Raw genomic sequence first — 72089 nt, 5'->3', positions numbered from 1 at the left:
ACCTTCCAGTACCATGACATGGGTCGTGCCTACACGCTCTTGCTATCGTGTAACACGCCAATATATAGTCTTATTCAGGCAGCCCTGCATCCCACCATTTAAAACTTCTACAGTCTCCTCTCACTTTTTCTATATCTTTGATTGAACCGTTTTACACTCTGGGACGTTTTACAAGGGAAGTAAATACCTGCCAAATGATATTAAAAATCATTTTTCGATATATATATATATATATATATATATATATATATATATATGTATATATATATATATATATATATATATATATATATATATATATATATATATATATATATATATATATATATATATATATATATTTATAGAAGCTTTTATAGGTTTGATATTACTTAGCATTTGTTTTAATGTCGTCACAAGCTTCTTGTTTCTTTCGCGTTGCTGTTTCGCGCGCGCCACCTGCCATCCATCGCCAACAAGCAAGTTTCCTCCCAACTGATTCCTTCCCTTCCACTGCACGAACTTACAAAAATTCAACATTCGTTTGCGCTTTGCCCGATCGCTCATTCGCTCGTCTTCTTTTTAATACATCCATCCTCTTTCATTTTTCTTGCCTTGCTTTGCTTTGCTGGGTTAAATCCATTCTTTCGTTGCAGGCGACCTGGAGCTGATGCTATTTTTATTATTACCGCTGTTGTTGCTGCTATTCTCGACGGCTTTTGCCGGTTTATTCGTTCATTCGCTCGTTCCTTCGTATATATTCAAACCGTGGGAAACAATTCATCCATTTCATGCGCCACCCGCCCGCCATCACAGCCGTCGTTTATCCTACGCCATCATTTCCGCGACCCATCCAACCGTTCTTCTCTGTCTACTAACACATACCTTTGCTTTCGATCCACACATCTCGCCATCACACAAATACCAACACCACTCTGCTATCTCTTTCTTCATCATCTACCGTAAAATACATTTACGACGAAACACACGTTGCACGTTTCTACACACAATAAAACCAATACGTCGCGTTTATCGCTCTCATACCACCTTTTCTTGCCGCATGCAGCTCTACCATCTTTTTTTTTGCTTGCCTCTCCATGCGGGCACGATCGCGTGCGATCACGTGTACATCACCACAGCGTGCCCGATCCCGATAGCTGCTGGCTGCATGGCTCTACACTCTCTCTTCCAGCTAAAGATGAGTTTCAAGTGCGCCTGTATGTGTACTGTGCGGGCTATGAAGATCAGTTATTACACCTTCCTTTTAATTTTGGTTTGGTTTCCTTTTTTATAGCTTTTGACCATTTAGCAACGTTGCTTTATACGCACATTTTGCACTGTTTCGACTGATCGCCAAATCGATTATATTCTCAAACTAATACGCACACATTTGATCAAGGTAAGCCGGGTCATTCTGCAATCGTCGAATGGCATCCTGCTTTTAGTATTGTTTTCATTACACTGTGAGCTTGTGTGCAGGTATTCACCATTTGCTGCAAGCGATCCTTTCGTGTCGCAGCATCAGTATTATATTAGCAAGTTCCTATGCAACCACTAATACTACACCCGGTACCCAACGTTTCTCTGCCAGTCCTACTGTATTTGATTACACACGTTCTGGGGCTGTTCCAGGTGCATTTCTGTTAAATGCAACAATAAAAAAAAACTCGCGAAGCGAAAACTAAAAACGGGAATTTCCGAAAAAACTCATATGAAAAAACAAACGATGGAATGAAAGAAAAAGAAGAAACAATCGTGTTGTTATCCGAGATTTTCCCATCCATTAAAAGTTCACGGGGACGCAGATGTTACATAGAAGCCATGATTCTTTAAAGCAACATCATTTCAGCGAAAAAATTTTTTTTAACTGATGCAATACGCAACACTGTATATATATATATATATATATATATATATATATATATATATATATATATATATATATATATATATATATATATATATACATCTTTCCGAGTAGTGTAATGTAGCAACATACCATTCAGCATACCTAATTACTTTGAATGAATCTAAATGTATTGGTTATCAATTTAAGCGTAATTATATTGTGACAAGTTTTTGTAAATCTTGCTTTTCATTCTTTAGGGCATTCCTCAACACTTCTCGAGTCCTAAGTGGGAGTAAAATCAATATTAATTTTTTTCAGGTTGACTCTGACTCTGTTCACAAACTCTGTTTGTTATGTAAGAATATGCAGGTTTATCCAAACATTTTTTTTTCTTTATTGGGACGGACAAGCCGTATGGACGACTCTACGTGAGCCGCCAACGTAATATACAAAGGGCATTTACTCCCTTTCTTAGCCTTATCCCGGGCATACTCGGTTATCCAAACAATTTGTAAAACTTCATTTTTATATCACTCGTATATCAGGAAACGGCACAAATAGTAAGAAAAATGATAAATAAATGGAAAGCAAAGGTAAATGATTACAATATGATTTTAGACACCAACGAATCATATTAGACAAGATTATTGAGCTATTTTTAAGGCAAACGTCGAACATAGACTTGCCCAACATAATATTTATAAGTGGAAGTACCTAACAAGAATGCAAATGACTTTGAGAATCTCATCTTCATCAACATTCGAAATCAAAAATATTTTAGAAAGCAATCATGAATCACTATATATAGTTTATATGTACATAGCAATCATATTGTAATAACACAAGTAAATCTTTTGATCATATTATCTGGTAATAGAATTGCAACAGAAATAAAAAAAGATATATGTGGCTAATGGAAATGGAATTGTTTTAATTTTTATTTTTCACCCACCGTTATATTCTCCACCATTTTCTATACTAAACTTTTTATATTTTTGATACAGAAATTAATAACTGATAATTTATTGGTTTCATAATTCAATTTCATCAACGCAATAACTTCATGGGCAACGGAATAACATGATTTCATTATCTCATCTCAATACTCATTCAAACACCCAGATAACATCTGTAGCCAAGTCGTAATTATGTTGCTTCCGTAACAAATAAATAACAACTACATACGATGTTTTCACCCATGTTAATATGCTTTCAATATTTGTAGAATTCATTAGTTTTTAGAATACGCTTTTATGCTATGTATATATATATATATATATATATATATATATATATATATATATATATATATATATATATATATATATATATATATATATATATATATATATATATATATATATATATATATATATCATGAAGTGAACAAATAGCCTTAGATGATGACGTAATCTTGTGAGCAATGCTGTTTGGCACATTGTTCATAAAGATTATATTTTAATTAATTCCTAATTACGATAGCCACAGTAGGAGATTTACCATCTAAGTTATAGTCGTATAGTTCCTTCCTATTGGTTCTCTCTAGAGAACTCTATTTTTATTAATTGCTCAATAAGAATCCTAGCTGCTAATTTGTAAACAAACAGTCTTTATTCGTATTTTCAAGAAATGTTTTCGATATTCTGTTAAATGGAGTTGTTCGATAGTTTTGTCCATTTACTTCTCCAAGGGAGGAGGATGAGCCAACGCCAGCTCGTTGAAAAAACGACACGACTAAGTTTAGCTTGAAATAAACTAATGTTTATGTTTTAGCGATATTTTCAACACACTGAGTGCGTGAAGTAATATTGAAAGAAACGCTAAGAAACAACGAAAGATTTAATACAAAACCACACGATAAAAAAAATAAAATGGAGTCTATGCATCGAATAATAACAGGCATACTTTCAAGCATTGGTGTTTTATAGTGATTTATATATTTTGAAAGGGATATTTTATTGATCTCTCGCTCTTTCATCGGGAGGGCAGAACTATATCATTTATTATGTGGCTTATGAGAAGTGTATGTAACAAAATTAACACAAATCGGTTATTTGATTGTCGAGCAAATATTATTCAGTTTTTGCATGATTTTGTGAGATTTTTAACATGGGAGCTCTGCAGGTAGTTAATAAAAAAGAAAGTTTGAAACTCTATTCTATATAGACAGAAAAAATAGGCGAATATTTTGCCAATATTTTTGTGCATCAATCTGGTTGCTAGCACCCGAAAGATGCGCGAAAAATTTCCTAAATCATGCCATTATAAAAAAAACTGAAAATGACGTTCAAATGCTATTCACCACATGTAAAAGCCTGAGAGAGAAAAATGAGCTTACATTCAGGGGTTATATATCGATGAAGAATCGTATTCGTATTCGACATAGTCTAGATGTTGTCATTCATTAAAATTTGCAAATAGACCTTTCATTGATGAAGGCGAATTACCAATTGAAGAGTGCGATCAGAAAAACTCTCCCCTTGCATTATTGCACCAACGACAGTATAAAGTCGCGTTCCGTTACTCTCGTTCTTTAGCTTTAGCATTCTTTTCGTTAACTTCCTTTCATCAATATGAACTAAAATCAAGCAATCATTCAATCCTGGTTATTATCCATTTGTTTGCTTGGTTCTATCTCTAATTAAATTTGCTTGTAATTCTATGTTCGCATAGCTAACGCTGAAACTATGCGATCATTTAAAGTGGGATGACAATGGGAAGGAAACAGAAGAGAAGGCACTCATTTGGAACTACCAGCTAAAATTGAATCATCTCTCACATTAAAACTTACCTTGAGAAGCAGTATATTTGACGATATGTAGATGTAGGCTAAGATGTAAATCCAATTCATTGTATGTGCCTTTACTCAAAGCCACGGCGTGAGCGCGAGCTTTGACTTGAAGATGAAAATGCGAATTAAATTCCAATAGGCGCGGCGGCCAGACCTGGCGTACCGGGCGCACCACAGAAAGACGGCACGAAAAATAAAAATGAAAATACAGCCGCCAGCCTGAAGATCGTAACCTCAGCCCAGCCGTACGGACGAAAAAATGCGAACGATGTTTCGCCTTTCCGTTCCCTCCAGCAGCCGTGCCTGGTTCAGAGCACCTCTCACTCGTCTTCGCCACCAACGATCCAACGTTTCTAGATATCCAGTCGGTCGGTCGGTCGGTCGCTCGTCTTTACAGGAGGATCGATTGCCGTTTACCTCGAATGCGAAGAGCGACGTGTTCCGCGCTGCTCCAACACACCAGCTTCACTTCAGCACCCTTCGCACTCACACACACCGCACATTTACGCACACTACATTCACTTCTCTAGCTTCCTTCTCGATTCTCACTGCGTGTTTCGAACGGCTCACTTTACTGCCGCTGCTCCATACCGCACAAAAAAGCAGCAACGGAAAAAACGAACACGTTTTAGCTGTGGCACTTCCTTTCTTTTTCTTCGCGAATGCATGTATTGCCCGTTGCTCGCTGGCACGCTCTCTCTTTCCCGTCGCACAATGCTTCTACTTCTTATTTCGTTGCCTGGCAGCCGATTTTCTCCCGCTTTTTGCCTACTTTACGTTTTCGTTTTAACAACAAAATTTAATGCCGCGCGCGCACTTTGGTAAATTTCACCGAAAAATTCACACGCACAGCTTCATTACACCGTGGCGTGTAGGAGTGTAGAGAAAAGCACTTCAATATTGTGGCGCTCCCGCAGGTTGAAGATGCGCGCGCGCTTCAAGCTTAACGACGCCTGTGAATCCGCCGTACGGAGGAAACGCGTCTTCGGATAGCAGTTATCCAGTTTACCGCTACGCTAGGGGGTGGTGCTGAATAATAGCCAACCCGAAATTGACCACGAGCAATGTAGTGAAACGTAAAATTGGTCCCCTGCCTTCCGCTGCCGACGATTAGGGGACGACTAACGATGACGGTTATTATATGATGCACGCATATGCATTTTGAAATTGCACCCGGCTGAGAACAAAAAACACGTTATTTTCATCTTTCGCATTCACTCACTGTTTTCTCTTCTCTTTTGCGCTCTCGCTTGCTCGCTCTTCTCTAGTAGCCGCACACGAAACAACAGCACCATAGGCTTCCTTCGACAATGGCCGTATAACCCATCTGATTTTACCGTTGTCGGCAACGAACACGTTACAATTTATGAGATGCAACAAAATGAAATCCGTCTAAAGCTTGACATGCATGTGAATCTGTTTTTGCACTTCCGATAAATAACGATTTTTATTTAACATTTCGATTCAGAAGCTTCTCCATCACGGTGCAACCATGCACTAATTGATACAACTAAACAGCTACACAAATGACGCGGTGAATGTCCGGGGAAATTCGAATACGGAATAAAAAAATTATTGGAACCAGATATTCATTTCTCTCCCAATTTCCCCCACCAAACTATGCTGTAAATTGGCAAAGGCACTGCACTCGCTAGTTTTCATAGCACACAAGCCGGCAAAAAAGCGATACATACGACGTTTACCGCGTACCACCAACACTTTGAAAAGTTAACACATTTTTTTTGCAGTCGTTTGTTCTAAGAGATTTGAGGTTTGATCAACAGCTCGATCGCGTTTATACATCAAATTCAAAAAAAGTAGCACTGAATAAACGCACCGCGAAGTAATTTTCCTTTTATTCTACTTTTTTAAATTAAATTGCTTGAAGGTAATTCTGCCCAGAAAGACACAAATCTCTCTAACGGCAGATATTACAATAGTAATACCTAGCGTTTCAAAATCTCACTGCTTTCAGGAAACGCGAACCTTTCACTTCAACGGCCTTTTCACAAGTAAATAAATAAATAATATAAATAAATGGCAGGCTACCCATGAGGCTATAAGACACAAGGTTAGGCTAGAAATGATTTTCCCTGACATCAGACATTTGACAGATCAGAACAATTCTGATTATACCATTTCGAAAAAAAGGAACGAGCGATATTCATGCTGCTGAGCTCCATGACAACGTTCTGAAAGACTTGATGATTCCATTCAATTACAGCTGTCAAAATAACCATATTCCATTATTTCACAATCTCGAGATAAATAAAAATATATTTTGGACAAAAGTTGTTGCAATTGCAATTTGTGCTACGAAGAATGATAGTATTAATTAGAAATATTATCGTAAGCAGCAACAAACCTTCGATATAATCAAAATTTTTACTCAGCAGTGTACCAGCGTCACGTCAAATGTTAAATTTGGAGTTTCCCAGAGTCCATGTGCTACATTGCAGTTACGCTATGCGAAGATTTCACCACGTGGGTCCTTGTGCCACAACTTACTAGAATGCGGCAATTGGCCACATAAATAATTTTCGAGTTACACAGAGATCAAATGTTTAGATTTCTGATGATTCGATTGGTACCAGGTATTCTTTTTGTAGTTTTCGACAAAATAGTGCACATGAATGATAAACCATTACATATTGTACTGACTTTATTCCTTATGGAAATAGTGATTCTATCCAAACTGTACGGAAGATTCTAAACCAAATAAAGAGCGGAACTGCCTTATTTTTAAACCTTATCAAAATTCTATCCGTTTCTTATTTTTGTGAATCGATGTAAAGGAAGTTTGGCAACTCTGCAACAAAATGACAGCTATGCCAATGTGATGCTAGGTTGACAACGCTTTCATCGATTCCAGTATTTTAGTCGATATTCAATATTTTAGCAAATATATTTGATTTGGCCGTTTTAGATTAACCTACATCAAACGTCACCAACTGAAGACTTACTTACTTATCAGACGCTACAACAACTAAGCAATATTGAGCTGCTCCAAGAAATCAACGGTACCGCTCGCGGACGAACGTCGTCTTTTGCCAATTGTTAATCTACGCCTTTTTAGTGGGCGCATCAACGACAACACTTCATCTCAATTTGGGCCTACACTATGTATGTGTGTCCCTGGGAACAGCTTAAAAGGACTATACGGGCTGGGATGTGTGATGCCACCGGAGCATGGCGATTTTGTATATATATCTTATAAATAAAAATGAATGTTTGTATGTATATATATATATATATATATATATATATATATATATATATATATATATATATATATATATATATATATATATATATATATATATATATATATATATATATATATATATATATATATATATATATATGTGCCTATGCGCGCGCTTCAATGGGGTTTCCACTGAACCGATTTGCACCAAACTTGGTACATAGGTGCATAATGGTCTCGGATTTAGGCGTTTGATTTTTTTTTTAGAGCCCCCCAAAAGGGGGGCTCCCATACAACCCCAATTCGCGAATATTCATTTAAAAATACAAATGATGCCCGATTTAGCTAAAATTTGGTGCATAAACGTTTCATTACTAAAAATCAATACTCGCAAAATTTGAGCCATCTCAATGGGGAACAAAGGGGGGCTCCCATACATACCCCCCCTACTAAAAATGAATATTATCCGCTTAAAATTTTATATGACGCCTGATTTGGCTGAAATTTGGTACATAGATGTTTCTTTGCTTCAAACAAATACTGGAAAAATTTGAGCCTCCTCAATGAAGAACAAAGGGGGGCTCCCATACAACCCCCCCCCCCTCCCCAAAAGTGAATATTATCCGTTAAAATTATAGGCGTTGCCCGATTTTGCTGAAACTTGATGCATAAACGTTTCATTACTAAACAGTTATACTCGCGAAATTTGAGCCATCTCAATGAGGAACAAAGGGTGGCTCCCATACAATCTCCCCCTATAAAAAATGAATATTATCCGCTTAAAATTATAAATGGCGCCCGAGTTGGCTGAAATTTGGTACATAGATGTTATATTAGTTTAAATCAACCCCGGCAAAATTTCAGCCTCTTCAATGAAGAACAAAGAGGGGCTGTCATACAACCCCCCCCCACCCCCACCCCGTTTAACAAATCATAAAATATCACTTTGAAGTACATATGTCGTCGAAATCAACTATAATTTTATCACTTAATACAAAGACTTTCTAAATTTCAGTTCTACAAGCGGATAACCAAATGGTTGTCCCTCTCCCTCTACCAAATACATAAAAAATATTGAAAAATACACATGGCATCCAATTCGATTGAAACACGCTACAAATGCTTCTTCCTATTCATAACGCGACGAAGATTTAATTACGCCAGTGGGAAACAAAGGGAGGTTTCCAAAGAACCTCCTGTCTGTATTACCAAGAAAATAATTCGGTCATAGCAATAAAGCTTGGTCCGGATGATTTTAGGTGAGGATGATTCTGTTTACACAAAATTTTAAAAACAAGAGCTCCCATACGAGCTCTTCCTATTAGAGTATTGGAAAATATGGTCAAGCATGGCAATCATGTCTGATTTAAATGAATTGAGATAAATTCTTAAAAATGTCAATATTTACTGGAAAATTAGAATGGGACGTTGCAGCTCTCCCGGTTGGAGACAAATTTGTGGAAGGGCATACAATCCCTGCTCGGAATATTGAAAAAAAAAATGCCCAAAGTAACAAATATCGTCAAATTTAACAACAACTTTTCATGTACGCCTTAACACAGTCTATACAACAAGTTATAAAATATTATATTCTGCTATGCGGAAATGGGTGGATGGAAATCTAATTTATTGCTATGTTCAAATATCGCTCAATGATAAAAATGGTTTTTTGTTTATTCTTTTTTACAAGTGACTTTTACATTATGGTCGGGAAAGGAATTTCCATTATCAGAATAAAAGAAATTAACAAAAATGTAAAGTCGTCAACAAACAGTCCAGTTTCCTGCAACTTTTCTCTCTTCAAAAATTTATTTAGACACTAAACTGGGCTTAGAAAGTCAACTCATTTTCTTCTCATGCATGTTTACATTTAAAAGTGTACAATATTTTGCAACACATAGCGCTATGCCGTTATTCAGTAAGATTCAGTTTTTAATTGTGTTGAGTAGCGTTGGAAATGTGGTTGGTGTAATAAATTTAAATATCGATTTCAGAGCGTAATGCTTACAAACATGAAATGAAGTTTTGAAAGAGAACAGCAATACAGATCAAATATAAAGGAAAATGGAAAACTGTTTCCAGGTAGCTTCAGTGACAAAATAAGAATAAGTGTTAGAAAAGTAGAAAGATTTTGAACGTCATACATGCTCAGGATGGAACAACATGCTACATTTCTTTATTGTTATGTAAATAAATTTATGTGACGGATCCAAGACAAATGATACTGTATAAAAAAGTATTTCCGAAAGAATTAAAGAGGAAAACACAAGGCATAAAAAATATGTTTTACTAATTTGATGACGTGCAAAATGCGAAAGATTATGAAGCTAAATGGAAGTTGTGAAACAACAAGAGAAGAAAGGATTTTATAAAAAAAATCCTTTTCTTGAAAAAAATCCTTTTCTTCATAGCTAAGATGGTTAAAAGGCTCGATTTGTTATAAAACAGTGAACGATATTTTGAAAAAGCCAGGTACAACCAATTGGAAGGGATATGCCTAGAGGACCAGCGAGAGATGAATTGATTGAAATAGAAAACCTTCAAAGACGAGGCTAGGAATAACGTTTATAGAATGAATGCAACTAAATAAGAAAAAAATAAAATGCACATCAAAAATTGAATTACCCAAGCATACGTAAAAATGCCCCTTTATTTTTCCTCAAACTACGTCGACCCGAATGAAATCGGGTTTATCAGCTAGTATATATATATATATATATATATATATATATATATATATATATATATATATATATATATATATATATATATATATATATATAAATACGAAATCGCTATGCTCCGGTGGCATCAGACATCCCAGCCCGTATAGTCCTTTTAGGCTGTTCCTAGGGACATACGAAGTGTAGGCCCAAATTGACATGAAGTGTTGTCGTTTGCCCGTTTGCGCCACCCTGCTGCAGCCACACCGGCCGCGGCGGGGCGTGTGTGATTTTTTTTGCTCTGTTGGCAGGGTAGTAGCAATACTACGCTGATACTGGAATGGATCCGAAGCTTCTAGAAAGATAACATAGGCTCTCCATTCCTTACACCTACCCAATACGTCCACGACGTACAGAGCGGTAACATGTCTCTCCGAATATCTGAGCTTGGGTATACGGGGAAACCCAACCCCTTGGGAGGATGGGTGATATATATCCATATGGCTGAATTGGGGGGAGGGAGAGATACCGGCGTCTGTTCTCCATGTCAGGGGCGGCTGGTTCTCTCTTTTGTCCTGGCTTCACACGGGACTTTAAACAGTTGTGAAGCGTAGGCCCTCCGACGTGACAGGGGGTTGGGGAAGAAGCCTTGCAAGCCACCCTCAATACAACCGCAACGAAAGGAAACCACGAAAATTCAATTTGGGACTTTTGGAAACAACCTTCGCTACGAAAAAGGACTAACGATTGGAAACTTGGAGCATGGAACTGCAGATCCCTCACAGCACCCGGAAGTACCCGCTTTCTTGCGGACGAGATGAGGGCCCGCGGCTTCGGATTAGTAGCAGTTCAAGAGGTGCGTTGGAAAGGAGTTACAGAGCGCCCCTATCGCAGCGATTGCATGATCTACCAAAGTGGTGGGGAAAAGCATGAGCTAGGTACGGCGTTCCTGGTCATAGGTGAGATGCGGAAGCGAGTGATCGGATGGTGGCCGATCAACGAAAGGATGTGCAGATTGAGGATCCGTGGGAGGTTCTTCAATCTGAGCATTATTAACGACAATGGGCTTCGCCTTATAAACTTCGCCTCCTCCAAGCACATGACCATTCGCAGCACCTTCTTCCAACACGCACCTCGATTCAGCTACACCTGGAGATCACCACAGCAGACATATTCCCAGATTGACCACGTTCTCATTGATGGAAGGCACTTCTCGGATATTATCGACGTACGGACATACAGAGGAGCAAACGTCGACTCAGACCATTTCCTGGTTATGGTTAAGTTACGCCAGAAACTCAGCGTAGCCAATAGGCTACGATCCCAGCCCACCCCAAGGCTCAATACAGATCGGCTGAAGCAAGCTGATGTGGCGAGACTTCGCGATCGCGCTGGGGGAAGCGCTGCCGGAGGACACCACCACCGAGGCGATGTCACTCAACGACCACTGGCGAATAGTGGAGCAAGCCATCAGCAGCACGCCTGAGCGAATAATTGGCCGCGTAACACGTAACCAGATGAAGGAATGGTTTGATGATGAGTGCAGACGAGCACTATCCGAGAAGAACTCTCCAATTCCTGGGCTTCGCGGATAACATTGACATCATCGGACGGACATCTGTAGCGGTATGCGAGGCGTACACTCGACTGAAACGCGAGGCCGCTAGGATTGGTTTGAGGATCAATGCGTCGAAGACCAAGTACCTACTTGCCGGTGGCTCTGATCGGGATAGAGCCCGACTTGGAAGCAGAGTAACTGTTGACGGTGACGATCTTGAGGTGGTAGAGGAGTTCTGCTACCTTGGTACGATCGTCACTTCGGACAATAATGTGAACTGCGAAATTCGAAGACGCATTGTTCAGGGAAATCGTGCCTACTATGGGCTACATAAACTCCTGCGATCCAGAAGACTCCAGTAACACACGAAATGCACGATATATCGCACACTGATACGCCCGGTAGTCCTCTATGGCCATGAGTCTTGGACGATACGGGTGGAGGACGCCAACGCTCTCGCCATTTTCGAGCGGCGGGTGCTACGGACTATCTTTGGCGGTATTTGTGAGCAGGGCGTGTGGAGAAGGAGAATGAACCACGAGCTAGCTGAGCTGTATGGCGAGCCGGACATCCTGACGGTGGCGAAGGCCGGCAGAATTCGGTGGTTGGGGCATGTCATGAGGATGCCGGACTCATGCCCCACCAAGAAGGTCCTCGCCAGCGACCCGTTCGGCACGAGGCGCAGAGGAGCGCAGCGGGTTTGGTGGTTGGATCAAGTGGAGCAGGACCTGTCGGAGATTGGGTGCAGCAGGGGGTGGAGGAGAGCAGTCTTGGACCGAGTTTCCTGGAAACGGATTGGTAACCTAGCCATGTCAGCACGACGTGCTCAACTATGAGCGGGCCAAGAAAGAAGAAGAAGATATATATATATATATATATATATATATATATATATATATATATATATATATATATATATATATATATATATATTTATTCCTATATTTATATATATATATATATATATATATATATATATATATATATATATATATATATATATATATATATATATATATATATATATATATATATATATATATATATATATATATATATATTTTGTTATACGACCGGTTGGCTGGAAACACGCTTGGGCGAGTTAAGGGTTTCGGATTCGTAGAAAATAAGCTAGGTAAGCTTAGACGAGATTTCAAAAGAGCTCGTCGTATGGCGTCGTAAAGTTTCACTTTCGCTATGCTGTCATATGCGGTTTTGAAATCTATGAAGGTCTGTGGCATGGTGAAAATTACGTTTCAGAATCCTCTTTGATATTTTCCTACTATTTATTCTGCGAAAGGGACAAGTCTTTTTTAACAAGACCAGCGAGAAGATCTTATACCTAACACAGTAAATTATATTATATTCAACACCGTAATGCCCCTGTAATTGTTGCACTGTAGCCTGTCTCCTTTCTTGTATATGGGATAGATGATACCAAGATTCCAATCAAAAGACATCGATTCACTATCCCACACCTCAGTAATGATTTTAAGAATTTCGTGCTCTAGTGCTGCTCCTCCGTTTTTGATTAGTTAGGCTGATATTTCGCTGGTGCCGGGTGTCTTATTGTTCTTCAACCGACGGATTGCTTTTCGGGTTTCGTCATTATTAGGTGAAAGTAGCATGATATCATCTACTAGTGGAGTGGTCGCTCAGTACATCAAAATACTGAATCCATCACGAAAGGACCTCTGGCTGGTAGCTGACCAAATTTTCATCCTTATTCCGACAACAGGTAACCTTAGGTATGTAGGTATTTCCTGCTATATTTTGGTAAAACTATTTTCCTGGGACATATCGCACTCTGATTCTTTGATGTTCGTGCACACGTTTTCCTTCCCATTGGGCTTTTTGGTACGGTGTACTCGTTTTTCTTCACGTTTGAGCCGCAAATATTACTCTGCGTTTACATTCGTCGTCGAATGCAGCCATATTTGATGGTTTGCGCCAGACATGGTGGTAGTGTGGATTTTGCACAGTTCACTATATTACTATCTGCAACGTATCACTAAGCCAACTAAATAGTGATCGGAATCGATTTTGGCTTCTCTATAAGTTCTAACATTAAACAGACCCGCCTGTTTTCGACAGCTTATCAACATGGTCGATCTGGTTGGAAGTGGCTCCATCTGGGTACATCTAAGTGACTTTGTGGATGTCTTGACGCGCGAACTTCGTACTTCCAACAACCAGATTACTTGCTGCTGCAAGTTGGACCAATCTGTTACCATTTTCATTACTGTGCTCATGTAGACTGTTATTACCAATGATTTGTTGGTACATCGGCCATCTACCGACCTTTGCCATGAAGTCCCCCAAGATGATTTTGAGGTTATGCTTATTGCACTGGTCAACCGGGAGTCGATCGTAAAAAGTTGCTTCACTTCTTCCTCTTTGTCTTCGGTAGAAGCGTGAACGTTTATGAGGGTAATGAATTTGCCTAGCTTGCGCAGGATGTTGGTTCTGTAAAGGGTTGAATCCGACGCCTCCTGAAGACTCTTATAGGTTACTCAATACACCGGCGGCGTGCAGAACGGTAACTTGTCGTCTAAATATCTCAGCTTGGGTACATGGGGAAACCCACATGCAACGAAAAGTCACCAAAATGAAAATCCGAATCGGACCAATTATGCCAGACCCACACAACGGAAAAAGGACTACAATTGGAAACTCGGTACATGGAACTGCAGGTCTCTTACCTCTCCCGGGTGTACCAGAATACTCGCAGAGGAAGTGAGAGCACGCGGCTTCGAAATAGTAGCACTTCAAGAGGTTCGCTGGAAGGGAGTCTCGGAGCCCCGGTACAGTAAAAATTGCATGATCTACCAGAGTGGTGGAGACAAGCACGAGCTCGGTACGGCGTTCCTTGTTATGGGTGCTATGAGAAAACGTGTGATCGGATGGTGGCCGATCAATGACAGGATGTACAGGTTTAGGATACGTGGACGTTTCTTCAACCGTGAGTATTATTAATGTGCACAGCCCGCACCTTAGGAGCAGCGATGACGACAGGGACGCTTTCTATACGCAGCACGAGAGCACGATCGCTGTCCACACCATGATGTAAAGATCGTCATCGGAGACCTCAACTCTCAGGTCAGGCGAGAGGAGGTCTATATACTACCGATTGGAAGCTTTAGTGTCCACCAGCTAACCAACGACAACGGCCTCCGGCTCATAAACTTCGCATCCTCGAGACACATGAACATCCGTAGCACCTTCTTCCAGCACAAACCTCGGTTCAGCTACACCTGGAGGTCACCACAACAGACTTTCCCATTCCCAAATAGACCATGTTCTAATAGACGGAAGGCACTTCTCGGACATCATTGACGTACGAACGTACAGGGGCGCAAACGTCGACTCCAAACGTCGCAATGTGTCGAGACGAGGAGGGCAACATTCTTACGGACGAGCGAGAGGTGATTAAAGGGTGGAAGTGCTACTTCAACGGGCTCTTGAACGGAGCGGAATTAGGGGAGTCCAGCAGCGGTGCAGGCAGAATCGAGCAGCACGATGACGATGTGCTCCCACCATTCTTGGACGAAGTCACTAGCACCATCAGGCAGCTGAAAGATAACAAAACAGCTGGTAGCGATAGTTTGGTGGCAGAACTAGTCAAGATGGATTCGGTAGAGCTTGCCGTCAATATGCACCAGCTAATTGTGAAAATCTGGGAGCTGGAAATGATACCGGAGAGCTGGAAGCTGCGTGTCATCCACCCAGTGTACAAGAAGGGTGACAGAATGGACTGTGCCAACTTTCGAGCCATAACAGTCCTTAATGCTGCCTACAAAATCCTATCCCAGATACTCTTCTGCAGACTCGCACCCCTTGCTAAAGATTTCGTCGGAAGCTACCAAGCTGGGTTTGTTGGATGCAAATCCACCACCGGCCAGACTCTACGGTAGATTCTCCAGAAATGCCGAGAGCACCAGATCCAGACGCATCACCTCTTCATTTACATCAAGACGGTCTACGATACCATAGATAGGACTGAGCTATGGAACACAATGCAGCAATACAGTTTCCCTGGGAAGCTGGTACACCTGTTGAGGGCCACTATGGATGGAGTGCTGTGCAAGGTGAGGGTGACGACCATGCTGTCGGATTCACTTTGGAACATCACTCCGGAAGGTGTCATGAGGAGCGCGACATCCGTGGCACGATTTTCTCTCCCTCCTTCCAATTCCTCGGCCTGACGGCATGACATTGACATCATCGGGCGGAATACTAGGACGGTATGCAAGTGTATCAGTGGACGGCGGTGAGCTTGCTACCTCGGCACTGTCGTAACTCAGGATAACAATTTAAGTTGCGAAATTAAAAGGCGCATTGTTCATGGGAATCGTGTCTATCATGGGCTCCACGTACTCCAGAGGTCCAGGTGGCTTCTTCCACGCACGAAGTGTGTCATTTACCGCACCCTGATTAGACAAGTCGTTCTCTATGGGCATGAATCCTGGACTCTGCTCACGGAGGACGTCAACACACTCGTCGGTGCTCCTGTCTATCTTTGACGGTGTGTGTGAACAGGGCGTGTAGAGGAGAAGAATGAACCATCAAGAAGGTGCTTACCAGCGACCCGTCCGGCACAAGGCGACGAGGAGCTCAGCGTGCTCGGTGAATGGACCAAGTGGGGCAGAACCTGCGCGATATCGGATGCGGCCGGGGATGGAGAACTGCAGCCATGGACCGAGCTACCTGGAAAACTATTGGTGACCAGGCCATGTCCCTACGACGTGCTCTATTGTGAGCGGGCCAGAGAAGAAGAAGCGCAGGATGTACAGCCTGCATCAAAGCATCATTTATTTGATTGAAGTCGATGATCTCGGATTTCATTTGCAAACCTACAGCGAAAACGTTCTCTACATTCACGAACGCTTAGTACATTATTCTATAGGCATCTTTTCTCTTGCAAAACTAGATGGTCCATGTTCATTGTGGCTTGGGCGTCATCTAGTTGCTTCAAAGATCCGATTCTATGTAGAATGCATACATTTCATACGGCCATTACCACTAGATATACTGGTTGGGGAGTTTTTAATTACGCACTACCTCACTTGCTTCGCCGAGCAGAGAGGTATCAACGATAGAACACCAAGAAACTCCTCCCACTCTACACTTGACATGCGAGCAACGTATTTATATGTTTTTTTACAGTCTGTCACTAGCGCACGTGTCACGTAAAAGTACGTATTTAGTTGATTTGTGGTGGTTAGCGGGTATCTTCGTACATACGAAATATATGGATTGTTGCCGCGAAACCATGCCGACGGACCGCGTGAAATTACTATTTATTTAGTACAGCCTTGACAGGAGCATAGACAGACGTCCTGTCAAACGTAGCACTAAAGCGAACCACGAGGATAGAATAAGGACAACGACCCGGGCTGACCGACGGCCATCACGGGAACAATGGTATATAAAAAGCGTGGTTGAGCGGGCTCGCTCTCTTTTAAATATCATCACCGCGAAGATAGACCGCTTTTTTTAAACCCTCATAACAAGTGTGTTATTAAAAATAAATTTTTCGCGGTTGCCGAGGAGCCGGCAAGTTGGATAAACAACAGGATAATTAAAATCTGTATATTTCGACCCCCGGTACTATGTTAGTACACAGTCAGTTATTGGAGTTATTTGGTTCAACTAGTTCATTTTAATGTTGAAACAGGTCACATTCCAACGCAAGTATATGAAAATCTACAACAACAAAATTAGTTCAAATAAGGCAAAAATTGTTTTCTATTTGACTGAATCATTACTCACAAATGTTGGTTTACTATGTCGAGCACAAGTGAGAGATTTTGTTGATTCCAGGCATTAATTATATGTTTGTGACTAGTAACTTGGATATGAAAAATATACACAAAAGTAAATGTTACCCAAAAATAACTCAATAGTAACTAAAGTATACAATTTGATTTCTATTCGCATAAGTTACCATTCGGTTTGTAAGATAAATTCAAAAGTATCTAAAGTGTAATTTATTTCTCTAAACACTCGGGAAGTGAAGTAAAACAGATTGCATGATTCGATAGATTATAGTATCGTGTTTTGATAAACGTAAACATAAATGTTGGACAAAAGTTAATATGTCATATATTGTGGATCTAAATATCAAGTTTTATCACAAATAAACACCTTATCGGATGTTCTAAAATATTTTGTTGTGCAATGATGGCGTAGATGTTATGAAATACATACTTGAATAATGCATGTACTTATGTGAATAGCATTCTTCACATCACAACTCTTCATAGATTCGCGGCTTCATAGTTTTTTTGTAAACCAAGACTATTTACAAGCAAAAGACGATGCGATCTTCTGACGATCTTACGTGATCGATCTGACGATGATCTTATATATATATATATATATATATGTATATATATATATATATATATATATATATATATATATATATATATATGTATATATATATATATATATATATATATATATATATATATACATATATATATATATATATATATATATATATATATATATATATATATATATATTTATATATATATATATATATATATATATATATATATATATATATATATATATATATATATACATATATATATATATATATATATATATATATATATATATATATATATATATATATATATATATAAATATATATATATATATATATATATATATATATATATATATATATATATATATATATATATATATATATATATATATATATATATATATATATATATATATATATATATATATATATATATATATATGTATATATATATATATATATATATATATATATATATATATATTTATATATATATGTATATATATATATATATATATATATATATATATATATATATATATATATATATATATATATATATATATATATATATATATATATAAGTTCATAGTAGGAATAAATAAATAAATGGAAAATAATAAGTTCTGCATATTTGTTCTACAATTCTCAAATTTTGTTGCCTTGAATTTTACAAATAAAATAAAATGCTTTATTTTTTAACACATTCTATACCATCATGGTATTGATAGTGTTGAGTTGTGGTTAATGGATATTAACATACAACAGGTTATTTTGCTAATAACGCAGGGCAGTTCCTATTTAAAAACACAATTCATTCATGTCATGTAAATCAACGGTGTAAATTCATGTCAATTCATTGGTGTAAATTCATGTCAATTCATTCACCTAAATTAACGGTTTTTTTTATTTGAGTTTTAAATGCCTTCTTTATTGATTTTATTTAACGTTATATATCTTTGCAACGATACAAATACAACACAGGTGTATAGAGAGCGAGCGATTGCGACGAGAATGATGGATGGAGTACGAATCAAAGGTTGGGAAAGGATCTAGAAGATGGCCTCAACCTCGCGAGTTTGCAGTTATATTTTTCCGTTCAGCTGTTTCTGAAAAAGGTTTTCAATTTCTACTGCTCAGTTTTTACGTTTGAGGAACCAAATTATTGGAAGAGTATTCCACCAAATATCTCTTAGTCAATTAATTAGATTTTTTCAACTATCATTCTATGAACTATTGTTATAGTCGTTTAACGTCATTCTGTACTCGGTTTTATTTGAGTTCAATGATGAATTTGAATTTGTATTATTTTCTTTGTTTTTGTGATGTGCACGACTACAAATAGTAATCCAAGACATAGATTTTTTTTTTCAATGCAAAAGCTCAACAAATTTTTGCTTGTATAATATACGTGAGTACGATGCAATATACTGTAAAGTAACAATATTGTTTTGATTCATATTGTTGTTGTTGTTCATGAATTTCCTCAAATGATATTAAATTGCAAGGGGTCGCTACCAATGGTCTGAGTAGCATAGCATACTTATAAGAAAACGCAGCGAGAAAGTGTGTGGTCAGCTATGATTTTTTATGCTTGTACTCAGTATGCTGATCCATGTTTCGAAGAGATATTGGGTATCTTTCCATCTACCATACTGAAAAGTTCAATACTGTAAGATAGCATACATCGTTATAAATCACTATACGGGCAATGCCTAAGGACAAAAAAGCTTATCGCTGATTATATGCCGGCAACGGCGTTTCAATCATTGAGGTGCTCATCCCTGCTCTGTGGGTCCATACTCTGCAAAACATTCTTATCGGTACTATAATCACCCGCTACAGGCGTGATAGACGGAGCTGCCGTCAGTGAAGACGATGAAGATCGTAACAGAGGTCTACAATCGTCAGCCAAATCGGCCGAAGAAACATTCATGTCCTCATGAGCACCGGCGTTGTTGCTCATGTTGGCCGTGCTACGTTCATGTTCGTGGCATTCACATTGGCAATCTTCAGGATTAACGTAATGGTAAAGCTGCCCGTCAGGACCAGCTTCTCTACGATCAGCTAATGGACCCCTAGCATCTGTATTAGGACTGCGAGATTGCGCCAGTTGCTGTGGTTGCTGTTTTTGTGGTATTGCTGTGATACGTTTCGGTGCTTTTCGCATTTCCGGTATAGCTTCAACGTCAATCCATTTCTGGCCTGGTGCGGCAGCCATGCTGCTGGCCGACAATGACGTGGACGCTTTACGCGGTGGCAGTGGCGGTGGCGTTGGTGAGTCTTCCGATGCAATTCCACGGCTCTTGAGAACTGTTGTGGACATCATCGCCGTCGTCGTCGATGTCGATCGATATTGTCTACCCGTAGTTCCTGTGCCGATTCCCGTGGCAGCACCCGTTGTTGCTCCTCCCGCTGTAGTTGTCGTCATAGTAATAGCACCGAGCGAAGAACGATGCTCGAAAGCTCTCGCACCACTTCCTGGTCCAGTGCTTTCGTTTAGTTTCTTTACCGGTAAGCTTATCCGAAGCTTTGTTGCACCGTTCGCTGCAGAGTCGCGCAGTGATACCGGTTGTTCTCCACCAATACTTCCTCTTGCTGCCAATCCAATAGGTCCTGACATCGCCGTTCGATCGTGGCAGTACTTTTCCAATGAACCGGGATGTATAGGAGTTGTTGAGCGTGGTCTTTCCAGGGGATAGGTCTTCAGGTCGTGCTGAGTTCGTTCCTTCGCCGGCACTAGTTTTATGCCAACCGGCTTCTCTTCCGGTAGCGTAGTCGGTATGTATGGTAGCTCGTCATCAAACGATTCCTGAAATACCAGACCTGCACTTTCGTGATCCTCGATGGCAAGCATGTTCGGTCGAAGGGCATGTCGACCCGCCGTTATCGATGCAGAATCGAATTCCGAGTCCTTCTCACTCTCCGACGATGCCATACCATCATCCACTGTGGCGCTGTACTCGGGGTGATCATTCGACGGCTTATGCTTATGAATGTGGTGCTTTGGATGCTGAACGTGATTGTGGAGCTGAAGATGATGTTGGTGGTGGTGGTGTTGGTGGAGCTGATGAGGTTGATGCTTCGAATCTCTACTGATACATTCAGTTGGACTACTATCACGCGATACTACTCCTAGAGTCTCGTCAGCTATATCTTCTGGGCTAATTCCTTCACCGCAGTTTCGAGCATGCTCTCGTAGTGGCTGCTCTTGTTGTTCTGGCGGGTACTGTTGTTGCTTCTGCTGTTTCCGCAGTTGGTGCTGTTTTTGATGCTCATGAAGCTCCTTCATCAGCATCGCTCCCTTCGCCATCATGACCTGTTGAGGTGAAGATGATGATGTTACACTATCTGCTGTCACTAGGTCGCTTTGAGGTTCACTACAATTACCGGAAAACGGTTTCCTAGTTAGCGCTTTACCACCACCACCTTCAGCGGTACTACAGTAAGCTCCACTATCCACGTGCTCGTTAATGGATTTCTGTAGCGAACTGTCAGAACTTTGGCTAATAGTTGAACTATTTCTGTTCAGTTCTTTCGCGTAGTCTTTTAGGGTGGTACTGAATATCTGTTCCTCGCTACCGGATCCCATTCGCATTTGAAACAGCGCATGCTGCTTTTGACGCGCAGAAACACTCATCGAAAAAGATGTTGACGCTTGGTTCTGTTGCTGAGACGTGTGAAGCTCTGCACCAAAAGTCCTTTTGGAATCAGCTGTAGCAGGCACTGATGATTGCAGCGGTCTCGATCGGGACACTGCCGGCGGCGGAGGTGGTGGAGGAGGAGGAGGAGGAGGTGGTAATGCGAAATTACTTTGCAATGGCTTTTGGCGACTGTTTCCTTCCTCCGCATCGTTGTACGTTAGCGATGCTGGCCGCTGGTTGGGTAAAATGCTGAAGCTTGTTGCGTCTGTAGGGCAGATATTTTCGTGATTTTCATTTACGTGCTTTTCAATACGTTGCGATAGCTCGCCAATAACGTTCTCCCAATTATGAGTTCCATTTTCTTTATCTTCAATTGGAGATTTCAGCGGTATGATGATACTACCATCAGGATTATTTATCCGATAGCATTTGAGCGGTGGCATAGGTTTTGGTCGATCGTGTATCGTGACCGTCATGTTGGCAATGCGTTGCTGCTTGTTTGTTTTGGCGTGTTTTTGCATGCTACTGTGACCCGTGGGTGTACATGACGCAGATACCGATACTTGTGTTTCTGATGCATTAGCAACAGAAGCTGTTGTATCCATAAATGATGACATTGTTACCCCGGTCGCACTGCGAAATGAACCTAATCTTCGTTCCTCTGGAGGGGTGTGCAAGGGAATGTGTATGCTCTGGCCATCCAGCGGTGCATCATAGTAACGCAAACCAGTTGAACCAGGAGATCGTGCTGCGCTTATATTGCTTGTCGTATGCTGTTCGTGTCCGCCGGTGTTGTAGAAAGGTTGGCCGACGCACTCGGCTGTCGATCCCATCGGGGAAGGCGATTTCGATTTAGAGTCCCGCTTTGATTTAAACATTTTTAGCACAAGCTTCTGCTTCGAGGGTGTTGAGTTAGCCGATGCGCTTCGGTGCTCATTCTGCTGATCATGTCGGCTACCGATTGTAGTCGATTCATTTGACGCCGTGGACGTACGCTTTTTTCGTGGCAGATGCTGTTGTTGCTGCTGAAGGTTATTAAGTTTGTCAGTGGATACAAAATTTTTATGTTTAAATAGCGAACAGAACGAGTTCAGTCGCGAAACACTCACATTTGCTGGTGATGGTGATCGCGTCACACTAGACGTACGGGCGCGTTGATGGTCATGGGATGGCGGCACCGAGAGTTCCTGATCTTTCGGCTTCTCTACGACACGCTCATTATCCGCGATGCCGTTGTCGCTGTAGCAGTGGTCCGGTTTGAGCTTTATACGTATGTACTCTGTGCCACTTGGCATAACGCCGACGATGGAATTTTTCAAATCCCGAGGAATATGACGTTTGTTCCCGACACTTCGGCTAGTTTGGTTGGTTTTGAAGTGTTGTACATCGAGATTGTTAGTAGTACCGGCGCCACAATCCGACTTACGCCGGATGTGACCACCCGAAGAGCCTTGTGCAGTTCTTTGTCCATCCCCTCCACCGGGAGGTGGCTGCTGGGGAAAACTTTCCCGAATTTCTCTACGATGACCTTTCTCGATTGTCGAATCGGTACCGGCAGATTGCTGCATGTGCACACCCTCTGCTAAAACTGCTTCAGTGGGATCCTTTTTACGTGACAATATTACTTGTTCTAGCATTTTCTCCGTAGATGGTTCAAGGGTACTACCAACTATACCTCCCTCAGCATATGCTTGCAAGGGTTTGGCTCCGCAGAACGACGTCTCAAGAAGCATTTTGTGAGGTGAAGGAGAACGAGAAATTCCTGATACCGCCGAACATGCCGATAGTTTACTATTGGCTGATCCCTGGCTTCCCACGCTCGACAGACGACTGGTTCGACCAGATATGGATAGAAATGCTACTACTTCAGAACTAGCAGAGTCCTTGCGCGTGTGTGGCTGCTGTTGTTGCTGTTGATGCTGTTGTTGCTGGTTAAAAGAAGCTGGTTGATCGTCTAATTTCCAAATGATAGGCGAATAGCGTTGTGGTGGACAGGATCCGTAAGAAATCTAAAACGAAGGATCACGAAGAAACGTGCTATATGATGTTTTGTTGCGAACTGTTAACTTCTGTGATCTTTCAAAGTAGAACACCACTATTTCATTAACAGAGAATAACAGCGACGAGTAAATACACACCTACACCTTTGTTTCAATATTTTCATCTGCTTGTTCTCCAAGTATGACAATGGGCACAAACCAGTTGAGTGTAATCATGCGAAAATATACACGTAATTGAACTTTCGCCAACAGTATAATTTTTCATATGAACTTAAAATTGAGATCAAAGTTGATCATGCGTAGCCGAATTTCTTGGGATAATGCTGAAAAACATTATCATTTATGCAGTCACTCCTCGATTTGATTTTACTCTCTCAGACAACAATCGTATGTCACAGAACATATGCGAACGTGTCTAGAAGTTTGTTTACAAAAAGGAGTAACCATTAACAGGCTACATGAAGTAGTATATTATTTTGAAATCGATTTATAATTCTACATTTTTTTTGACTGTAAAGCTCATGTCAACTCAAACACGATGTTATGGGGTTCATGTACGAGAGATTTGCGTCCAGATCAAAACTAAATTTAATTCTTTCAATTAATAGAAAACCTACCTGTGTATTTGGTTTCTCTTTTTCACGATTACCCTTTTCCGGTTCCATAAACTGTAGTTCTTCGGTAGAATTTCGCAAGTCCAATGTGTCTTCCTCACGGAAGCCTAGTACGCCCGAGTCTTGTAACGTACCAGTACCAACCTGTGGTATTATATTAGATAACAAAATAAAGGTTATTCAACATACATCGAAACGTCTTTAGTAATACTCGCGGACTATAGCAACCGATTGCAGTACGCTACGTGTGTTTTCATTTCCCAAAGGAGATAATAATCCGGACATACCTGTTCGAAAACATTTTCCGGACTACTGTCTCTGCTGTCGTGATGAGAAGAGTGAGAAGAGGCTCTACTAATATCTATTCGCGGTGTTGTCGGTACAAGTGCAGATTGACAATCCATAATTTTTGTAGGTGAACCCCCTGAGGTTTTTTCGTGCGGCCACCGTTGGATATTTTGATGGTTTTGTTGTTCCATCTAATGATAGCAAGAAAATAATTAGCGAGGCTACATGTATCATTCACGGTGCCAAAATAACATATATATTGTACTTTCTTTTTCTGTTAGTTTTAAGGCTTATCCACAGTGTAGCAGATATATAGATTATGCAGTGTAGCATACTTATATAGATCGTTCTTTGGCATTGCAATTAGCTTGAGTTTGCCTTTATTAGCTCATACGGCCCGAAGAGATTTTGACACGCGAAGAGTTTGAAAAATTTTACTATTAAATTTAAAAAGTAAAATATCAAGAAAACCTGTCAAAAAAATATACTCCTCTAGTGGTTGTTTTTGTTCCGCAGCGTAAATAATAGGTCGTGTGCGCACTTCGGATCCTTTTTTGTCAATAACTACAATAGTCACACTAATAAACAACAGCAAATTAATACATATTCCATCAATAGACCAAAGTATATATCACAAATACTAATAAACTGTAAATGACACACGTAGAGAGTTGTGATTTTTTAGCCTAAACTTGTATTTTCGACACCATTGGTTCAGTTCAACGGAGTAAATGATGGAAAAATAGGTCATAAAACAATAGTGGGTATAGCGAGCAAAAATCATGAACAAGCAAGACTAAACGAGCAGCTGACCTCTTTTAGAGGACTATTTTTAAAGTATGAATTACGCTCACGTGATTCAATAATCGTTTGCAGTGATTCGTAGTACATTGTCCATTTAATTAAAAAATCTCAAACGATTTTAACGAAATTTAAAGGACAAGGAAAGATTTAGATATTTTGGCTAATTGTTTGATGGACAAATCCCATTAAAAGCCGTAGTTGCTACAATTATTTAGCGACCGTTCATGATGACGTAATACACATTCGCGAATGAAATTTGCATCTTTAATTCGGTTCTAAATAGTACAGAACGAAATTTTCAATTTCTCAATACAGTGAGGCAAGGAACCCATACCTGTGCTTTCTCTTCGGCTGTGGTGTCTTCCATTGAAGCTATAGGTGCAGGACCAAGGCGTTTCTGTTTACGAGACGATGGAGATGATGATGCTACATTCATCGCGTAATAAATACACCCTCAATTAAGTAATGGTCAAAGGGTGTTATATCGGAGAGGTTGATGACAAACTAACGTTTCAGTCAATGAAAACTATCGAAATTATCACTGCACAAAAGTTGTTGGGCCCACAGTATCCTTTTTATTGCTTTTTAGAGCAATATTTGGTGTTTCGATGCTAAGTATTGTCACTGTATTTTTTTTAGTTTCGTGTCGACTACGAATGTGTCGTACCAACAACTAACACTGTTTATTGCTGTGATTGATATACGTGGTACACTACTCTTCTTTCCGATGCCCTAATGAATCCGTAAAACGATAACGATGATGGCGATGGTATGATGCAACGGTTCTGTACGTATTGATCCATTCATCAAATTCCGATAGCTTCCGGAACAAATGCTGTGGCATGTGTAATCTGTAAGCAAAACAGCAGTAAAGAAAAATGACACTGAGGGCCGCAATGGGTTCCTGTTCCCTTAGCTAATCACTTGAATGTGTCTGAGGATGAACAAAGTTGCTGTGCTCGCGTTAACTCAAATCATTCAAATTATTTTTCTTCTTCGTACACACCCATAAACTTACACCATAGGCACTAGCGAACCGAACACCACATGCAATTGTTTCAAGAAATGACATCCGTATCGAACTATGGATGATTCCCGAAACTGTACGCACTAATTCTCTGCAATACTCGCTGACTTTAGTGTATCGTTAGAGCTGCATTAAACAATAAATTCACAAAAAATTCATTCATTCCAATGTTCCCATTGGATATATGATATATGATATGTTATAAGGAAGAAGTCCATTACGAGCAGTCCTTACACTTGCCGGTATTGAAATGAGTTGGTTTTTGCATGCTTAACTTATATTTCAGTCCATTAGGATTATGGCTAAAGTTTATGCTAATATCTACCATTATCGCTACAATCAGCAGCACGAAAACCACAGATCCGACTTTTTCATTCTACCGAATAGTTAAATCTGCACTCTTTCGAATTTCGCACAATGCTTCAACGATATCATTTCTATTCAGAATGATGTGGCAACCAAACCGCGTCTTTATTACACAAATCGTGTGCAATTTTCGATATCCAGTATGTAAGATGGGTTCTCGTACCGCCGCTAACGAAATCATTATTGGCAAAACTGAAAAGTAGTTTCGTTGAACTAGTTTTAAAGACCCTGACTTCACGGTACGGCCAAGAATTCATTTACCACTGCAATCTAATAAAGCGCATGTCGCTTCTCCTGGCACCTTTAAAGACAGTCGCAGAATTTCTTGTCTCCGTGTACGCTAAGTACTCCGGTGGTGATTCTGCTAACCATGCTGAGAAAATACAACTGAAGGTTTCAGCACACGATTGGTTATCGATTTACCACGGCTCTTTTCACACTAGAGCCGTACTCTTGTTTCATCGTGACTGTGAGTCGGGACCCGATGTAGAAGATTTCTCGGGCTCGTGCTGCATCGATGTGGGGGTTTGTTCGGACTCGGTGGCGCATGTGTATAACTTTCCGTACAAAAATTTTGTCCTCGAAAAGTTGTCACAATGTTCGAAATGTAAAGCAACAAAACACGGAAGCGTAACTCGAAGAAACAGTGCAAACAGGATCAAACCGATATAACCCTCGGTGTGATATTTTCAAATACCAACTGGTTGTAGAAAACATGACTCAAATCATGCTCTCAAATAGATTTTTAATATGCTCAATAAAAAAAATCTGGAATATAATTTAACAAGGACTTTTTTTATCACAGCCATTCTGGCTGATTTGTTGCAGGGTAGTCACCACATGAGCAAATGCACCTTACGTAAAATACTCAAATAACCAAGTCTGGCCAGGATAAGGCTCTCAGCGGCTGTTGGGAGGGAGTGGCTCTCAACCCAAAAATAGTTGTACAAATCTAAATACGGCTTAGCCGTCCCTAAATAACTAACAAATAACAAAAAAACTCAAATGAGTCATTAAAAAGATAGGTGTGAACAACTTTCTTATATGATCGCCGTTTTACCAACTATTTCTCTTTGTAATCATTTTGCGCTTTTACATCATAGCGTTTGTCTTACCATCAAGAATCGCCCATAGGTTTAATATAACACTTCATACTTCATATTAGGACGTTAACTTATACTTTTTTTCAAACTATCTTATTTGATACAAATATTTTTATATATTTTTATTACTATCATTATCAGTATTATAACTTTATTATCATTACGTTGACCTGAAAAAAAAACAGCAATGAATTCTTACAAAACGATTCCTATGAGTTTTGACGGTACTTTCACGACGGATTGTAAGAGCTCACGTATACACGTAGGATGCTGTAAATGTTTGTCTACAATTTTTTGAATTTTTTCTATATTGCTTTCCAGCTCGTAATCCTCATAGATTGATTGCAAATGTTGCAATTCGACTAAGCAATAATTTCTTACTAGCTCCAGTTCACCGTAAATATTTACTTCGTTTTTATCAAACACTTTCATCTAAAACAGTACAAAAGATTATGTTCATCACAAATTCGTAGGCAAACAAGAAATAGATAACGCATGCACTTACATCTGTTACTTCATCATTATTTACGGAATCGTCAACTTTGTCTTGTTCTTTTAGTATCCATATTACAACGACAACAGCCACTACTTGATTTAGAGTGAACTTATGCGCCAGCAACGTCTTCGAAAGTAACCGTAAATACACCTTTTGTGCGTACGTTGCTACAAGCGGTTCTGTTGATATGTATGTACATGTAAATAAATATATAATATATTCAATATTTAATATGAACCTGTCGTATCTTGATTATTAACAAGTATTGCACGAACATGTATAACTTACTTTTTTTGATTTTGTCTACCACGTGATGCAACTGGCTCACGACTTGCGACGCTTTGGCTCGAATGTTAGAATCATCATCACAAAGTAAATCTAGTAAAGCGTAACTAAAACTTATATATTGGTTCAACGATTTTCCTTCAAAAACTTTTCTCCCAACGATGTGTAAACACTCCACAGCAGTTATCCTAGGAAGTAGATAAAGTTGTGACAGGATGAAATTGAAAAGTAAAAAAAGCATGGTTCGTTGTTCAGTACTGACCTTGTCGATTTTGATTGATATGCAGCACTGAGAGTAGGAAGGAAATCTACATTGAGTGTAAATTCGTTTGAGCCTTTTGCTTCATGTTGTAGCATTCGCTTCAAGCACCGAAACATGGCACTGCGTAGTTGGTGGGGACGACTGTTTGCTATTCTGTACAATATTTGTATCGCTTCCCGGGTGCTTTTTCCTTCTAATAAAACATTGCCAACGCCTGAACCGCTGTAGCTTAGCACTAGATAAGCCTTTACTTGTATAGTATATGGCTGCAACATGCATTGATTTTCGGAATGAATGAGTCGTTCTAAGCCACCGTGAAATTGCTGTGACCGCAACAATTCCCCTTTAAGCCATCGTAACCGTTCTGGTTTATGTTCGCAAATATTGCGAAAGTAAAACACCTCCACAGGGGTTATGTCGTATTCCTCGCAGTGTTTTCCTATATGATCAACATCTAACACCAGTAAAGATGTATTTAACATGGCCTCAATGTATTCTGGCGATTGTTTCGGTTCACCTTCCGGAGCGATACGTAGAAGAAAACACTGTGAGTTCCGAATTGCTGCCTCATCGTCACTATACAAGTACATAAAAGCCTTCAAGAGTACTATTTTTTGAAACACTAACGGATCACCATAAAATTTTCGATGGTTAGCCAAATTCATTAAATAGTCAACAATATTGCTAAGATCATCATTGAACTGATCGTCCTCCGCAATGATGATGTGTTGGCATCTGAATAATATGAAGAATTATAACAAAATTTATTTTTAATACCGATGATCGCCGAATAAGTGTAATAAGTATTACTTACCGTGCTAGAATTTCGAGCAATATATCAAGTATGGTACTGTAAATTATGAAGTTAGGTTTCACTTCGAACAAATAATTGGAAATCGCAGTGTACAGTTCGATCCAATTATTCAACTGACCGCTAGAAGTGGCGGCAGCTATTAAGCCGGGATGTTTTGTTTTTACAAGATACAAAATCTGAAGTAAAGCCCCGTGCAGAGAGTTTGGATTAATATTCCGATTATTTGAACGGTTTAGACTTTCCAACAGTAGACATATCCGATCAAACACTAAATCCGGAGAAACGATTATGGAAATTATCTTTGCAGCCAGGTAACGAGTTTGAAGTTCTGCGCAACCAGAGCAAATCGATACCAAAGGAACGAATCGTGATAACTGAAAAAAAGACAAATAACATATATTTTCCTTGTCCTTTAAGTAATCATTTACAAAAAGCTCATGGCTTGCATTTGTCTATCTACTTAACCAGTAGCATGACACTGTTACACCACACCATCAGACATATACAACGCTTACCTTTAAGTTTGATTCACTTCCTTCCAGAGCCGATGGATACAATCTACTAAGAAGCAACAATAAAGGATGCAGTTTTTTGCTTCTACTACCCTGAATGATTACTTTGCTTGCTTTCTCTAACTCAAACACAAAGTAATCATAAAGCAACGGATATCTATAGATGATCAAGAAAATGAAACATGTTCATTAATAACACTTGAATCACAAGCTAAATCCATTCACTGCTTCGAATTCAGCCCCTTTCTCTTCTTCAATTCGCTACCATAGTTACCTCAAAAAGAATATTCTTCCAGTCATTTTGTTGCGGATATTTAGATTTTCTGAATCTTTGCTCCGTTGTACGCCGAATATCCGTACCATTAATGCAGAAAATAGCAAAGTCGAAGAATTCCTTTCCTGAAACAATTACAATAAATCAGTAATCAAAATTCGTTGCTTAACATTCTTAACATATGTATGTTGTAAACAATACAAACATAACTTACCGACCAAGACTCAGCTTCGTAACCGTTAATAGCGCACATGATACCTTCTGCAATAAATTCACCCACCGCTTCACCCAGATCGGTTGATCGAAATAAGGAGCGGAGAATGTTCAACGAATGAGTACGAGTCTGACTAGCTGTTGTTTTACCTCGACAAAGTTCGAGCAGAGTTTTCATACAGAACTGTAGCCCTTTTGTTGAACTGACCTGCAGTTCGGAAGTGATCAATGCTTGAATGATGAACGGTATGCCTGCACTTCGACGCGTTATACATAGCTTATCGACGTTTATCTCCCCGATATCGCCTACGATGTTTCCGGCGACTGTGTTGCCTCCGCCTGTGATGGCGTTAATAAGCTCCTTGATCCAATGCATCGGAAGCTGATGCAATTCAGCATGCGGTGATCCCCAAAGTCTCAAACATATCTTGGAAAACCCTATATATGCCTGTTCGAAAGCTCCCCGATGTTTTGTTTCTGATAGCAGCTCAATAAATTGATTTCCGATTTCCAAAATTTGCTGGCACGTTAGAAGTCCTACACAATCGCTACACGACGTATTGTCTGATACATCAATGATCGGTGATCGAGAAGCTATGTCGCCCAGTATAAGTGAAATTTCTTTGATGGTGCGCCACGAACACAGAAGAATCATTTGCGGCGTTGTTTCTAGCTTACTTGTGTCTTCAGGCGTTGGGTCTTTTATCGCAGGTGATGTAGCAACAGTTTCAGATGACAACTCGTTATCATCATCCATCTCTACGTCATCGCAATCGCCTTCAATTGACTCTTCGAAGTTTTCCAGGAATGTTCCTTCTGGCGAAGAGTTATTTGTAACGACTGATACTACTTTAGAAATGCTGTCACAAGTTTCAATCAGCCGAACGATGGACGAACGCCAGCATTCATCCTGTGAAAGTTCCTTTAAATCCAGCTTGCTTAAAAGATGACGGATGCAAATTAATGCCCCAAACATTGGGTTCTCACGAGATGCACGAACCAGTGAATGTTTGGCTAACCGAAGTCCTTGCATAAGAATTTCTTCACACCACAAGAAACAACGATATACTTTCGATAAGATACCACATTTTTCCGGTTCAATCTCAAGGTGGGGAGCATCAATTGTGCTGTTGACAAAGCATAAATACTCGAGATAATACGCTGCCGAGAGGGAATCGTTTGGACGTGGGCTGATCATGAGTGCGCGAGTAGCCTCAAAATTCAACTCATGATTGAACGTTCCAACGATCTGTTTCGGGCAAAAGGATAACACTTTCAACGAATAATGCTTATTCGACTCGTAGCTGTCATTAAGTGCCGAAAGTAAGATACGCACTTGTCTTTCGTTCCAAATACTCGTATTTTCGTCGTCATAGAATATATAAGAAGAAATTTGTAACAACTGAAGTAGAATTTGAAAAGATATTGCCCTTCGGCTGTAGTTAGCTCCGATAAACTGGCTGTCGATGCAAAACTCATGCAGTCGTTTGACAAAATCGTAATAGTAGTGACTTTTTCCATCGATGTCTGACTTTTTGATGATGCTTAGAAACCCTGACCGTAACCGGTTTAAAGCGTTCTTCATACATGACGTTATTTTTTGTCGAAGAGAAGCTGCCTGTACGTTTATATTTGTTTCTAAAAAGAACAGGATGCAGTCCAAATCTTGCTTGGTAAATATTTCCGTACTTTTGTGGCATTCCGTTAACAGGTACAAGGCAGACATACGAGTTGCATCATCTGCGGATATCATAGCTTGCCGTATGTCGTCATAAGCGAGCAAATTTTTCCACATAGCCTCTGTCGATTGGACCGTGTCAAAAAGACCGTTTTTACGAGCAATGCCCAAAGAAGACAGTATCAATCCGAAACTTATTCCAATTTTACTGTCGAGCATGTATATTGCGATTTCTGGATACGCACGTATTGATTTTCGTATAAGATCATGCAACGTTTCTCGAATATCATTTCCGGAATTGCCATCACTTGCATCGTCATCTGTGTCTTGTTGCGCAATAACATTCATTTCGAATCTATCGCCAACTTCACTACTAGTGCTATCGCGACCGTTGCAAATTTCCTTTAGAATCGGATCAATCCACCGATCGAACCACTCTTGCTTGTTATCTTCATACGAATAAGACATCATTAACGATTCATAACAATTGTTGATGTGCAGATTAATATTTGAATGATCGTTGCGAGTCAAAGAACGTAATAAAAAATCAGCTACATCTGGTATGGCGCGCAAAACTTCTTTTGCTCTTAATATGGAGGATATTGCACCAATTAGAACACACTTCGTGCTAATATTGATAGCTCCGTTACGAATGTAATCATAAATAATCCCATTCAACGTGTCGTCTAGTTTTGTTCCTAACTGAATAGTGCATTTCAGCAGATCGCGCGAAATATGTCTAATACTGTCGACATAATGATCCAGATGGGAGAGCGAGTAGCGTAAATTAATCGCCAAGATGTCTACGAGTTCCTTCCGTTCTGATGTTTTATAACCATCTAATTTGAGGCTTAGCAAACGTTTAGTCATTTGGAAAAACCCGCGGGTTGTCCCCAACACGATGCTAACTTCTACGGAGTTTTCTTCGGAAATTTCTTTAAGCGCTGTTGCTGCTTGGTGTAGAACTTCTATACCTTTCCAGTCGGGTTTATTGAAGTGTTCGTTTTCTATTGTGCAAATAATTCCATTCAACAAACACATTTGCTTTGCTGAACTATCCTCGGCAAATATTCGTTGTGCTAATCGCAGAAAGCGCTTTTCCAGATTAGCATTCATGGCTATAAGGATACCACAATTAGTTTTAGTATCCATGGGTATTTCAGGGTTTTCTAGCAAATCCCAGCATATAAGTATTAGCTTTTCCACATTCTTTTCTCCTTCATACGATGCCTTTAATTGATCGGGAAATTGTTGAAAGCAAGATATTACAATACGGATTGCCGAATGAATGAACAAACACAACTCGCTTTTATCTGAAGGAGAGACCTGTTCGCTGCAATGAATATAGAATAAAGAAATCATGTTTAATTCTAATGAACATTAAAATGTGCGAGTATATTAAACATACTTCATTCGCTCCAAATACACCATGAGCGATTTGTTCAGAAATTGGAAAAGCTGCTGCAAATTAAGACGCACAGCATCGCAACCGACTTTGAAATTCTCAAAACAACTTCCAATATTGCAGATCGTAGTATTACGACGGGCTGGGTCTGTTAATTCATTGGAATCTTCTTCGATACGCGCTTTTATACTATTTGCAATACTAGCCGCGGCTATTTCCCGACTGGCAGTTAAATTGCTCAAAGTTCGAGCTATGGTATTGCGAACGGCATGTTTGAGAGGAGCTGCCATAAAGAGATTTGCCAAGGTTTGAACATGAAGTTGTAATGATTCCTCAAGTCCTACCACAAAAGTGGAATACTGAAAATGAAAACAAATCGAAGAAATTATAAAGTTTCTTGATGCTCTTTATATTACATGCACTGCTAACAAACCTCTTTAAGAACTTTGATCTGTTCTTCTATTGTTTCCGAAGAGTTGAGCTTATCTATGTGAGGATTTTCTGTGCAGCAATTAGAGAAAATTTAGTTTATTTGCTAAACAGTCATATTTGAATGTTGACTTTACCCATATTTAGATACATTGAAGGCACTTGGAATATATCCATTCGAATTTCAGCATTCTTTTTAACATGTTCAGTCGCTCGTACGTTAGATATTCGCAACGATAAGCCATTCATTTTTATAATTTGATGTATATCAAAATTACAATTTCTTTATCACTGCAGCAGACTAAAACTAAAAAATTTCGTTATTCAAATTCAATTCGAAATCTCACCTTAAAATTCACAAAAAATAGAGAATAAATATCCAGCTTGTTTAACTTAAATGAGGTTATTGCAACCCTTGAATACGGTAAGATATTTGCTTGTAATTTTGTGTTTGACATTTTTTCTTTTACTTTAATTTTAATAACTTTGTTTAACACTACAATGGGATCTAGCATTCTGGCAATTCTCTTATTCACTCAAAACATTGAGTTTCTATTATTTACTGCAAATACAACGTGTTAGCTCTACTTGGAACTACAACTTATTTTGCATGATACTAGTGGCCATATGTGCAGTAGTCATATGTGCTTTGCTACGAAACACGAGAACGAATGATATAGGCTTGTATTATCCATTTAGTGTATTTGCGATGCTTTGTATACAAGTATTGTGCTAAGGCTACCAACTTATTCATAGATATTATCTGAGAATCAAACACTTTGCTGCAAATGCGACCAATAATACCAATTTCATTCAGTTTTGGTTGACATCAGCAAAGAGCGTACTGGAAAAGCACTTTCAAACACATGGACTACACTTAATCGGACTTAGATTGTAGTTTTCCATACAACTGGAATCTCAAACAATAGCAAATGTTTGAACACAATATTTAGTTTAAAAATTGGCAAAAAATTTGCCAACAAAAATACCGACCAAAACAATCGCACATTTCGTTTGACACACAAAGATGATGTCAGACGGTTAACGTCAGATGGATTTTAAAACTACACCTGCGTCAAACTCTATGCTGTTTAAGAATCACTAACTTTGCAGGATAAATATTGTTCGTCACCAAACAATACACACTAAAAGTGTGCTAGATTAGAAAATCCGCTTATTTTGTTATTGTCATTGTTATTTTTTTAAGAACGGCCTGGCCGTATTTAGATTTGAATAATTATTTGTGAGCTGAAAGGCATTTCCTCCCAACAGCCGCAGAGAGCCTTATCCCGGGCTGACACGGTTAGTTCCCTTATTTTATGTCAATTTAAATTACGTAAATTGTATCCAGTATCAAAGAGAAGTAATCTGAACGTCTAATTTCTGATCTACTCGTACATCATTTTAAACTAGCATTCTTTTCCTTATTCACGAGCATGCGGTAGTATCATCACCTGCGCCAAGAAGTAAGAAATTTTTTTTTATGATTGTATCTAAAGTAAGAAAAATCGACTTTTAAAAAATGTTATCGTCCACCTTTTAAATTATTGATTGAACTATATTTAATTATGGGCTAGTATGTTTGTTGATTTAGTATAAATTTGTAGTGAAGAACTCTATCTTGCGGATATTATACAAATGGACTGATTCGGAAACCAGAAGAGATAAAATTACTATAAAAAATATTCAAACAGAATTGCAAACAAGAAGATACAAATTGTGTCATCTTCACTGAAAAATAGAAGTTCCTCTGAATGATTCCGCTATCCTTTTTATGCTGTTGCGTTTATCTCTTATGGATTAAACAGGGAGAGTGCTGCTTATTCGAACAGCTTACAGAATTTCTGTCCCTTTACTTCTGGGAGGAAAGATTGTGTAGGTATTTTCCCCTCGTTTGATGAAACCTCAATGTATTGCGCATGTCCTGTTGTTAGCCGCTTGCAGGTGGTTCGCTTACGTATCGTTAGTAAAAAGGATAGCGAGCAAATGGCCGTGGTTGTGTCAGGAGCTGGCAAAAGATTTCTGTTCTTTTTTTGTCAGATTGCTCGTTTTGCTCTGCTTAAGTTCATAGATTATTGTCTACGGTGAAAACAAATAGAAAATGCATACCCCAGTGTGCATGGATTGATTGCAAAAAACAGTTTTTGTTCATGCAAAACACACATACATCTTGAGGATAAACGCTGTTGCGTTTTTAAAACGAAGCCCAAAGTTGTTACGCTAATCCGAGTGATTGAAGCACATATCAAATGCCGGTCTGTGTAGGGTAGCAAAATCTGTCCAACGAAAACGAAACGAAACTGTGTTGTGAACTAATTTATGTTTTGTGTTCTTTTCTGTTTGCTGTGCATGAATAATTTTGTCTTAGCGAGTGTATGATGTTGGTGTGAAGTTTGTTAGAGGGTGTGATCCTTCCTAGGAGAGTCTAATCTTTCAGCGTTTCTACAGGCGCGTATGGGACGAATTGATTGTGGAATATACGCAATACCCAGGAAAGAGTAGTTAGGCATTGAGAATAATTCCCTACCGGAATACGCAGCGTTTGTCTAGGAGGTCGTCTTAGAATGTTGATTTATGATTTTGCAATGTTCCTTCAGCGAAATGTTTGTGTAAAGCCTGTGACTAGGATACCTTCTCCAATGTAATTATTTGTCACGGAAGCTTAAAGTTTTCATCGTGTAACTGTACATATTTGTACGCCATTGATTAAAAAACAACAACATGGAGCAACACCAACCCATTGCCGTTAAGGACTCTTATACTCGCCCTCCTGGTATCGAGCCATCCAACTCACATCTGTTCCGAGCGCATCATGCAAAACCTCCCGAAATTCCTGTTCGTGTCGGTGCAAGTAATGTAAAAGCACCGGAAATACCTCCAAAAAATCTTAACAAGCGGCCTACCACCATCGGAGCTTCAAACAAAGAAGAAAATGTATTGGTACCAAGCCGTACACCAACAATTCGAGCTCCCCCTGTGCCACAAAAATCGCTCAATATCCTGCAACCCACAGCTAGTAGCACTATTGCTCAGATCGTGCCACAAGGCATTGCTTCTAGTGCCGGAACGGAAGCTCCTGTGGTACCAGTAGCGACAGTTACTACTTCTACATCTTCCGGTTCTGCCCGTGGAAGCGATGTATTAAACAAAGAACGTCCGTTGATAATAAAACCGTCTGCAAAGCCGGCAAAGCTCGAAGATTACGGCTCCGAAGACGCGCTTCGAGGCATTGAGAGTGGCTTGCGAAATGTGGAACGAGCCATCAAAGAACAGATGAGCTTGAGATGTTCTGTGGAAGCAGAAGATCAACAAAACATTACGCTTCCAGTAAAATTTGGAAGACTGGAGCAAATGAGTAAACATTCAAGTGCGATAGGCTCTGCCACATCGTTAGACAATCCATTTGATGGGCCAGTATCAGCCTCGAGTATGGTGCAGGGGTTCAAGTTTGATAGATTTGACCAAACCCAAAAACAAATGAGTATGGAGCGTGGGTTGAGCATGGAGAAGTTACGCTACGATGCCGGCGCTACAGGAGCGTTTCACGAACATGGTACAAATGTTATGGAACATGGTTTACCCCAAAGGCCGATAGAACATCATCAGTTTCGCTCATTGGATCGTCATCTGCCGCTGGAGCTACAATACAGCAGCAGTCAACGGCAACGTTCCCAGGAGATGGAATTTATCAAACAGCAACTATTGCCTGTAATTGCTCGAAGTAAAGAAACCAACAGCTTGAATCGCCAGATGGGGCTTTCCAAAGACGATCTTCGAACGAGAAGACGCTCGTCACACGATGAGAGCCTTTTTTCCGTCAACAATACAGGTAGGATAAAGAATTTACTACATATGAAATGTGCCACAATTACACTTTTACTTTTATTCTTTTAAAAATAATATATACTTGTTGTAGATTTTTGCCATCAAATTTAAGAAAAATTAGCTTGTCTAATGAGTAGGAAAGCTGGTACAAGCCATGTATATCACATGTATAGATAGCACTGAAATTTCATGATTTCTAGTTTTTTTTGCATATAATTCTGTACACCTTCCCAATCATTTGCATAACCTTCTATCTCTAGGGATAGATGTTAACAAAAGTTGAGGATAAGGATAAAAAAACTTGTTGCAATATAAATTATTCAATTCATACTCGTAATCAAACGTAAAACTGTTAAATGAGTCGAAATTAGTTTCATCAAAAATAACTCGAAAAAAGTAAAAAAAAATCATATAATAAGATTTGAAGTAAATTTTTTCTAAACTTTATTGCTTTATTTAATCAATTGATGCTTTATTTAATCAATTGTATTAGTTGTATATCACTTGTATATAATTTAACAAGAAATTACATTTATAATATGAAATCTAAACGATTAAACCCATTGTATAATTTTGCCATGTAGTGAATATATTCCAATCAACATTCATATTGTCATACTAAAATATTTGATATTTACAGCGCCACGGATGAAGGAACAATGGGAAGATACATCTCAATCGGTGATGCAGCGAAAAACTCAACTTACCGCAATGCTAGGTGATTCGCAAAGGTATGTAAATGTGGGTTTTGTTTGAATAAAACAAGTTACTAACATGCTTATTTACCCGTGCAGGTACGAAGCTAAAAGATTGGAAATAGACGCATGGTTAAGTCGAATGGAAGCCATAACGGAACGGATGGGACCAGTAGCGACAACGGCCGATGTGTTGGACATTCAGCAGAAAGAACAAAAGGTAATGTTTTCCAAGTTAAATGAAGTAAACTCAGGCTTAGAAAGAAGCAACTCAAATGCGATAGTAATCTGAATGTAATTTACTTTTCAGTCCTTTCATGCAGAGCTGCACAAGTTCAATCATCAAATTGAATTGTTCAACCAACTGACCCAAAAACTAATTTCAGTTTATCAATGTGATGATACATCAAGAATTAAGAAAATGACCGAATCAATAAATTTAAGGTGAGTCGGAAGGCTGAGGAAAACAACTCAGGCAAATCAGTAATTTTTTGTTTTTATTGACAACATTTTGACTACCATTTTTATTTCTTTCATTAGGTACAACAACTTAAATAACTCCGTAATATCGAGAGGAAAACAACTTCACGCAGCAATACATTCTTTGCAAACATTTGATCGAACATTTGAACAGGTAAGGTACCGGAAAAATAATTATCATTGTTACTATTTATTAACTAACGTATTCATTCATTACCATGTACAGTTCCTGGGATGGCTCAGTGAAGCAGAATCTTTATGCGAAAATACTGAGTCTGAAGCTGAGAGGAATCCACATTGCTTAAAGGTGGGAATATTTTAACACCAATAATTCGACACTAGTGAATAGTAGACATGATCATTTTCAATACAAATCTAGTAAATAATTATGTACACTAAAAATAACTTTTTAAAATATCGTATTTATCGTAGTTATCAATTATACCTTAAGATTTGTAGTTTTTCAAGTGAGATTACAACGAAGAATTTATATGGATGTAGATAGAATTGTAGAATCAATGTATGAAACTTTCTGAAACATTGATTCTAAAAGGGCTCGATATTTTTGCCAAAGTCAAAAGCCGCACACGTCTGTCATTCCAACATACAAGTGTCATACCCAAAATCAAGATGGCAGTAAGAAAAAAAAATGTTTGAACCTGCCTCATCCACACCCTGTTGAAATTCAGTGCACAAAAATTCCATAACAAGGATTGTCAACAAAACATTAACTACAAAATAATGGAATGGTTTAAAAAAAGATGAGTGGCTTTATCTGCCTAAATCGAGAGTTGGTGATTGTGTTTGCTTGGTTTGATTCGATTTGATCGTATAATATTGGTAGGATTCGAAGAATCAACTACATATCATATTTCACCCACAAGGTTTTAATCGTGGGATTGGTGGGACATGCTCATGCGCATGCTCTATAGTAGTTTGCGCATCTTTTACATGGTTTATGTTTACGGTCTTAATAGATCAATATGGTAATTTTTTCCTAATTGAGAAGAGGTGGAATGAAAATCAATTCTGACAGTCATTTGTGTTCTTTTACAGGATTTGCAATCAGAAATCGAATCAAACCGTAAGGTATACGAAGGATTGGACAATACGGGACGCAAGCTATTGCGTTCATTGACTTCGCAAGAGGATGCTGTAATGTTGCAACATAAATTAGATGAAATGAACCAACGTTGGAACCACCTGAATTCGAGGAGCGCTGCAATTAGAAATCGCTTGGAATCAAATTCCGATCATTGGAATGCTTTACTGCTCTCCTCACGCGAGCTTACGGAATGGGTTATCAGAAAAAACACAGAGCTCACATCAATTGGATTTGGTTCCATCAATGGGGATTCGAACAGTCTGCAAATGCAACTGGTATGATCGAGTGCAGCATTTTCTTTTACCATTTTTCCAAACTGATAAACAAATAATTTATTTAGGATGAGCACAAAGCGTTTCGCCGACAACTTGATGATAAAAAGTCTATAATAGAGAACAATTTAATGAACGGCAGACAATATATATCGAATGAATCACCGATGTCCGATACCAGCGATTCTGAAGGTATGTATTCTTAAACAATCGCAAAGTGTATTGATAATGGATTTTATTTTCTTTTTCAAAATCAATAGCCATTGATGAATCTATGTACATTTCCACCGAAGAACAAAATCGTATTCTTAGCCGTAGCATACGAAGGGAAGTGAACAAGTTGTCAGAGCAATGGACATTACTGATTGAACGATGCGATAAATGGAAACATCGATTAGATGAAAATATAACGGTGAGTAGATCTGTTAAGCACAATTAGGATGTAAATCGGGTTGGAATCTGTTCGATTAGAAAACAAAACTCCGGAATAAAAATACAGCATGGGGATGAAGGAACAGATGTTAAATTCAAGCATTATGTTTGGAAAATGTTAGTGATTAAATTCTGCTGCTAAATGGTTATGAGAATTGGCTTAAATTATTCATTACACAATGTGTGGGTTATTACACGAGAAAGATGGATTGAAAATTGGGAAGGCTGTGAAACGAGCATTTAATTTCCGTTCGTTTTTCTTTTTTTTAGAAAATGCGTCAATTCCAAAAAGTTCTAGAGGATCTCAGTTCTCGTGTTGCATCTGCTGAAACGATTACACATTCATGGTTAACTCCAGTTCCCAGTATGAATACTACGGAAGAAGTGCAGCATTTGCAAAGGTTAAAAGACAAACTTACCACGGCTAATGCACTGTTAGACGACTGTAATGAGCAACAAAATTTTTTCTCTGCCTGTCGTGTTATTGTGCCGAGTCCATATCTGGCTAAGCTAGAGGACATTAACACTCGGTAAGTATAGGATGAAATCATACATATGACAACTGTTCTCATTTCTAAACGACGATGACTCTTAAATCCAGAATGAAGCTGTTGCATATTGCTGTGGAGGAACGATACAAAGTTTTGCAGCAGAGTAATCAGATGCTTATGAGTGGAGAAGACGAAATGGTGGGAAGCCATCATGAAGAGGGTGGAAAATTTTCAAAACCACTTCATATTGCAACTGGAGCATCAACTGTTCCAAACCTAGAGAAAAGCGTTCAAATACCTTGGGAACGCGCTGTTACTCCAGCCAATGTGCCTTATTATATCAAGTAAGTGCCATTTTTGTAACAAAACATAATAAAATGTATATATATATATATATATATATATATATATATATATATATATATATATATATATATATATATATATATATATATATATATATATATATATATATATATATATATATATATATATATCAATTGTTTTATTCATTCTCTAAAGTCACGAACGTGAGAGCACACACTGGGATCACCCGGAGATGATAGAACTTATGAAATCACTCGCAGATTTGAATGAGGTCAGATTTTCTGCATATCGAACCGCGTTAAAGCTACGCACGGTGCAGAAACGATTAGGTCAGCGTTATGAGTATATATATTTATTTAATGAATTATTTATGGTATTTTATATTAATGATCTGTTACTAATTAATTTCAGTGTTCGATCGATTGAACATGAGTGTCGCAATAGAAATATTCGACCGATATGGTTTGCGAGCTCAGAATGACAAATTGATCGACATTCCTGATATGACAACTATATTAAATTCATTGTATACAACTCTCGAACCAAATGATCGTGCAGTAATGCTTGATTTAGCTATAAACTGGATTCTCAATGTTTATGATTCACAGCGTACTGGACAGATTCGAGTGCTAAGTTTCAAGGTCAGTTACGGGAAAAACCAAAACTATTGATTATCAAAAAATGTTTGGGGTTTTCTGAAAAATCTATAGTTACATGTATTATTCCATCGAAACATATTTTGGTATTCGTTAGAGGTTTGGTAGAATCAATGAATGGTTTTTAAGGAATTTGCTTACTTTTCTTCAGGTTGGACTGATTTTGCTATGTCGTGGGCATTTGGAAGAAAAATATCGCTACCTGTTTCGGCTGATTGCTGATCTTGAAAAGAAGGTAGACCAGCGAAAAATGGGGCTACTTTTACACGATTGCATACAAGTGCCTCGTCAACTGGGTGAAGTAGCTGCTTTTGGCGGATCAAATATTGAGCCCTCCGTCCGATCGTGTTTCGAGCTTGCTGGAGGCGTTAGTCAGAATGGTGAACTTTTGGAAACTGCTATCGAGGCACAACATTTTTTAAGCTGGCTACAACATGAGCCGCAAAGCGTAGTATGGCTTCCTGTATTGCACCGACTGGTGGCAGCGGAAACAGCAAAACATCAAGCGAAATGTAACATTTGCAAAGAATATCCGATAGAAGGCTTTCGGTATCGTTGTTTGAAATGTTTTAATTTTGATATGTGTCAAAAATGTTTCTTTACTGGGCGCAGTACGAAAAACCATAAACTGAGCCACCCCATGCACGAATATTGCACAACGGTAAGAACCAAATGTTCAAACGAAACGAATTCAAAAGGAACGTCGGGACGAAGTTGTTTACTACTTTTAATCGTTTTGCTTTTCAGGCTACATCAACGGAGGATGTAAGAGATTTTACCAGAGCACTGAGAAACAAGTTTAAAAGTAGAAAATATTTCAAAAAACATCCTCGTGTTGGTTATTTACCCGTACAAAGCGTTCTCGAAGGAGATGCTCTGGAAAGCCCAATTCCAAGTCCGCAGCATGGAACGCACACACTACAAAACGATATGCATTCTCGCTTAGAAATGTACGCATCTCGTTTAGCACAAGTTGAGTGTGGAACTCGGTCCAACTCTACCCCCGACAGTGATGATGAGCACCAATTGATCGCACAGTACTGCCAAGCATTGCCAACAGCAAATTCTACTAGCAATAGTAATGGTGGAGGTGCTCCAAAATCTCCAGTACAAGTAATGGCAGCGATGGAAGCTGAACAGCGAGAGGAATTGGAAACAATGATTAAAGAGCTTGAAGAAGAGAATGCAAATTTGCAAGTTGAATACGAAAAATTGAAAGCAAAAAAATCTTGTACACCAATAACGACCCCTGATGAAGGATATAAAACACCCACTTCATCGTCCAATGCCATTATTTCCTCTGTGACAACTGCTTCAACGGGCGGCTCGGTAAGGGATTGGATTGTTCAACTGACAGTGCCAAGGTTTAAAGTTGAAATATTTTGTTTCAGGATATGGTAACCGAAGCCAAGCTGTTGCGGCAACACAAAGGACGCTTGGAAGCAAGAATGCAGATTTTGGAAGATCACAATAAACAATTGGAGGCGCAATTACAACGTCTGCGTCAGTTATTGCACGAGGTGATTTAACGTTATAAAATTAATTTTTATGTTAACTTTCCGTTCCGTTACTATGTTTTTACTGTTTATAAGTTATTATACTATATAATACTGTTTATGAAAGTTATTATATAACTTTTTGATTTTTTTTTGTTATTTTCCTGCAGCCAACGCCAGGAAAGCCTCAAACGCTACAGACACGATCAGTAACAGCTTCCCAATTAAATACTGATTCTCCAGCGAAAATGCAACACAATGGACATTTTGATCAAAAAATATGTATGTAATTAAATAATACCATCGTTTCAAACCATGTATGTTGTAACAATTGTGACATTATAGCTTCAGAATCGAGTAAAAAACCTACCTCGTTATACGGTCCCGTCGGTGTGGGTGGCGTAAACGGGCATATTTCAATGGGAGCTGATGATATTAGACAACGTGAGCAGTATAGTAATGATGCATACGACAAAACGGGGGCTGGGGTAAATGCTGTGACCGCTGCGTTTGCATTGAACAAACCCGTGGTATCTGGAAATAACATTGGTATGAGTAGCAACACTTCTGGTATTATGTCCTCATCAGAATACGACGAGCGTCCTCCTCCGCCACCCCATTCGAGCCTGTTACACATGGCAGGTTAGTCAATAAAGGTTCTTATTGTGATTGAATGTTATATTTCAGATATAAATTTTGTTTAAAATATACACAAAAAATACATACATACATACACTGAAGTGTAAATTTTTTCGGCAACAAAAGTTCACGATTTGTTTGTTTGTTTTTTTCATGCTGCATTTAATACACGAATTCCGGTTGGCTTCTCGCTCTACATATTAACACTATGGAATGACTTCGATGCCATGTCATCAAAATGGTCACAGGAAGAATACAGTAAATAAAATTACTTATGCAATACAAATAAAAATTCATAATGCCTAACTTGGAACTGCATGCTTTGAAAAAAATTTGTGATTTTGCTTTATTTAGTCAAGGAGTGCATAATGAATTTGACGTATGGTTGCTAGTCTGGCAATAATAATCAAATAAATGACTAAATTTGCTAACAATTTTATTTCATATGCATTCTATCAATCAGACGACCTCAATAAAGCGGTTGAAGAATTGGTGAACATCATGACGACGGAAACGAAAGGAGAACTGGGAAATGATAGCACAAGTACTGAACTACAATGATCAAGGAGGAAGATCGGTAGCGACAATCGCTAAAAATAGAGTAATAAATTTGCAATGCATATTTAAGCGCATCTTTCGTTCAAACCGCGATGTAATGAAAAACGGGATGATTAGCCAAACTTGTAAGTAATAAGCGTAATGTGTATTTGCCACTTGAGGGAGATCTTTACACTTGGAAATAATGTTCGTGTTTCACGCATACATATTTATACCATTAAAATTGCGATTGAAATATCAGTAGCAATAAATAAATTAAAAAATACACACATTATATATATATATATATATATATATATATATATATATATATATATATATATATATATATATATATATATATATATATAAACTAAATATCAATATAATACAAGAACATTTCACACATAGCAGGAATATACCTTTACCAACTAACCGTTCATATCATACGTGAAACAGAAGAGTAACGACACTACACAGAGTAAGATAAAATAATGATAATGGTTTCTTGGTTCAGTAGTTTTATACTTGTATTATTATATACGAAATGCACGTCATTTAAAATGCTGTATGGCTTTCTGTGCTGAAGAAGATGAAAATTTTTGTATTTGTCCAATTTAAATGAGTCCCCAAACTCATATTTTCTTTCAACAGCTATCAGCGATTGAACCGTGTGTTTAATGTGTTACTAAAATGTAGCAGTATTGATTTAATGAGTGCCACTTTTAAAATTTCAAAAAACATCCAATATGTAATGAAAATTGAATGAACTTTACTACTGAGCTATGGTTTATAATTCATGTTGTAGCAAAAAGTGTAGCTACTCAATTTGAAAGGCAATGGTCATGTCAACGAATGTATTTATCAAAAATAAAATAACTTAATCTTTTTAAATTATCGTATTAAATTGTTAATAGCAGATTCAGCGATATCTACGATTAGACTGAAGCACCGATTTCATTTAAAGTAATATGTTTTATTAAATTAGGAAATTGTGTCATTTAATCCGTTCAATAGTGTTTTAGTGGATCTAACAAACATCAAATCATAACGTCTCTTTACAGGAAAGTTGCTAAGCTAATCGTAGTTTTGCAATCCAAACTACCCATGTAACGAATATCATCGAATACATAAAACATTTCAGAACTAGAACCTTTATTTACCTATATATTATACATATCAATGATACTACAAGAGCAGGAACATAGCATAATAACCAACAATGAGTCATTAAAAAACAAATATGACAAAGCAATATACAGTAGTGTTTATCGTACCTATTTATAGAACAAAACCCAATATTTGTTATATTGTTTGGAATATCTTAAGATGTTTGGTTTGCCAAGAAAGGAGAAAGTGGGAAGTACTTAATATACGTACAACCTAATTAAAACGATCCTTCATATCATACAAATATGTTACGAAAATATGCTAGTTTCAACAATATGTTGGTTTGGCATATTTTTATGCGCATGCGACTTGCCGTGGAATGCATAAAACTACTCATATCATATAAAATATTACATCTATTACTACAATTCTTACCATTTTGAGCTGCTTTCTCAGTAGAAAATTCGACCAAGTAGCAGCTAATATAATGGGTTCTCGATGTACGAAAGAGTCATAAATATAGGAGTCGCGTAATGTACGTCGTTGATTAATATGGTCCAAAATAATCTTTTAGTATTATACACTAACAATCGGCGCAATAGCATAGACTAATATGAAGTTTCGATATAAACGAAGGATATTTCAAATGATTTGAGGATTTATTCTATATCCTAAATTTTGAATGAATTCTAAAGTGAGAATATCGCGCTTAAAACACATTAGCCACCTTTTACAAGCATAACAACGCGAATTAGTAAACGTATATTATTCTGAAAAAGTAATAACCAAATAACGAGAAAAAATAATTTGTTCTGTACCAGTGCTCGGACAATGCATATACAGTATAATAACGAAAAAAGAAGCATAACGAAATTGCTTCTTAAAATGACAACGGATGGCAAGAATACGTGGCATATAAAGCATTGCTGTTGCAGAAATCAAAGCAAATTACTCACAAATGGTAGCTGTTGCAGATATGAAATAAATGAAAAAAGCTAATTACATGGTGTTAAAATGTAGCTCGATAATCGTTCAGAAAGAAATTATTTATTTTTATTATTGACCGTCAGCGAGTGTTCCAATAAACCCATAATTGTGTTTATCTGTAGCCAATGCATAAAAGCATATACAAAAATTAATCCTAATTCATGGATTTTTCTAGAAGATATTAAGCATAAATATCTACCATATATAATACAAAACTGATTATCCATAATGTTTCGCACAACCATTCCGGAATGTTATATCATGCGTAAGGAAATGCAATAGCATACGAATCCAGAGAATACGTAGTTTTCCCTTTTAAGTAGTGGAATCAAAAATAGTTATCCAAAGTTGTTCATTTTGTTATTGTATATGTCAGGGGTCGGCAAAGTCCGGCCCGAGAGAAAATTTTTGTAGGTCTTATGAAGAACACAAAAACTAATTATAACGATATCGGATTAATTTTTGACCAAAATCAACACCAACGTTATCGTATATATCTACACTTTTTTTTCGAAAAAATCATATTTCATCGTACATTTTGGTTAAATAGAAACTAGTCAAAGTGTTAATTTGAAGTTGTGCTGTATTATTCATTCTGCCTCGTCTTATTCACATGTTAAAAGATTCATTTCATATGGCCCCAGTTTATGGCTAATTTTCACTGTCTGACCCCCACAGTAAAAACTGTGCCAACCCCTGGTATATGTTATTATTTTATAATCACAAGGCTGTAACTTAATTTATGCATCTAATATGTCAAGATAAACTTATGGATTTAATCAATTTTTATTCGTTTACGATTATCGAACGCTGAAAGATCCAATAACGGTTGAACAATTAGAATATAAACAATTCAAATACGTAGCACCGGAAATATACATACATGCTATTAAAAGCCCACTTGTGAAAGCTCAATTTGATGTGTATTACATCTACACATTTTATTGCATGCAATTTAATGATATTTTTAGCTATTTCCGCACGAAATCCTGGAAATTAATCCTTTAACTGTGTTAATAATATATTATTAGTACTGTATATCAATAGTAATATCCAAACCCTAGCAATATTATACCCTAGATAAACTTATTCCACCTGATCCTCCTACTCCTCCCACATAGATTCATGGTTATTGCGTAATAGAAAATAGACATACGGCGTATGAACGTAGAATATGTAGTATATGGCATATAACTCACGAATATACAGATATACAGATATGATACAGTACAGTATACGGTCATTATTTGTTTCGTGGGATGATGAATAAAATTTTTAATTAGGGAAAAGGTTAGGGGCTAGGTGGACATTTATAGACATATTTTTAATGTAAGTATTTATACCGAAAATTACGTATTGCTAATCTGAAATTGTGATATTACATTAAAAAAATGAAACACATTACACACAACCGCTGACACAAGATACCGGTATATATATATATTTCAGCTCTTCCTTTTCTGAACATCTCATCGATCTCATCATCATAAGCAGGATAGTAAGATGTGTAAGGGTGTCATTCTCCTGGATACAATCAATGGTTATTACATTTTTGAATACGTCGTCACAGTTCTTCCTGATTCATGACGGATTGATTGCCTTGGCATTTTGGCCGTGAAGCGTTTAATTACGTGTATTGCCATGTGAATCTCTGTGAGCTAGTATGGTCGGATGCGTGATTGTGTACAGACAGATTAAGTGTAAAATTCATTTACATTAGAGAGTACAATTTCTCAAAAAATCAGTTCTCTACAACAGCTCGGAAGTGATCGTTGTTATGATGTTATGATTTCATATAAATATTCAAGTCATCGGATTAGCTCTAAAGTTAGGTTTGCTTTGAAATTGTCTTCCGCACGGCCAACACTGCCCTCTAGTGTATTGTTTTTTTATAACATGTTTCCCTGCTTTTCTCGGGGCTGTATACATCTCTCATCGGCCGCATAATATGTGACACGATTCGAAGAGCTTTAATCTACCACCGATTTATCGTTAGCGTATTGCACGACATATAAGGTACATCACTGCGTCGTTATCATCTTTCATATGGTTGATATGTTTGATTTCATTGTGCATTTTTCGTAAGATTCTCTTGTGATAAGGAAACTAGCACACTGATACAAATAACCTCTCGTGTGTTTCGTCTTGATTTGTGTATAAGTGTATAATATATAATATATAAGCATGCACAGGCTCTATAAATATAATGATATGTTTTTTTATGGATCTGTTCTGATTCCCTTTCTCCGATGGGTTGCACTTCGTCTTCGTTTATTTATTTCCTACCATTTTTTGTCACTTTATGACACGCTCGACACATTCGAGTACCTCGAGATGCGCTATTAACATAACTCTGGATAATAGAAGATGAAAAATAAATATTTGTATCTTAACAAACCTAATGGACGTGAATTGATTTGATTGGCTTGAAATGCTCTTTTTTGTGCATTCGCCTCTAATATAACAACCAGTTGCTTTGACATTTTTTTGCTCCAAAACGCTCTGTCGTGCTTTTCAGGTGCATTTAATCTAGTGTATGACATCCTGCTGCTTCATTGAAGCGAGCGTTACAAGTAGAGGCTTAGGTTACGATTGATCATACGTACCATGATTTGTGTCAGGATTTTTCGACTGATGCTACTGCTGTTTGTACAAGAATGGTGTCATACGACCCCTCTGATCAGAGTTGGGGATCAATCAGCAAGCACAATCAGTCGTGTTTATGTTGGAATGGCCGTTTGTTGGATTTGAATCGTTACCACAGGCTCTACGTTGCACAAATTTGGTAACATCAACAGAAGCGTAATGAGCGATTGTCCAGTTCATGTTTAATAGTACCAATTTAAACACATAGTTATGTGCAAAGTAGCTTTAGTAGGTGAAACCGTTTTCCGGAGATCCTAGATAGGAATAAATCTGCGGTGTTAATGGTACAAAATAATAAAAGCTACTGCTATACGGCAGCTCGGACGATACTCAGTCTAGGAAGCCAGTATTGACTAGTTTTTCTAGGAAAAACTTCACGTCGCCCAGCTCTGAGTCTTTGATACCAATGGATTTTAGCATTCCGAGATCTCCGTTTTCCACTGCCATGAAAACAGACCGCAAGTGCTCGAGGTCTGACCTAAAACCAAAAATTCAACGATTGCAGTTAATTGTCTGTTGTTGTTTGTTAAGTTGTCTTATAGAATAATTTATTTTTTACGCCACCATTAAAATATATATAAACAACCGCGTACACCCGGGATAAGGTGCCCTTTCACGGTTCGGAGAAGGAAATGTCTTCCAACCAATGTGAATTTCAGTTTACTTTAAGTTTAGACTTAAGATAATAGTTATAAGCAATACGGCCTGGCCGTCATTAAAGAATAAAAAAAAATAAATAAAATATATATAATACCAAACCACATATATTGACTATAGGACGAATGGCGCATTGAACGATATAACTGAACCGGTTAGATAAATAATGTTCAAGAAAACGTACATTTGATCCCCCAAACCACAAACACAGCAAATTTCAAATTTGTAATTATAATAATGATGTTGCAACTAAATGAAAAGTTGTGTTTTCTTGCTCCTAATATTCGGTGCCAGGAAATAAAAATGAGAAACAAAACTTTATTAACAAACCTCATCAAATGTAATGCCGCTCCAAAATCTTCGATGGTTTGCGATTCACTGAGAGCAATGGCCACCTTTTCTACCCCACCGAGTGGAGCTAATGCGTCACGGGCTTTGCTACCGAAAAGTTTTTCCAAATAGTTAGGACCGTGCGAGGCCAGCAGGCTCTGGAGGAATGATGCCGTTTCTTCTACTGGTGGACGCTTAGCTATTTGAGAAAGCCAATAGAAAAACATTCACAGATTAAGATATTTGTACACATCTCATGTCACTAAAACCGAATCACAGATCACTCAACTAAACGACCAGTGTACATTTACCTGCTGTACAAAGACGCATATCCTCGTCGTACCCGTCCGAACAGTCTGGTGCACCATCGCAGAGGTATTGTATAGAAATACAGTTACCGTCGCCGGGACATTTAAATGGTTCGTAGGGGTGACAAGCTTCTGGTAAACGTAGTAAAATTGATGAAGAAAATTTAAACATTACTTTCTAAAAAAAACGTGCGTATTGAGAGCTGATGGTAGACGCCCACTTACCACTGCGCTTAGAAACAGCTGGTAGGTGACCGTAGAGCCTGCTTAAATCGATTCCCAATATTGCTAAGGGGAACGATGCAAATAGCACATTCCCGAACCACAACCAATTTTTTAGGGCCATGTTTGACGGGCTTTTCTCTTCTTGTAGAAGAGAGTGCAGATATAGTTTTGCAATAAAGGCTTTCCTTATGCACTATGGATTTTCCTGGCACAGTAAAACACTTTTCACGATAGCTAGAAATAAACCCCTACTAGAGAATGGGGGTATTTCGGGAAAATCCCGCTTTTAGTTTGTAAGTGATTCTGCAGGTGCAGTTGTAAAGCAATAAGATACTACGCAAATTTTTAAAAAAACATTTAAACTATGAAGACAGCCTTCAATGGCTACAGGCAACGAAAGCACTGAAGCGCTGTAAACTATTCATTGAATAGAGGATGTTCTTTCTTCGTTATCTCCGACGATTACACGAAGCTAGAATTTTCTTGCAACACAAACGGAAAATGTCAGCGCAAAAGCTCCACCTCGAAAGTGTGGTCCGAATGAACGCCAACGAGGCTACCGAGGCTGAAGTGAATCGTTCTGTTCGACCGTGACCGCCCACGATTATCCCCTCGAAGTTTCGTTCAACGTTGGTCCAGGTGACGGAACTCACTCATAATCCTTAGGAGCTTGCTCCGAACATCATTATAAAATTGCGCATAATATGTAACGATATATGTTCGATGATATTTTTCTACTAAAGCAGCGCCAAAACTACAATGATTAATTTTTTGTTTAACACTAGTAAAATGTGTGGATAATCGGTATGTATGTTGGGAACATGTTTTCGCAAACGAATGCGCAAGCGCCATAAAAAATGAATTTAGAATGTAGCAAAACAAAAGACTGCCCATAGCAAAGAATTTATGATTTGTTAATATGAGACAATCACAAGTTATCTAACAAAGAGTTTGGTCATAAAATTTCAAGCGCTGATTTAAAATAGTCAGAAATGATGAAATTAACCTTTTTTTACTATACCAGCTAATTCCACAGAAGGAATAAAAAAGAACAAAGTTTGGAGATGAGGACTGAAAGCTCCCCGGTTCAGTTTCGCTATGTACTTATTCAATGAACAGAATAGCTCAAAACATATTGTTATAATTTGCGTAAGGTTTGAAACACTAATAATCTTTTATAGTAGTTTTATTTTTTACTCAGTTTTGAATTGGCAATCTTATTATCTCCGTTTTACAAATGGGTGCAAATTTGAAAACGGATGTGTTGTGTTGTAGGAAAAAAACGCTTCCAATCCATAACAAGAAAAGCAATCGGGTTTCACATTGTATGAAGCTTTCACAAAGTTCAACAGGATGGTGACAAAGCTTTCTGAGATTTAAATTCAAACGTGAAGTATTAAGCACCCCTACTATAAACAAGCGCTTGGAGCGCAAATTACTTCGCACTAAGCAAGGCTTTCGGAAAGCGCCCTAGGGTGGTTGTTGATTGTTTGAAACAATAAATTGCGATGTTTTATGCAATTTTATGATTTTATTTCTTTCCGGCATAGAATACTTCAACTATCATTTCTTTGTTGAGTTGTTCTCACATAATTTGGTTTTCGAACAAAGCTTATTTACTTTTAATGATTATTAATTGTTTCTAAACATGTTTATATTGTGTTTTACCTTTTTTAGTACAAAATGATTAATTACAGTTCAATTACAGTAGCATTGTTTTATGTGTGTCGGGTAATATAGGGCATGTTTAAGTGATTCTCTGAATTTTGAAGGGAAAAAACGCGCCCGAATTACAAAAGCGCAATATGCATATCGTTATCGGAAAATTTTCACCACGTTCGCAATAACAATATCGCTCATATGCATTTTAGAAATGGGAAGGTGTGTATAATTGTTTTTTACTGAGAAAGAAAATAGCTGAAAGCTTAACAATCTCCAGCTGCATAAGGGTGTCCTTTCTTGATGATTAGCATTGTAATTTAGCCCGTTCCCGTTTGGTAGCGTCAAAGGAACCTGTCCGATTATTGTACCGCTTGTGTCGGGTGTCACCTATGGAAAAAATGCAAAAGGACCGTTTAGTTATATAAAGATTTATAGCGACACTCGAAGTGAATGATAATGAGCGAAAAGGAAGCCTAACAATTATAAAGCGCTCTCTGAACAACCGATACATACTTTAACGATATATACTAAAAATAAAATTCTACTAAGTGAGCATACAACATAAGATCAAAGGAACTAAATCTTATCACATAAAAACAAGTAATACGAACAAAGAATAAATATACAAATTTAGTAAATAATTTAATGCGATACAATCCAGTCATCAACATTCTTGCATGAACACATGCAAGCAAGGATGAAAAAGAATCAGAGCAAAAACAAATTATTAAAATGATCTGTGTGTGCACTCCTTCTTATGTATGTATGTATGTATGTATGTATGTATGTATGTAGCAATGACAATATTTCATTACAGCAGCCAAATTACAATCGAAGAACTTATTGTGCGTTTTGTTTCAATTCATACCTTAGTCATCATTTAGTGTGGTACTGCTACCGAGCCAATGGGGGCCTAGACTCTAGGTTAACTCTACGAAATGTCGAATGGTCGATAGTGCTGATACTTAGCTGTGCCGGTATCGAGCAGCAGGACTGCACACCGTGGAACGGTGATCATAGATGAATAGTATTAGTTGCGCGGGCTGCATGCGTTAGTAGCAAAACGATAATTAGTATACGATCTAGGCGGGAGTGTGTGTTATGCATCGTCTGTGCAATACCATTTAGTATTGGCGGAAGCGGGTATATTGGTCGGGTCGATCGGAGTAACGGACGATCCATCCGATAACGGCTCAGCTTGATGTTGCTGCGAGTGCTGGTTAGTATGATTAGCAAAACTTTTCGATTGTTTTCCTGCAAACAAGCTGACTCCACCGCTGGGCTGCAGAGGCTTAGCCGTCGTAAGTGCAGTGTGTGTTGTCAACGATTTTGTCACCGCTCGGGGTTTACTATCGATTGCGTCAAGAATCGCTTCGCCAGCGGATTCTGATTGCGGTTCATGAGCAGTCGGATGAGTTTGGCTGGGGTTGTTAGTAGGTGTGTCAGGAGGGTGATGGGAGGACTCCACGGGAATAGCACTCGAGGTGGTAGCATTGCTGTTGTTATTCATGGCTATTGTGGAGGGCTTTGGCAGATTGACGAGTGAAAAGCTTCCCGTGGGGTCGATGTATTCGAACGATGGTGAATCGTTGCTACCTGTGACATGAGGCTCACCATTGCCAGCATTGGCACCGTTACTATAGGACGTACCCCACATGAGAACGGTTTGGCGCTGGGGCTCACAGCGAGCTGGCGACGTGGATGCTGGTGACTTGGTATTGATCAACTTATGTTCTCCCAATGCATCACCATTCCTATGCTGATGTTGTTGATGCTGCTGGGCATGTGAATGCAATTGCTGCATGTTCTGGTGATGCTGGACTGCATGGTGGTGTGTACTTGGCTGTGGATGCTGATGATGATGAGAATGATGATGGGAGCCTGCGTGGTGGTGTTGTGTGCTGTGCGGCCCATGGTGATGATGGGCACTGTGGTGCGAGTGATGATCTATCGAATCTTTGGTCGGCGTGGCGTTACCATCTACCGTACAGCATGGATCGACCAGCTCCTCGGAAGAATGCGGCGACACACTCTTGCCCTGTTGGCACGGGCCTTTAGAGACATGAGGGGATCTTGAATCGGCACTGGGAGCCGCCGGGAAGCCACTGACAAGATATGTGGCTTCACCTGTAGCACATCCACTGGGTGTTTCCTGTTGTTGTGCCGCATCGGTACTAGCCTGGTGCGATTGGATCGGCTCACCGCTTGCAATGTAGCTCTTTGTCCCCTCATGCCACCGCATGGTGTCCTCTTTAGTGATTCCATAACTGTCGTACGGAATAAGCCCGTTAGTAGGTACAAAGGTGGACGCACTAGTGCTGGTATGATACTCTGGATAGTAGCCACTTACACCTTGCAGCCGATACTGGTGGAAAAGATTATCGGGCATCGGGTAAAAGTTCGGCGAATGGACAGGACCAGCCATGTACACGTTGTCCGGTGCAGTGCCGGGAAAGTGTGCTGCTGGTGAGTAAACACTGTTGATGCTGTTCGTATACGCAGCAGCAGCTACAGCAGCGGCTGCTGCGGCCGTACCAGGAGGTCCACCGGGAATGTAATCTACCACCGATACACTAGGAGACACCTGTGACAAAAAAAAACAGAATAAGATTACGTCGATTACAGTTTTCTCGTCATTTGAACGTGCTCGTGGTAGTAAAAATTGGATCAATATAGGAGCAAATCTAACAGCCAATAACATGTACTACACATTATTCTTGTCGGGTATACTCTTAAAAGGACATAGTGCGGTTTTATTATGTTCGTACCTGTTCTACGGAGCACTGGTTGGGAAGTTTACGCTTATGGCGACAAGTGGAGAGAAAGTCGCGCAGCTGTGTTTTATACCGTCGGTTGGCACGTTGTTGCGAGGTCGTTGGAGAGCTAGGCGCACTGGTGTTGTTTGAACTTACGATAAGAGGATCCGATTCGAAATAGGTCGAAGAAATACCAGCATCCAAATAGCTTACCTATTTACCGGAACGAAAGCATTCATGAAAGAAGGAATGGTATTAACCAAAGTGTTTTTCAATCCCAATGTTGTCGATTTCCGTACTTTAAAATCCATTGTACGTTTTCCAAGCAGATCTCGTCCTTCTTCTTCCATCAGCTGGCGATGAGTACAGATTACAAAATCAGGCTTGGAGTTTTTATACACGAGTCGGGAGCTTGTTTGAAGCCATTGCCATGCACCGTCCTTCTTTTGATAACGATACGCTATCATTCCTGACGCGCCAGTCTTTAGCACTGCAATCGCAAATGAATAATTTAGAGTAATAACATGGTTGGTGCCCAAAACTCGTACTCACATTCCTGATGAGCACTGGCTACGTATGCCAGATCATCGTAATGCACCAAATCGTACCCTCCCATATTTGCAAGCTCGGAATCTGAGTATCCGAGAGTGTTTTTGCCTCTGCGAATTCATAAAATAAACACAGATTTAACTGTGGGCTTCATTATTTGTCAACAAATGTTACATACTTGTGATCCATCGAGACTAGCGAAAAATCCAGCTTGTGTTTCGACTTAAACATATTTTCTTTTGGTGGAATTTCTAGTAAGCTAGGCGGTCCAAATGGGGTACAGAACGCGAACAAGGCCAGCGGAGGTTCTTCATTTTTTTTATTTTGTCCGTGTAAAATTTTCACTCGACCTCTTATATCCAAACGCTGTAAGGAAGCAACGAAATGAAAAAAATTGGCCAAGCATATATGAAAGAGTTGTGCGTACCAAAAACCCGGATGTATTATCAAGTAAACATCTAAACCGCACTGTGAAGCTGCGTTCTAGTAGTTTATCCTTCTCAGGCACTAGAGCCTCTGATAGCTGAATGCCAGAGAGGTCCGCTGGTAAGAAGGAATTCCACAATAGTTGTTTTTGCAGCTCCTCTCTATCTTCAGAATGTACCAATTCGTATACGGATTGATGAATGATGTCCGACTTAAACCAAATAAGGAGTCATTCAACGTGCCCAAGAAACAAGGGTATATGGAGAAGAAAAATTCATATTGTCACTGTGCTTAATTTATGATATAATTAACATGTCGTTTAGCTTACCTGATGAAATCCCAAATAGCTTTCTATTGTGTGTGTAGCAAAAAATACTTCTCCTTCGCATGTAAGAATCATTATAAATCCGTTCAATGCCTGTATAAAACCAGATAATAGGAGTAAAATTACTTCATTTTATTAAAAAAAAATTGTACATAATCGATTAATTGTTAAATGATGATTTTGCCGTTTTAAAGATAATTTTGTTTTCTTTATATCGTTAAACCACACAAAAGCTTGAGCTTCACTCCAGCAAATCAGAACATAAATACATTCATAAAAAAGACATTTGATCACAGATAGGATAAACATTTACTTAGGTATACGATTTATGAACACATATTTTCTAAATTCGAAAAAAAATCTGAATGCAAGATGTTAGCACATCAGTTCAAATTTGTTTCCAATCAAATATGCTATTAAATAACGATTACTCAGAAGTTGAAAAGATAAAGGGCAAAGTATAATACTAAGAAACCGGTGTGGTGTTTCATACGTTTCCTCACTTTCGCCTTTCACGACCTGATACTTCTATAATTACAGTATCGAACTAACTCGTCTCGCCGGAAGCCATGGTGGAACTGGTAAATTGTTGGTGTGCCGAAGCTCTTGGATGCTATCATAATTACCATTGCCTGTTTCTATTGTAGAGCGTGAACGAAGCTGTTTTTTGAGGAAAAAGGTGGACGCGAAAAAAGAAAACCACTCAGCGACGTAATATGGACATCTTCTTGGACATTAATATTGACCTTATGATTGCTGTTGATGTGACTTTAGTGAATCAAACTAAGCATGCCATGAATAGCATGAGTGGTACCCCTACGAGCAAAGTTTTGTCTGTTTTTGTTTTCTAAAATACGTTATTGAAATCGTGTTTTTGTTGTAAAAAAAACATGTGACGAACTTGCGCCAATCAAATCACAAGGTTTACAAATTTTAATGAAAAAATATGCACTTATCGTCGAATTAAACTAGTCTCTGGAAATTAAACTGTTTTTCTTAAATCAAACAAGTATCTTGCATATATACGCACTTATTGCGCTAAATATATCATACAACTGCCACGTGGTAGTTAAGCTTACATCTACTAGAACCGACGATTTTGTCATATTTACCTGTAAGAACATGTCGCTATCTACAATAAAACTGTGATCGTAGGATGTAAAATCGCGTGCTCGGTAGCTCTCCTCGGATGCTGGATGCGGTACTAGCCCATTTTCATTCTTTTCTTTATGCATTACAACTGTTCGAAATTAGAAATGTCACAAATTCAATAAATCATTCTATGAAATGGGTAGACATTTTTTTTATTTTCAAAAAAGACATCACTAAGCAAAATTAATTGTACATTACATTTTGAAACATTTTTGGTACGTATAAATTAATTTCAAAAATGTATTTATTATTAATAGATTAGGCAGCATGCTTAATCTATGCTGAAGGCGATTGATATTCAAATCGTTTAATTAGTAAATTAAGAGAAGTAACGAGTGTCGTAAATAAATAGTCAAGGTATTGCGTGATATTTGCCATTCTCAATTGTTGGAAAACGATAAACGTTGGTAATTTTCTTCTCGCTCTATAGGAACTTACCTTGGAAGTAACTTTTTATCCTTAGATAGCTCACCGACAGACGCAGGATGCTAAGTCGATCCAATTTACTTAGTATGTTTTGTTCAAACGGCAATAATGAAGCTAGTAGATCAAGTTCAGCATTCAATCGTTCCCGATGCCGTTTGGAAGGGTTGCTCTTAGTAATACCCTCCTTTGGAGTGGTCTTGATGCTACGAGAGAAACCAACAAGAAGAAACATAAAACAATCGATATCTTTCTTTTTGATACGTTCGACACTGTTATTATATACAAACTAATTATTCATATTCATGGACAAAATGTTGAATATATATATATATATATATATATATATATATATATTATATGTATATATTTATACACACACACACACACACACACACATATATATATATATATATATATATATATATATATATATATATATATATATATATATATATATATATATATATATATATATATATATATATATATATATATATATATATATATATATATATATATATATATATATATATATATATATATATATATATATATATATATATATATACATATATATATACATATATATATATATATATATATACATATATATATATATATATATATATATATATATATATATATATATATATATATATATATATATATACATATATATATATATATATATATATATATATATATATATATATATATATATATATATATATATATATATATAAATCTGTTTACATACGTTGTTTTGTTGGATTTAAATACATTTCTAATCATGGAAACAAAATCTCTCAATCGGAAGTGTGAAGCTTTTATTTCCTACTAACATACAACGATCTGCTGCTACTTTAGGTGGTTTAATTTTTTTCATTATGTTTTTAGGCGTTTCGTATATGTCTGCCGCAAATGAATATTGTACAGTACACGACGATGGCCATCGGAGCTTATGTGTCACAACGTGTAGAACAGATGTATGAGAGTAATTATCAACAGCAGAAGCAGCGTTGAGGTCTGAACGCAAAGAATTGAAAGTCAATAATCATCTGCAAGCCAATGGTCGTCTCAACGAACGCATGGTGTGTGATGTTTTGGTTCTCTTGGCGTCAGAATCACGTTCGTGTAGTTGAAAAAAGTTTCACAAAACAAAGTCAATAAATACATATGTTAGAATCGCACGGAAATTATCTAAATTCTAATTGTTTAAAGACCCATTTTTGTAACAATTTTTATATCGTAGTTTCACGTCAACATTTTACGTTATATGTAATAGCAGATAAAAAAATGTCGTGTTTTAAATTTGTGGCACAGTTTGAGAACGGTATTCATAAAAGGTGGAAGTAATCAATCCTATTTTAACATAAAAATGTTCAATACTTCGACACATATTTTACATTTATAGTGTGACCAAATCGATTGCACATTGTGTCAACTTCGTTCGAATACGATTCAAAATTGAACGAGTTAAGGTAGCTGCCGAAAATCAAATACAAAAAATCTGCACCTTTTATTAAGACTAATGACAAAACAAACTTCAGTCCAACTCCTTTCGCCCGTAATCTTGCAACGGGTTGACCAAGTGAACGGTCAAACAATTAAACCTATATCCATGTCACTCGACAGCTACACACTCAACCTGAAACATATACCATCGGGTTGCAGCACGACGGGAAAAAATGGGATTTTATCGGATTGCAATCGAACCCGTTCATGCTATAACGGATAGAGGTAGAATGCGGTAGCAGGTAAAAATTAAACCAACGGAGTTCGAACGCTCCCGAACGTATCGGAACAAACGTCTTGCAATCGTGTGTAATTCAGAAGACGACATTCGAATAGCATTCAACGTGGAGGTGTTGAATTAATCATAAGCTAAACTGCATTTGTACCCACCGCTGAAGCGACCGCGTGAACAGATCGTGGGGAAGGGTTTATTTAAATTTAATTGCCAAAAAGGGCTGGTTTAGTGTTCTTCTTAACCTTTTGATTTAGTGTATCGCGGTTTATGTATGCAAACATATTCACCCTCTCCGAGTAGATTCGTTTTTAAGAGTGGATATTTTAAGCGTAATGGTGACAGATCAATCGAAATTCCACAAATTCTCACTCAGTTCGAAACAAGATAGCATTTTGTAAAGGTCAAATCGTTTCGTTGTTTTATTGAAGAAAAAAAGAAAATAAAAATTAATGCATTAAGTATCGATAACTGATATCCATTTTTTTACGTGAGAAAACGTTTTTCATTTTATTCTAGTTAAGGGATATGAATTTCGTTGCAGGCTAACTAATAATTATCCACTTTATATTTATACAACTATCTATCCACAATTATATTTATGCAACTATCGACAGATCTTAACATGTTCCTCTATGCAGAAATCATGTCACATGTGTTGCGCGATCAAAACAGCATATACTTTCTAAAGGGTAATTTTTATAATTTATGAATTAAAACGTTAATTTTTATGAATAACAAGTAAAGTACTTTACTATTAGCATATTTTAGTTTCAAGCCATGTTTAATGATATTAGATATTTTAGTAACAATTGCATTAGAAATGAATTATATTTTTTTAACATTCAGACAAATAACATAAAACTCAGTTTAAGTTACTGGTTTAATTGAAGCATGAATGATCATTCAATCAATACAATAGCATAGCTGGCACAAGCTTTGGAATTCGGCGAGAGTTTCATAAGCCACGCAGCATACTTGCCATTATAGAAAAGGGACTTGAAAGGTGCAACGCATCAATATCCCAATTATTTTAAAATGATATTGTAAAATTTGGAACGGCATTGAGATTGGTATCGGAGAACAATTGCCTCACACTGCATGAGCGTTCAACGAGCGTGTTGCATTTGGTACGAAGCCGTTGGCACTAAATCCATCGTAATTATTTTGTTTTAACGACTCGTTCTGCTCATGTGGTTTAAAGGAAAAAATGTTTTATTCATAAATAAAATGCATAAGCGCAATCATATAAAGGTAATGTGCAAAAGAAATAAACCGCCACGTTCATTGTGGCAAAAGAGAAAACTAATGCTGTTTACATCATTTCGCTCTAGTGCTTTCAGTTACATTCATTTCGATAAGAACATACTATCATATTATCCTTATGAAGGAAGCAGATATGAAAGTAATTTTTTGTGCACGTAGTCCTGTCTTACTGCCACCTTGCCGTGCATATTGATAAAGGGCTCTGGCACCTGCAATTCATTAGAAACTTATTGTACATCAGCATTGGGCAGGTGATACGAGATAAACGTTATTCGCAACGAAGCGGTAGGAAACCGATAGTCGCAAATAAATAATTATTTCCGCAACGACAGAAGGCAAGCAAGCGTAAGCTTAACACCGCATAACGAGCAGAATGAAATAAAATTAGCAAACCATACATTCAAACATTTTTGAGCTAATACTGTACGGTTTTGTTTTGCTTTCTAGGTTGTATAATTTTTATTGTACATTGTTTCCATGATCATCAGCAAACCATGCAGGCTTAAAACTCATCAGGGGCAAAATGTTCTCAGCTAGTTTCGTCGTACACAGTTTGCGGTTTTCCTTTCGTAGAGACCCTCTCATGTCAGGCAGCATGTGTCGACGCTTCGACTGGCCTTGCGTTTGTGACGTTCGATCAGACAAATGTCTGCAACCGCTTTTCGCTTGGCAAATGTGCATTGAAACGAAACAAGCCACTTTCGCTCGCAAGACGGTGCACCAGCTTTCGAATATCAACCCGTCGTCTACACAATAAATGCTCAAAATGATAATTATTAAAGTAAAACTGCACCTCAAGCAGCTGCCGTCTGCTACATTCTGTTGGTTGTGTATTACTGTTCTGCTTCCTCCGCGTGTTGAGCCCTAGAAGTGACGTAGGGCCGAACACTTCTTTAAGCATTATATTTTGTTTCAATTTTACAGTTTATATTTTAGAACACTAGTTGAAGTGTATATTAAATAACTTTACGTTTTCAATTCATAACCTGCGAGATTGCTTGTGATAAGAGCTCCTCATTATAGAGGATCGCTGTTACGTGCAAGGAAAGTTATTAAGGATCAATATCAAAAGTTATTCACTTATCAAGTATCATATGACCACAATGTGCTTTATCAACATCATATAGCCTTCCTACGGGGATGGTTGCGGCAAGGAGTGTTTGCACAGTTTACATAAAATGACATTTTCCAAATGTAGTATAGAAATTTCTTTATAACCGTGTCCCTGTATAATGTGCGAATAAAACATCGTAATGAGTCATGAAACTTGTCAACTGGCTGCAAAGTTATATCCACTTGGATCGTAAACTGATGATGTTGCTGAAGATTCTTCGTACGAACACGAGTCGCGCACTAATCAATACATCAATAAATAACATTCGCGAATTCCGAAGAGCATTCTAATGGCCGATTATCACACAACAGCGAATAATTAGTTGCCGGACTAGTTGAGCAAATAAATAAGAAATAAAAACACGTTTAGCGCACGGCTTTCAACATGCATATATTGCAGGCTTCGTTGAAAATATGATATCCTTTTGACGGTATAACAAACGTATGTGCGCTAACAAGCAATTAATAACAGTGTTGGGGTTTTCTTACAAAACTGTCAGTACGGCATCGCGCTGCATGGGTATGTGGATAAGCAGATGAGCAAACAATCCTGCAGGATACCTTCCAGTTTTTTTTCTCGAACTGTTTTACGCGACATTATCTTCCATATCGAAACGTGCAGATAACGCTTTTTTAACCCATCTCAAAGGCCACAGTTTAGCACGTAAGCCGTTATGTTGAAGAATAAACTTAAAAGTATTCTTTTTATTGAACGTAAGCTTAGCATAATCCTTTTAAGAAGCACTCGTGAGCTGCAGCTTTTGGTTCAGTACTGCGACTAAGGGGATATGTGAGTTCCGTTATACGCTGTTTGGCTGCTAATTTCGAGCATTTCCTAGCATGAAGGTCGACGAGGTGAGTGACCCCTGGTAAATTTGTTCCTCCCTCAGCTGCACGTTTTTACGCGTCCAGTTCGCTTTTAATCACACTTTTAGCTTTACCTGTTCACAAAGGTAATTTCCTGACACGGCTCAAACAGGGTGACCGCAGCGTAGTCTCGCCCCTGCTATGCTTCGTTCGCTTCATAATCTCTTACCCTGCACTCGGAATCTAATATCGATTTGGAGCAGTGCACGGGTGAAATATGTATCCACCAGAAAGATATTGCACTATTTGCTTGTGTTTTTATTGCTTTGAAACCATGATTAGGGAAAACAACGAAAAACAGAGCAAGAGCTTTTCGGCATAGGGCATTTTTCCCTCGTTTTGTTTTATTTTTTTGTTTTGCTTTGCTTAGGGTCCATGATGCACGCGTCCTTTTGGTCCTTCACTGCTGGCAGACAAAAGCAGTTGTTTCGTCCTTTGACGATCCCGAAAACCTTCTCGTTGCTCGTTACCGAGGGGAACCGTAAACAGACAGTGGAGAACATGCAAGTAAGTGGATTGCGGTGGTCACCGGAAGAGATAGCGTCGATCCAGCGCCAGTCTCGCTCCAGAAAACAAAGGTTATGAGTCACGCGCGTTTTTAATAACTCACACTCGCCGCCTGACGCAGGACATAGCATTATCCGTGTAGAGGGCGTTTAAAAACTGTTTCTAGCATAGCCAGAAATGAACCAACCCCACACAGCAGGAAGCATATGTTCTCGAATAGGCTTGATTCACACCGGCAGTCCACTGTCCATAGTTAGTTATACTTTGTAATTTTTGCTTGTGGTTTACTGTGGACGGTGGGTATTTTGACTTGATATATTCCCTTAGGAACTGATCCGACGACCGGTGAAAATCGGGGCTTGGTATCGCAGCACTGCAGGTAACTAACGTATGGTCGATATAACAAATTTATCATGGAAACGGGCCACCAGCCCTCGAAGGGAGAAGAGGCACAATAGCAAGCCTTACCCTTGGCGGATGTTAAGACCGCTGTTTATTTGATATCGATAGAAACGTAACCGTAATGGGGAAGCTATTCGATTGGCATGTATCACTTTCCAAATCGAACAAAAGTGCACCGGCACTCTAGCATTGAGATGGTGGCACAAATGAACGGAAAATCGAAATCCATTATCGGAGCACCAAACCGGTATATGTGGCAAGCGGATACATTGAGGATTAACGTTGTGGTTACGCGTGTAATATGTATACATCGGCCAATGACAAACGAAATGACGCAAAACGGTCCTTCCGGAATTCAACCTACCGTTTATCACTGGCTATTTGACTCACGTGGCTTCGATTTGAAAAGGGAAACATTAGAACGACACAACTTCAGACGTTGCAGCCTTTGTTTTTAAAGTGTAGATAAAATCCAATATATGGCAGGCATACAACAGCAGGCCCTCCAACCTTTGTCTATAAAGAGTAGTTAAATCACAACGAAAACCCATTTTGCTAACAACCAACAGGACTGAAAATGATGCTCGTTTTTTTTCATTGTGTCCAAATGCAAGGCATTGAATAATTATCCCTCTGCAAGGCATCGAGCCTCTATTACTTCAAGCCCGTGACAATAGATATATAAAATTTATTTAAGATTAGCTTGATAACTTGCAAGAAGGCATAACACAATTCCAAGGTGCAATAACTGTTAGTACAATACATGAGGAAAGACAAAAATGTAAAACTTCTATCGCATACCATATATATCGTACTATACTAGGTGTTATAACATGACTGATTTTAAAATGTACTCATTTTTTACAAATACTTTCAGACAATTTTCTTAAAATTGAGAGCTCTTGAACAAATTCCGACAATTTTTATTTTATCTTGCATAGTACAGTTGACAAATATTATTAGGGGTAAAATAGACTCTTTTAACCTACGCAACAGACGATGTTGACCTCGATTAATCTTTCGTTTGCACCCTCAATGTTAGAAGCAAAATGAGACCAAATGAATGCCACAGCAAATGAGGAGAATTCTTTACCGTAAAGAATAAGAAACGATCGATTTGTTGGCAGGTATCACAGTGGTTATTTATAATAATGCTGTTTACTATGAAGTAAATACTTAATGATCAAATTAGCTTACCATTAGCTAGATGTCTTTTCTGCGGGATTATGATTACAGTGCACTAAAGTTGTGTATAGCTACAACTTGAACAGGAGACGCTGTGAAGCATTTCAGTAATTTTAAGAAAATGGCAACACAATCTTGAATTGCCTATATTTTAAGAAATACCATCACTCACAATGTTCATTGCAGCAATTAAAAAAATATTCATGCGATCGCCATTGTCTAGATAACGCGAAAAATTGGCGATAACGGTACACAAATGCAGCCAGTCACCGGCAGTGCATAAAAACATATTAAACTGGCGGCCATGCCCTGAATCACACACCATTTCATGAGATCGCGTGCAGCATGTGGGCTTGCGTTTGCTATTGTTAGCGTAGAAGCTAGTTGCTTCGTTACTAACCGAATGTATATGCCCAATAATCTTGATTAAACTTCCCAACAGGGGCAAAATTCATACGATGGTGCATTGAAACATATTGCATTAATGAGCAATATTTTCCACAGAATGCATTATTTATGTAAAATTGTTTCTTCTGAAACGCTTTTTAATTAGTGACTGGTAAAATTGTATGCATCGCTAGTACAAACCGTTCATATAAATCGCCCGAATTTTCTTTACAAACTTGCTTTGTCTAGTGTAATTATCAAACCTTTTTTTATTGTCAACATATTGCTTTTAGTATTATACTACCTTTTTATCTTATACAGCAGAGAATTATTTTGAGTTTCAGCCAATGTTCCTTCGGCAAATAATCAAAAGGAAAAAAAAGATTGAAAATATATATTGCAATTTTTTTACCAACTTTCCAAATAGAAGTGTTTATAAATAAAAGCAGTATTATATTTTTTTTAGCAACGTGAGGCGATTCTGTGCTGTCTACACAGTAGTTGTTTAATTTATGTTAACGAAACGACGAACCGAATTTCCATAAGAAAGAACATGCGAAACAGAGGCTGATGTCGAAAGGATGAAAAGGTAGCCGAAACAGCAGATTCAATGGCACCAAGAACAAATAAACAAATTATAATGAATCTTCGACCTAGGAGTCAAGAATTCCCAAACATGGCGTTGATGATGCTCCCCAACCGGCGATACTTGTATATGCCGATGTTCAGTGCCGCTCGGAGCAAAAATATGAAAAAGTATGAAAATAACGTATCGAGCGGCGATGAGGATCCAACCATGTTCCAGGTGCAATCTCGGTGCGCAAGGGGCGGTATGATAGAGGGCGAAAATTAAACAAACAACATTACTGTTGCTCCACGGCGTCCTGGAGATCATGATGAACGAGTTTTGGCTTAGTAACATTTTATTCCAGTAGTAAGACTTGCATGCTGAATTGGAGTTTTCGCATCACCATCCTTGAAATTCGTTGCGATAAACATGAATCAACAAGGAGCATAAAATTTGACTTGTCATGGGTACACACGAGATCGGATATGCTCGTGGTGTAACTAGCTCCCCGGTGTGTGAGGTATCCTAAAAGGCATTTTTTGCTTCTGATATGCAGTCTACACGTTGGCTGAGGAATTATAAACGGAGAAATCGAAAGCTCACACACAAAAAAAGGCTATCACTATCTAAACGAGTAACGAGGCGGCGCCCCGGGGAATATATTCGCCCCAGAATGAAGCTAAAAGATAAAATTCAGAATTCAACGCACAAAATATTTCATGATCGAAATGAGCACCGATCGATACATCATGGTAACAGTTACTGTGCATTTCATTTCCAAAAACGGATTCGTTTTTTATAGTTGTTGTTGTTGTGCTGCTCCACGGGATATATAAAATGCAGACTGGTCGAGGCGATGCTCTTTGAGAATGAATAACAAATTGTTTTAACACATCTAATATATTCGAGCTGCGGCAGTAAACATAATCACGAAAGAGTTCAGTTCAGCGAGAGTTCATACACGACAAAATTAGTTCTTTGGCATGAAAATGAAAATATTAAAGTTTCATTATGTTAATATTATTAAGCAGTAAATAATAATATAAGTCTGATAATTTGAAAATGTGTTTTGTATATATATATATATATATATATATATATATATATATATATATATATATATATATGTATATATATATATATATATATATATATATATATATATATAAATATATATATATATATATACATATATATATATATATATATATATATATATATATATATATATATATATATATATATATATATATATATATATATATATATATATATATATATATATATATATATATATATATATATATATATATATATATATATATATATATATATATATGTATATATATATAAATATATCTATATATACATATATATATATATATATATATATATATATATATATATATATATATATATATATATATATATATATATATATATATATATATATATATATATATATTTATATATATATATATATATATATATATATATATATATATATATATATATATATATATATATATATATATATATATATATATATTTCTTCATATATTTTTATATATATATATATATATATATATATATATATATATATATATATATATATTTTTTTTTATATATATATATATATATATATATATATATATATATATATATATACATATATATATATATATATATATATATATATATATATATATATATATATATATATATATATCTATATATATATATATATACATCATATATCTATATCTCACTGCATATTTACTTACAAGTGAAAGCTTACATCATTAAACAACTTAGTTCGTTTTTTAAATTACATCTTCTTGAAATTCAATCCAATATTAATGATGGTAAGCAAAACAAGAAATCATCGCACTAATTGACATATAATTCTTCTTTTACTTTTTTTACAATTCCTTCCACAAAGCTCATAAAGAACAATTGAATTGATTGCGACAAATATATTGCATCCATGTGCAAAAATACGCAAATTCAGTGCCGATTAACCTGTTACATAGCATACATTATGCTAACGATAAGGTATTATAAATTGAGTTTTCAATTTAGTATTTACTTTTCCCAAATCCAAAACTAACACCTACCGTTTCGCCAGAAGGGCAACACATGATCATAATATTTTAGCTTTACACTTGCATTTGATAGGGGAAAGATGGAAAGAGATAATGTGAAGAAATGTTTCGCGCAACAAAAATACCGCATAACCGGTTATTGATCGATCAATTGGTGCCCTGAAGCTAAGCCAAGTAAAGAAGCATCTGACTAACTAACACGCTCACACGGTGCATTACCGGCTGTTTTATCACTTGAAAGCTTCTTTAGAGGTGTAGTCAATAAAAACAACTGATTAACTGCTACGGAAGTGTCTGTTAAATTGGTTTCTCATTTGAAAAGGCTTGAGCTGTTCATTAAATATATTGAATTTCAATAGTCAGAAATTATAAGCTTTAACTAAAAACAATAACGAAGTACACAAGAAACAGAATAAGATCGTGTTAAGAAGAAGAACAACACAATCAGAAATTTGCAAATTACATTTAACAAAATTGACCAATTGTACCAATCGTTGATTCTAATTATGAAGATGATTTGATTTGCACACGAACGGTTCATAGGTAACTTTCTGCTTTTACTAGAGATGCAATGTGCAGAGGGAAACCATCATTATACTATTATCATTATAAAGATTTCACTTATGCTCATATAATTGTTCACACTTTTGGTTATAAATTCATCAAAGGATACCAAAGAGCAATAAAAATCTTCAAAACCGTTGTCGAGCAAGTGATTAGCATCGTTAAAATAATAGGACAAAAGTTAAAATATCCATCACTTGCAGTGGTTCTGAAACGTGGGAGAAATTGTGGCAACCATCCAACGGCAACGAGAATTTATTTACTTTCAATTCGGGAGTTCGGTGTACTGAAATCGTGCATCAAGATTTCAATATCAATATATAAAAATATTAAACTTGTTTTTTTATTGAGCTCATGGTGTAAACCAAACGAGAATGATTCATGTAGTGTTGTAATTTATCCTCTATTATTAATCGCCTGTCCATGATAAGCGCAAACACCACTTGAAGGGATTTGGTCAGAAGTCGAAGGATGAAAACGTTGAATTTGCTTTTTCATCTATATTTCCGATAACAATGCTTGAAGTAAGTGTGCTGTTTATTTTATGCTTTCATTAGATGTAAAGATATTTTAAAACCAAATTATGGTGGTTGGGTTAAGTAAACAGGGTGTGCAAGCTTGCAACAACCAAGTAGAGATGCAACCACAAATGAAGTGGAACGCAAACTGATCGGACCTTAAAGCTAGCCGATTAACTTTTTTGTTGATGTTGGTATTTTTTTCATTCTTTATGTTCACTTCACCGCTTTTTTATTAATCTATCGTACTTGAAATCTCGATCCGAAGCTGCATCCTTCTACTGTTTCTTACAGTATGGTCCGATGAAATGACCTAAAACTAGCTTTCTGTTGATATTCTATTTATAAACATCACACATGATTTAGGAGTTCTCGACAAAAAGATTCGAATAGTTCCAAAAAAATGTGATGTATCAGGGGTTTTCCCACCTATTTAGGGATTGTATTTAGCCCAAAAGCAGAGCAATAATAAAAAAGTTTATCTTAAAGTGTTTTATAAGCTAAATTAGCGATTGTTTTAAATGTGAACCTTGCCAACTTTTTCCCGATTCGATAAAATACGCCAAACAGTTAATTGAGGTCTGTTTCGCAGCTTATTTTTATTGCTTTTGCTCAACTTATTATGGATTATGGATATTAGCTTACATAGTTTTATAAGAAACTAAATTCAGCCGAAATGTTCCAAAACAACTTTGTTAAACCAAACTACTCCGTAACAGACAGAATATAAAAATGCTGTTAATCGGAATTTAAACAACTACGTATTCAGTCATGGTTTGTTCGTGTAATGATTATTATTTTTCAAACATCTGCACGAATCGTGGGTCTACTTTAACTTTATTAAACATTTATTCTTTTTGTCCATAAGTAGTTCAACACTTAGACTCAATACAATTAAACTTTACTTGTAATGTCGTAAATTTGGTAGCATGTTCACACAACTTATCATTGCTTAATAACAGGATCCAAGAAAATGAAATACCGTTTGCAACATGCTGCAAACGTCGATGGATGGTTTATTTGCCACGAAGCCATCAACTTTGGCGTTAACATCAGAACAGGATGAATATTTTGCGTATTCCAAGAAACATCTTTTTTGCGGAATGCCGGCAGTCATTACTGTTGCAGTGAAATTTGCATAAATGATCCTCAATTTGGAGCTCCGAAAATTGTTGCCTAAAATAGGGCAAATATTCGAATAACCAATAATTGACGGTGTAGCTCGGCGCAGGGATGTTGATGTGGGCATTTTTCCATTGGAAATACGTTAATATTTTTACACCTGCGCCAGCGAAACACAAAAGAAAATTTTCATGCTTGCTTTTTACGATGAAACCTATTACTTATTTCCACAAGAAGGCATTTGCTTATGTGTTTGCGGTATTTGTATTATTGGTTTACTGTATAACACTGTCAATTACAATTGGCGCATAAAATATATAGCTAGTTTGACGATTATCGTTATGAAACTACCTTTTGCCATTACGACGCCTCCTTTTGGTGGCATAAACTGTTCCCAGCTGGCTCATTTTCATTCCTAGAATGCTACAGGTTTTTGTTTTAAATTGTGGACCGATGAAGATCACAAATTCTCTCCAGATTGCACAATAGATTCTAATGTAGATTTTCACATGGATTCACAAATGAACGTTTATTGGTATTAAACTAACTCGTACACTTTCGGGTTTCACTTGTATTGTTGATTTTTTTCATTGCCAAAATTTTTACATTATAAACTTGCAATAAT

The 72089-nt window shown here is 37.7% G+C and overlaps 6 protein-coding genes across 6 annotated transcripts in view; 1 reads left to right on the top strand and 5 right to left on the bottom strand.

Annotated features, from left to right (window-relative positions):
* LOC128727518 (neurogenic locus protein delta) overlaps positions 1 to 4679 on the bottom strand; it is a 20179-nt gene extending 15500 nt beyond the window's left edge. Inside the window, exon 1 of the mRNA XM_053821437.1 lies at positions 4620 to 4679. Within this exon, the coding sequence (XP_053677412.1) occupies positions 4620 to 4679 (60 nt within the window). The remainder of the gene's footprint in view (positions 1 to 4619) is intronic.
* A 14622-nt stretch (positions 4680 to 19301) lies between these two features.
* Positions 19302 to 26171, bottom strand: LOC128723229 (uncharacterized). Its single transcript, XM_053816947.1, has 4 exons — positions 26070 to 26171; positions 24931 to 25122; positions 24647 to 24787; positions 19302 to 24038 (listed from the first exon to the last, which is right to left on the bottom strand). The coding sequence occupies exons 1-4, from the start codon at positions 26169 to 26171 to the stop codon at positions 20148 to 20150; spliced, it is 4326 nt and encodes a 1441-aa protein (XP_053672922.1). The 3' UTR covers positions 19302 to 20147.
* Positions 26172 to 28406: 2235 nt separating this feature from the next.
* Positions 28407 to 34848, bottom strand: LOC128725683 (thyroid adenoma-associated protein homolog). Its single transcript, XM_053819446.1, has 11 exons — positions 34737 to 34848; positions 34604 to 34671; positions 34174 to 34529; positions 31089 to 34098; positions 30875 to 30999; positions 30604 to 30757; positions 30089 to 30462; positions 29275 to 30009; positions 29016 to 29200; positions 28737 to 28906; positions 28407 to 28663 (listed from the first exon to the last, which is right to left on the bottom strand). The coding sequence occupies exons 1-11, from the start codon at positions 34846 to 34848 to the stop codon at positions 28427 to 28429; spliced, it is 5526 nt and encodes a 1841-aa protein (XP_053675421.1). The 3' UTR covers positions 28407 to 28426.
* Positions 34849 to 37320: 2472 nt separating this feature from the next.
* Positions 37321 to 45578, top strand: LOC128722749 (dystrophin). The gene is made up of 19 exons (XM_053816428.1): positions 37321 to 38428; positions 39065 to 39155; positions 39219 to 39339; positions 39430 to 39563; positions 39660 to 39753; positions 39826 to 39906; positions 40656 to 40979; positions 41045 to 41168; positions 41237 to 41388; positions 41679 to 41938; positions 42010 to 42243; positions 42422 to 42555; positions 42638 to 42867; positions 43034 to 43543; positions 43630 to 44211; positions 44274 to 44402; positions 44549 to 44660; positions 44724 to 45020; positions 45481 to 45578. Exons 1-19 carry the CDS (start codon positions 37321 to 37323, stop codon positions 45576 to 45578), a joined length of 4815 nt encoding a protein of 1604 aa, XP_053672403.1.
* A 3488-nt stretch (positions 45579 to 49066) lies between these two features.
* LOC128727383 (IDLSRF-like peptide) lies at positions 49067 to 51938 on the bottom strand. Its single transcript, XM_053821294.1, has 4 exons — positions 51818 to 51938; positions 51596 to 51724; positions 51285 to 51483; positions 49067 to 50775 (listed from the first exon to the last, which is right to left on the bottom strand). The coding sequence occupies exons 1-4, from the start codon at positions 51936 to 51938 to the stop codon at positions 50628 to 50630; spliced, it is 597 nt and encodes a 198-aa protein (XP_053677269.1). The 3' UTR covers positions 49067 to 50627.
* A 2640-nt stretch (positions 51939 to 54578) lies between these two features.
* LOC128723037 (aryl hydrocarbon receptor protein 1) lies at positions 54579 to 71877 on the bottom strand. The gene is given in 10 exon segments (XM_053816740.1): positions 54579 to 56063; positions 56248 to 56448; positions 56535 to 56782; positions 56785 to 56894; positions 56963 to 57150; positions 57212 to 57421; positions 57539 to 57628; positions 58648 to 58775; positions 59126 to 59316; positions 71816 to 71877. Coding segments are annotated over 10 exon segments (2913 nt in total).
* Between the last annotated feature and the right edge of the window lie 212 nt (positions 71878 to 72089).

The sequence above is a fragment of the Anopheles nili genome, chromosome 3 (assembly GCF_943737925.1).
Source record: "Anopheles nili chromosome 3, idAnoNiliSN_F5_01, whole genome shotgun sequence".
Taxonomy (NCBI): domain Eukaryota; kingdom Metazoa; phylum Arthropoda; class Insecta; order Diptera; family Culicidae; genus Anopheles; species Anopheles nili.
This window is presented reverse-complemented; position numbering and strand designations above follow the sequence as displayed.

What these genes read in the sequence shown, in the direction of transcription:
- LOC128723229 (XM_053816947.1), bottom strand. Translation starts at nt 26,171, where the DNA reads ATGAATGTAGCATCATCATCTCCATCGTCTCGTAAACAGAAACGCCTT. An exon ending in CAGCCGAAGAGAAAGCACAG is followed by an intron (nt 25,123 to 26,069) that starts GTATGGGTTCCT and finishes TGCTATCATTAG; the next exon opens with ATGGAACAACAAAACCATCA. An exon ending in AAGAGAAACCAAATACACAG is followed by an intron (nt 24,039 to 24,646) that starts GTAGGTTTTCTA and finishes CCTTCGTTTTAG; the next exon opens with ATTTCTTACGGATCCTGTCC.
- LOC128725683 (XM_053819446.1), bottom strand. Translation starts at nt 34,848, where the DNA reads ATGAATGGCTTATCGTTGCGAATATCTAACGTACGAGCGACTGAACAT. An exon ending in TATCAATCAAAATCGACAAG is followed by an intron (nt 29,201 to 29,274) that starts GTCAGTACTGAA and finishes TCTACTTCCTAG; the next exon opens with GATAACTGCTGTGGAGTGTT. An exon ending in ATAATGATGAAGTAACAGAT is followed by an intron (nt 28,664 to 28,736) that starts GTAAGTGCATGC and finishes GTACTGTTTTAG; the next exon opens with ATGAAAGTGTTTGATAAAAA.
- LOC128722749 (XM_053816428.1), top strand. Translation starts at nt 37,321, where the DNA reads ATGGAGCAACACCAACCCATTGCCGTTAAGGACTCTTATACTCGCCCT. An exon ending in TTTTTCCGTCAACAATACAG is followed by an intron (nt 38,429 to 39,064) that starts GTAGGATAAAGA and finishes TGATATTTACAG; the next exon opens with CGCCACGGATGAAGGAACAA. An exon ending in ACATTTTGATCAAAAAATAT is followed by an intron (nt 44,661 to 44,723) that starts GTATGTAATTAA and finishes GTGACATTATAG; the next exon opens with CTTCAGAATCGAGTAAAAAA.
- LOC128727383 (XM_053821294.1), bottom strand. Translation starts at nt 51,938, where the DNA reads ATGGCCCTAAAAAATTGGTTGTGGTTCGGGAATGTGCTATTTGCATCG. An exon ending in TATGCGTCTTTGTACAGCAG is followed by an intron (nt 51,484 to 51,595) that starts GTAAATGTACAC and finishes TTTCTCAAATAG; the next exon opens with CTAAGCGTCCACCAGTAGAA. An exon ending in GCGGCATTACATTTGATGAG is followed by an intron (nt 50,776 to 51,284) that starts GTTTGTTAATAA and finishes TTTTGGTTTTAG; the next exon opens with GTCAGACCTCGAGCACTTGC.